We start from the raw sequence: 69,619 nt of genomic DNA, 5'->3' as shown, positions 1-69,619 counted from the left end.
GAACGACGGGAGCTCACCCCGCCGCGGGGATTCGAACTGCCAACCTTGCGATCAGCAAGTCCTAGGCGCTGAGGTTTTACCCACAGCGCCACCCACGTCCCTACAAATAGAAATAAGAACAGCTAAAACCATGGGAAACCAGCGAGTGGAACCAAGCACAACTTCCCTCTCTGCACCTGAAGTTTCCAGCACCTGGGAATCAGAAACATTGCTAGCTCCAGCTGAAGTCAGGCCACAGCTATCCTGGCTAGCAGCCATTGATAGCCCCCTCCCCTCCTCCGTGGATTTGTCTAGATCTCCTTTAAAAGCCATCTGATTGGCCACCCCTCCCTCCTGTGGCAGGGAGTTCCGCAGTTGAACTCTGCACTGCTGGAAGAAGCGCTTTCTTTCTTCTTTTTTATACATTTTTATTAATTTTTTCACAAATCATTTTCAGCAATCATTTAACATACATTATTATCTTATATAATATTTTAGACTTCCGTCAACTACCTCTGAAGATTTTCCATTCTTTATCACTTAATCTCCATTTCTTAATTTCTCTATTACTTTTAATTGTCCTTAACTAATCATTCTCTTCATAGTCTTCCTTGCAATATTTCGCATAATCCTCCTTACAAAACTTCTTGCAGTCCTACTATCGTAATCTATTTGTTACAATTGCTTTTCAAATAGTTCAAATATTTACTCCAGTCCTCTAAGAATCTCTGGTCCCGGAGGTTTCGAATCCTTCCTGTCAGTTTGTCTAATTCTGCATAGTCCATTAATTTCATTTGCCACTCTTCTTTCGTCGGTAATTCTTCTGGTTTCCATTTTTGTGCCAATAATATTCTTGATGCCGTTGTTGCATATAAAAACAATTTACAATCCTGCCTATTAATATCCTCCCCTACAACGCCAAGTAAAAATGCTTCTGGTTTTTTAATAAATGTATATTTCAACCTCTTTTTCATCTCATTATATATCATTTCCCAGAAGTGCATGACTCTTGAGGGGGCAGCATGTGTGTGGGGGGGGGACCTGTCGTCGCACCCCATCTGTGTGCTCTGCTGCTTACCTTGCCACTAACCCTGGAGGAACAGAAAAAGGTGCTCAAGTAAGAATTAGGATCAGAGTTGTCCACACACAGCCCTTCTCTCTCTCTGGCTGAAGTGCTGTTCCGTGGGCGCCATTCTTCCTTGCAAATCATCCATGACAAGTAATGCGCTGGCCGTTGAGAGGTGGTGTTGACAGCTGCTTTCCTGCTGCGTGCAAGGATTCCACCCTGGCTCACTCCGCTGTTGTCGACGTTGCCACTTCTGGCAGAGCCACTGGCGCTGCCCAACTCCACTTCCGACAGGCCGTATGAGAGATGGAGTGGGTGGCGGCAGCAGGAATATCAGGCTTCTTGCTCAGAGCAAAGTCTCTCCCTCCCTCCCCTAATTAGCAGAAACCTTTATCATGACTTTCCAAACAAGGACACCTGAAAAACTGCTATTTATGCCTAGTTTACGCAGACAGCAGGTGCGCCTCTCCCTTGGGGCGGTTTCCTTGAAAACGGGGTGGAAGCATTCCTTCGAAACAGGTGTCATGGTGGGGGCCTCTTTCACCAAGGCAAGGCGACTGATGTTGGGTGTGTTCCTGCAAGGTGGCAGAGGAAGGAGGCCAGGGAAAGATATCGCCAGAGTACCATGAAGCAAGCCAGGGTTTCATTTGCTCTCAATTAGCCGGCTGCCTGGGACGCGGGTGGCGCTGTGGGTTAAACCACTGAGCCTAGGGCTTTCCGATCAGAAGGTCGGTGGTTTGAATCCCCGTGACGGGGTGAGCTCCCGTTGCTCAGTCCCTGCTCCTGCCAACCTAGCAGTTCGAAAGCGCATCAAAGTGCAAGTAGATAAATAGGTACCGCTCCGGCGGGAAGGTAAACGGCGTTTCCGTGCGCTGCTCTGGTTCGCCAGAAGCGGCTTAGTCATGCTGGCCACATGACCCGGAAGCTGTATGCCGGCTCCCTCGGCCAATAATGCAAGATGAGCGCTGCAACCCCAGAGTCGGCCACGACTGGACCTAATGGTTAGGGGTACCTTTACCTTTAGCCGGCTACCTGGTTCCCTGTCCATGACATCATCATGGAAGGTTACAAGGAAGGAGATTCCGACTCAACATCAGGAAGAACTTTATGCTGGTAAGAAGAGGTGTTAGACAGTGGGACTGTCTCCCTTGGGAGACGATGGACTCTCCTTCCTGGGAGGTTTTTAAGCAGAGGTTAGATGGCCACCTGCCAGGGGTTCTCTACCTGAGATTCCTGCATGGGAAACCTGCTGCTGCTGCTGATAATATTTAGAAGACTGTGCATGCACTTCCAAACTTCAGCGTGCTGTAAATTATAGCATAGACACTGAGTTAGGGGTCTTCCCTCCTGCGCTCCCCTCTCCCAGTTGACATCCATCACCAGGGCCTGCCCCCAGGTCTCAGGTTTGGGCCCTGAAATGCCAGGATCTGGGATGCTCCTGAACTGGCAACACTGGGGAGCAGGTGGCAGGCTGGCAGGGAGTGGCTTGCTTTGAGGCTGCCTAGTGAGTTCTCCGCAGAGGTGAAATTCCTAGTCATGGTGCGTGTTGGAGTTGGGAGTCAGTCTCTTGACTGCTTTTCACCCCCCTCATTCTAGGAGATGAACTTCCAGCAGCCTGCTTCTCTCAGAGGTAGTCCCTCTTGTTTCTGCAGAGCTCTCAGCGCTTGGGTTTGCGACAAGAGGGAGGGATGATGTCTTGGGATCTGCCTTCTGGAAAAGCATCCTGTGTAAAAACTAAAGGTAAAGGTAAAGGTACCCCTGCCCATGTAAAAACTACCTGTCATTATTGCCTTGACAGGGAGATATCACCTAATGCTTGTTCCCAAATGAGTGAATGTTGCTGCTGCTGTTTTGTGTGGTGCAGGGGGACCAGCCTCTGCCCGGAGGAGGCTACAATCTAATATTCTGCCCAGGGAAAGCAACAAGAAGGGAGGGACAGAGATACAGGTGAAAGTAAACAGCTGGCGGATTTACAGGTATTTTGGCTCAGGACTGAGCATACCTTGGTACTGATTTGTTTAAATGCAAATTGCATCAGCTGATGGGTGGGGCGGGCTTGGTAAACATGGAGATGGGGGTGTAACCTTTCCCCTACGTGAGAAAGATCCTTCCTCTGAACCTGCTGTTTGCACTGGGAGGAAATCCCCCGCTGGTGCCTGATCCTGTTAATTATCAGAGCGGAGCTGATGCAATTTGCATTTAAACAAATGTGCAGGTTTGATGCAAAGATGCCTTGGAAAGTCAGGCCAAGTCTAATTTGGCCCCAAACTTCCCTAGGGGACGAGGATTAACAGGTTGTGCCAAAGACTTCCTGAAAACCGCCTGATCTGTCAGCATGCTTTTACTTCTAGCACCCCGGTATTACAGGAAGTACCAAACTGCCCTGTTGAGAAAAGGACAACAGAAATCAGCAATGAGATTTAGCGACTCCCCAGTGAAGGAAGGCTGCAGCATTTGGGATATCCCCCCTCCCTGTGTCATAATACTGGAACTTCTGGGCCTCCAATGGAGTTGCATGTTGGACGGACAAAAGGAAGTATTTATTCACAGTGTAAACGATGCAATTCACTTCCAGAAGAGGTAGCGATGTTCAAGTTGGATGGCTTTGAAAGGGGATTGGTCCCTTACCTTTCCTGCCGCGACCTGTCCACTGTGATCCACACGACGGTCACCTCCAGGCTTGACTACTGTAATTCGCTCTATGTGGGACTGCCCTTGAAGCTGTCCCAGGAACTCCAGCGGGTGCAAAATGCTGCAGCGAGGCTCCTCACGGGGTCTCTGCCATGGGAGCATATTCACCCAGTGCTTTTCCAGCTGCACTGGCACCCGGTGGAGTACTGGGTCAGGTTCAAGGTGCTGGTTTTGACCTTTAAAGCCCTATACTGCCTACGACCCTCGTACCTACGGGACCGCCTCTCCTGGTATGCCTCACGGAGGACCTTAAGGTCCATAAATAGCAACACCCTCGAGGTCCCAGGCCCTAAGGAAGTCAGATTAGCCTCAACCAGAGCCAGGGCCTTGTCAACACTGGCCCCGGCCTGGTGGAACGCTCTGTCTCATGAGACCAGGGCCCTGCGGGATCTGATTTCTTTCCGCAGGGCCTGTAAGACAGAGTTGTTCCGCCTGGCCTTTGGCTTGGAATCAACTTGATCCCCTTCCCCTCTTCCCTTCCTCCTTCTGTGATGGAACTCCTATTTGGGGACTTCCCTGGCTTTTTTCTGGCCCACGCAGGACCAGTCTGGATAGTTGGCCTTGATGAAGATTTGATGTTTTCATCCCCAAAAAGTTTTTTGATTTGTGTTTCTACTGAAATGAGGCTGCATTTTAATGTTTTATTTTAATTTTGTTTTTAAGTTGTATTTTAATCCATTGTTGTTATACTTGGTTTTAGCCCCCGTCTTGGCTGGGGTATAAATAAAATTTATTATTTGTTATTATTATTCTTCCTCCAACATCTGAGACAGAAGACAAGGGGCTGGAAGTCGCAGGAGGCAGGCAGGATCCCGCTTGCAGGTTTCCCACAGGTGTCTGCAAACCCCCGACCATGAGCCTCAAATCCTATGACCAGCTTAGTTTGGCACATCTAAGCAACTCTGAATGGGAGAAGGAAAAACATACTGGAAAATATTCTCAGAATTCACTCATTTTAGGCTTTGTAGGGTATGTCCCCTAGCTGAGGGCATGCAGTCTCGCTTTGGAATCTAGGAAAAGCCCTGCGTAGGTGAACCCAAAGGACCATCTATCTCGAACCTAGTTTCTCGAGTAGGGATGGGGTAGATTCAGTTCCTGTTTATAGCCAAATGCATCAAATCCACACCTTCCCAAACAAGAACCAAGATACAGTCGCCCTTTGAGATTTTGCAATGCAAAATTGTGTATGTCGGGGGGGAATGCGCATGAAATATATCGGCGAAAGTAATATACCAAACCGCATTGTATTACGGAAACCTGCTTGCAGAAATGTGGGCCTTTGTCAAAACTGCATGCAGAAATGTGTTTATTAGGTGCACAAGGTGCTGACGAATCTTCACGAGGATGTTAAAAAAATAATACCCACATGCTGCTTCAAAAATGTTGAGAACTGAATTTTAAGATTGGAAAATCCGGAAACTGGGAGAAGTGAAACTGGCCCCCTACTCACCAGCAGCCTTTGGCCGCATGCCAGAGGTGGGCGGGACCAGCGTCAGAAGCAGGTGGAGCAAGGGGTGGAAGAAACTTCCCTTTCTTTAGCCGGCCCCTGCAAAAATGCCAGAGGGTCATGCCAAGCACAGAGCCCTTCATGCAGGCAAGAGGGATCATAATATTATCAGAGTTCACATCCTGGGCAGGCCAGGGCGAAGGAGGGTTGTAACCACCTAAGAGAGGAGCCTGCTGGATCAGGCGAGTGGCTGGATCCTGTCCACATCCTGTTCTCACAGGGGCTGAAGGAGCCCACATGCAGGACTGGCGTCTTCTCCCCTCCTGCGCTTCCCAGACCCTGGCATTCAGAAGCCGGGCACAGCAAGGCCATCATCGTAGCTGGTAGCCACCAACAGCATTGCCCTCCCAGCCTCTTTCATCCCTACATCTTGTGGCAGCCAGTTCCATAGGTTAACTTTGTGCTGTGTGGAGATTTGGGCAGGGGATCCAGGTGCCCCCGTACAGTCCAAAGGAGCATCTTTAAGGTGACCCCCGCCTACAACCTAGCCGGTGTGCGTGGTTTCCATTAAATTTAGCAGAAGTTGTTTCTGCCCCAGCATGCATAGGATACAGTATTTCTTGCACCGTCCTTAAATGTGGGTGTGGGGGGGACACACTCACCCTGCTGTGGCTCCAGTGAGGCTCATGGCCTTCCTTGCAAAGTTTTGACCCGTTGGCCTGATCTCTGAGTGGGCACCTGAGAGGTTTGCGGGTCAGTTTGACGGATTTTTACTGGGAAGTCAATCCTATTCTGTGTGTATGTGAATATGCGAGAGGCAGGGTGGTGTTGCTGTAAACAAAATCTGGTCTTGTTCAACAGTGTAGAGGTCAGGGTGCCAAACTAGGGACCGAGAGAGACCCGAGTTCAAATCCCCCACTGGGTCCTGAAGCTGGTAGCAATGACAGGCATCACTTCTCAACCTAGCCTACTCGGCCCGGTTGTTGTGGAGATTAAATGAAGCCTAGGACCTGGGAGAGACCAGAGTTCAAATGCCGCTCAGCCATCAAGCTCCCGACCTAGCCTACCTCACAGGGCTGTTGTGGGGATGGATTAGCAGGGGGAGATGAACCACGCCTGCCACCTCGAGCCCCTTGGGAGAGAAAAACGTGGGATAGATTAAGGCAACAAATACAAAGACTCAGCCGGGCATCCCTCCACGCCACGCAGGCTTTGCTCCCAAAGGAGGCGCACAGGGTCCCCGGTTCAGGTTCTGCAACCTCCCAGTGCCAAGCTGGGGTCCCCAATATCCCGCGCGTCCCTTTGGGGGTCCGCTTCTCCGGAGGCGGGAGCTGGGGAGGCCGGCGGACCCGGCAAAGGGTGTGCACGCGCGTCGCTTGTCCTTTCCGAAGCCAGAGGCCTCCCCGCGCCGCCATCCCGTTGCAGCGAAGCCTTTGCAAGACCCGATGCACCAAACGGCGCGCTTGCAAAGGGAGGCTCGGCGGTGCAACGCTGCGGGGGAGCCCCTTCGCGAGGGAAGCGGGCGTGCAAGCGGCCCGTGCAGAAGCCGCGCATCTCTGCCCCCTCCCCGGCTTGCATCCCCCCCCCTCTCTCCTTTTCGCTTTGCAAGAGAGAGAGAATTGCTGCAATGTGCACCGAGGAGCCTCGTGAGTGAGTGAGGGCGGCGCAGCCAATCGGAGGCGCCCGCTCCGAAAGTTGCCTTTTATGGCGAGAGCGCCGCCGCGCTGCCCGTATAAAACCCGGCGACGCGGCGCCGGCCGGGCAGCCGTTAAGCTCTCTCTCTGCCGTGCGGGTCTCTGTTGCGCGCTGGGTGCTCTGCCGCCAGGCTTCCTTTTTTTGCCGCCCCCGCCGCTCCTTTTGAAAAAGCCATCTGCCCCCCTGTTCTCCAGCAAGCAGCCTTGCCACTAACAAAAAGGTAAGCGCCTCTGGTTTATTTTATTTTATTTTTTGCATTTACAAAAAATGAAATCCGGAGAAGCAAGGGGTTGGGGTGGAGTGGGATCTTGGCATTTGCAAAGAGTAAATGAACGTGCATGGGTTAAAACGCTTCGTGGTGGGCTTCGGGGGGCTTTGGCACCCGGTTGCGTAAAGTTGCGCGCTGTTTGTGGCTCTTGGGGGCTCGCCTAAGAAAGGCGCGCGCCGGGTTTCGGTTGCTTTTCTTGGGAAAGAAGCCCCTTTTTTGGGGGGGTCTGGATTCTCGGAGATGGAGGCTCGCTCTGTAAAAGGGGAGCCGGGTTGCATCTCGAGGAGGCGGGGGGAGGATGTTGCAAAGGGCTTGGATTAATCGCATGTGCGTCAGCCTTCCGCGGAGAAGCCGCGAGGCTCTTTGCACGGAGTTCGGGATGGGTGGGTGTGTTGGGGGGGTTGGAGGTTTCCTGGTAGGATCGCGCGCCCCCTTTCCCCAGCCCTTTGCGCCGGTGCCTTTGGACTCGGTGTTCCGGGCTGCGCAATGGGCTGCGCGCCTAAGCCGCGGCGCGCCCGGGATTTACAACTCCGGAGAAAAGCGCTGGGGGGGGGGGAGTGCGCCGAGAAACGGGAGGTCTTTTGCCCAGCTTTTGTTAACGAAGGAGAGAGAAGGATCTCCTCTCCCCGGAGCTAAAAAGAAGGCAGCTGGCTTTGCGCGGGGGTTTTTCCTGTTCGTGGGAACGCGTTGACGCGGGTCTCGCCTTGCGCGAGCGAACGGCCTGGCCCGAGTCGGAGGAGACCCGGTGAGAGCTTGGCGACTCTTCCTAGGCATTCCCGGGCCTGGTAGGCTCCGTTTCCGGGCTGGTGGTCGGTTTTTCGTGGGGCCTTTTTCTCCCCCGCCCCCCCCCCAAAGGGGGATTTATTGCAAAGTGCAAAGATGGTGGGCTTGACTTGCATGGGTAAGATTGGCCATGCTGGCAGGCAGTTTGCTTTAAGGGAGGGGGGTTGTTGGAGTGCTGCTCCCCCACCCTTTCTCCTGAGGCCCCCCCAAGAGGGAGGTGGGGGCAGCACCCAAACGTGCCAGGGTGTGCCTCGAGGAGGAGGGGGGTTGTTTCCGGTGGAGGGAGCCGGCATGTCTATTGTATTGGAGCACATGGGGGGGGAGGGAGGTGCCTTTTGGGGAGGGGAAGCCGATCAATCATTTACGGAGGGGCTGCCCCACCCATGTGGGTGATGGGCGCTCTTTTGTCTCCTTGGAGCAGCTCTAGATCCTTCGGTGGGGGAAGGAGGAGCAGGAAGCCTTGTCTGTGTGTTATTTCTTTAGGTAGGGGGGGCACACTGGCTGCCCTAGAGGGCTCCCCCCCCAATAAAGAACATTTACTTCTTTGCTCAAGTACCAAAAAGTCCTCCCTCCCTTCTTTCAGCTCTTTGGCCGTTCTTTTTTAAGCTTCCTGGCGCCGGGTGGCATGGCGCTAGTCCACATTGAGAACCTTCCATTGTGTTTTATCTTTATAATAAAAGACTTCAGCAGCCGGCAGCTCTGGAGAGGGGTGGGGTCCTGCTGTGGCCAAGTGGGGAAGTAGTACAGGGCATGCAGCTCCTGGATGGAAATTCCCCATTTTTTAAAGCACTGCTGAATTATTTGCGGCTTACTCGTCCTTCCCTCCGAGCCCAGCAGCAGAAATAGCATCTTAATCTTCGGCTGGGGACAAAGGGCCCTTGTCACGCCAGCCTCCCCTTGCAGGAAAGCGAGGCAGACGGTGCCCCCCTTCTCTTAAAAATCATTGGGAGGAATATTCTTGCTCCTTCCTCGCTTTTAAGCCGCATCTTGGCTTGCGAGACTAGCAGGACAAACAGGTTGGCGAGCCTCTGTTCTGAGCTGGGTGCGGACGCGAGAGCCCTTGCACTGTTTGAAAAATAACCTATAGGGTGTAACTTGCCCTAGTTTCAGGGCAAGACCGTTAAGGTCTTATCTTGCCTGAAAGGGGTGTTGAGATGAGCTGCCTGCGCCACTCCTGGGAGTGGCCCTCAGACATATGCTCCTCTCTGGAGAGGGTGGGGGGAGGCGTGGCCTCCCTCCCCATCCAGCCCTCCGAAATCTGGCTGCACAGCTCGCCTTTCTCCCAACCATTGCCTTTTATGGTAATAATGCGAGACGGGGAGCAGAGGACTTCCTTTGTCCCAAATCTGCACAGAGGAGGCAGGGGCGGGTGCCCCCTGGCGGCGGCGGGCGGCAAGTGCCGCGCGATGACAAAACAGGAAGCTGGGGAGGAAGTTGGGGCGGGCGGCTGCCTGCCTGCGCCATTAAATCCCCAGAAGGAGAAGTGGGTGGGGTGGTTGCGCTTAGCGGCAGGTGGCGCCGAGTGCGAAACTAGCACCCTGCGGAAGAGACGGTCCTCGGATCCAGCTGCCTCATTGCCAACTCTTTTTTGTTTCCTCCTTTTAAAGATCGCCATGGATGATGATATCGCTGCCCTCGTGGTTGACAACGGCTCCGGAATGTGCAAAGCTGGTTTTGCCGGGGACGACGCCCCTCGCGCTGTGTTCCCCTCCATCGTTGGTCGCCCCAGACACCAGGTATGTTGCTTGCCACGGCCTCCTAGGCTCAAAAGTGAGTTTAAACGCATTGCAGGTCTCTAACAAAGCATAGTTGGTAGGTCTTTAAATCGGATGCTGCTGCTGCCAACTTGTGCCTGACACTGATAGTTTTAAGTACCCTTTCACTACCAACACCAGGTCCACTTTGATCCAAGTCATCTGCTAATTTCTCACCCCCCCCCCCCAGCCTTGCAGCTGGAGGTACAAGGAGGGGTTGAACCCAGGGGCCAAGTGTGTACAAAAGCAAACCAGGGCCCTTCCTCACAATGATCTCTACCCCCTTTTGAAAAAGCTTGGAATAAATTAGTAGCCTTGGAATAAATTTCAGCAGTGGACGGCTCTCTCTAGATAGCACTTTTAGCTGGGAGTTTTTCTCCTCTGTGCCAGCAAGTGAAATTTAAATGTCCCTTCCTCGCCTGGGGCTTTCCAAAGCCTTTATACAGAAAAGAGGCAACGATGAAGGGGCTGCCCCAGGTGTGGAAATGGCACCCCCATCCTGGGCTCCTTCACAATCGAGTCTCCTTGAGCACTAGGAACTTGAAAGACAAGCCAGGCCTGGCTGCTTTTTGTGCCCGGTGCTGGGCTTCTGCTACAGGCTGGCCCTGGTGCCTGCTTGTGTTCTGATCCCCCTTGTCTCTCCTCCCAGGGTGTGATGGTTGGCATGGGCCAGAAGGACAGCTATGTTGGTGACGAGGCACAGAGTAAAAGAGGCATCTTGACCCTGAAGTACCCCATTGAACACGGCATTGTCACCAACTGGGATGACATGGAGAAGATCTGGCACCACACCTTCTACAACGAGCTGAGAGTCGCCCCAGAAGAGCATCCTGTGTTGCTGACAGAAGCTCCCCTGAACCCCAAAGCCAACAGAGAAAAGATGACGCAGGTACGTGCCGGCAGAGCCCTGCTTCTGCACACCTTTCTTCCCCCTCCCCTGCCAACGTGCAAGAAGGCTACCTCTCAACATTCCCATTTTCTTTTTGCTCATCTTTCTCCTCTTTTGCCCATCTCTGCAGGGGCTTCCTTTCCTGGTCTGAATTTCTCTTGCTGGATCTTGAAAGGTTTTTATCTCTCCTGAATTGGCTTTTCTTTTCTCCTCCCGACTTGCTCGCACCACTTAAAAGCCGCTGCTCTTTTCCACTAACCCTTTTGACTTTGTTTTTGAGTGACTTCTGTAACATTTCCTGTGTTGTGAAACCGGGGCGGCGCGGGCAAGAGTTTGCCACTGTGCAAGCTGGTTGCATCAATTGTGTGGGGGCCCACGGCTGCCTAAGCATGGGCTGACCATCTGGGTGGTACAGGCTGTGACCTGTTGTGCATGAGTTTGGGGTGCCCCTGGGGCTTCCAGGTTCTTGACGGTCTCCCCTGTGCTCTTCCAGATCATGTTCGAGACTTTCAACACCCCAGCCATGTACGTAGCCATCCAGGCCGTGCTGTCCCTGTACGCCTCCGGCCGCACGACAGGCATCGTGATGGACTCTGGCGACGGCGTCACCCACACTGTGCCCATCTACGAAGGCTACGCCCTGCCCCACGCCATCCTCCGTCTGGACCTGGCAGGCCGCGACTTGACCGACTACCTCATGAAGATCTTGACCGAGAGAGGCTACAGCTTCACCACCACGGCCGAGAGGGAAATCGTGCGCGACATCAAAGAGAAGCTCTGCTACGTTGCGCTCGACTTTGAGCAAGAGATGGCGACCGCGGCGTCCAGTTCCTCCCTGGAGAAGAGCTATGAGCTTCCTGACGGCCAAGTGATCACCATCGGCAACGAGAGGTTCAGATGCCCAGAAGCCCTCTTCCAGCCCTCTTTCCTGGGTAATATTTTTTTTGCAAAGCTGTTCCCTCAAAACATAGCCTTGGCAGAAATTGGGGTGTAGAACTCCAAGAGTGGCACCTGTAGTCTAGCATAATGTGGAGGGTGTGGGTAAAATCAAGGTTTTGGTTGTGTGGTGGGGGAACTTTGTCCTGGGTCCGAGGCATTAAAAGTTTTTTTTTTTAACCTTCCGGCAGGTATGGAATCCTGCGGCATCCACGAAACCACCTTCAACTCCATCATGAAGTGCGACGTGGACATCCGTAAAGACCTGTATGCCAACACCGTCCTGTCTGGCGGCACCACCATGTACCCAGGCATCGCTGACAGAATGCAGAAGGAGATCACAGCCCTGGCACCCAGCACAATGAAAATCAAGGTGAGCTTTCTCTTTTCAGCTGACACTCTCTTCAGCCAGTGGAGCAACAGGAGACTTGGCGTTGCTTTTTAAGCAGGTCCTTCTGTAGCTAACTCTGCTGCCTGGAGGACTCTGGTTTAAAAACGTCCTTCGCAGCCACTGAAAGATTGTGTTTGGCCCATCTCCTTGTCGTGAAGCTGTGTGCATAAATCACATCCTTGGGATTTGGGGCCTGCGAAGGATCCTACTACCAACTCTACAAAGAGCTGCCATGATCTCTGGCAGGGGTTGGGAAGAATGGCCAGTGGTTTGGGAGTTTTAGTTCAGCAACTGCTTGTTTTATACCAGGGTATAGTCATTGTTAGATTTCGTGAATGGGCAACACCTGAGCACTCGGGTGAGCTTCTGTAGCCTTTTTCATGGCTGAAACCTTTTCACTCCCTGCCTGTGGAGTCTTAACAAGTTCTGCAACGCTTTCTCCCAACAGATCATTGCTCCACCAGAGCGCAAATACTCTGTCTGGATTGGCGGCTCCATCCTTGCCTCCCTGTCAACCTTCCAGCAGATGTGGATCAGCAAGCAAGAGTACGACGAATCTGGGCCCTCCATCGTCCACCGCAAATGCTTCTAAAACAGGACTTAGTTACCATGATAACAATTACCCCCCTTTTTTGACAAAAAAACCCCATTACTGCGCGTTTAAAAAAAGTGAGAGTTGAGATTGGCATGGCTTTCTTTGTTTTGGCGCTTGACTCAGGATATAAAACTGGAACGATGAAAAGTTGACGGCAACAGTCTTTTAGAAAAATAATAATTGTGTTGGAGCGAACATCCCCCCCCCCAAAGTTCTGCAATGCATCTGAGGACTTTGATTGTACATTTGTGTTCTTCCTCTTCCTTCCTTTTTTTAAAATAGTCATTCCATGCATTGAGAGGAAGTTAAACCGGCCTCTGCGGAGGCAGCAGCAGCCCAGCTTTTGAAGGAGCAGGAGTACTTTCTGGTGTTGCAGGAAAGTATTGCTTGTACTTAGAAGCCTCCCCCCTCCCAAATGTAATCCAACAAGTGTCTTTTCTGTATCTTGCGCCTTAAAACGAAAAAAACACTTGGTCCTCTTCCAATTTTTGTTTACTTTTGGCCATGCAAAAAACCAATAATGAAATAGAAACGGGCTGTGTAGGTTTATCTTCTTCCCAATCTCTAGATGTGAAGGTTTACAGTGTACCCCCCTTCCCCCTCCCAGAACTGGGGGAGCCCTTACCCAAATTTGGTGCCAGTATGTATACGGGGATAACGGTGGGGGTGAAAACTGTACACTGACTTTAAAATAAACAGTTCCAATAAAGATGCACATGATAGACTTTTGCCTCTTCGTGTCAAGTCTCTGGTCCGCGCAGCCTGGGTTTGGTTGGGGCAAAGAAGAGGGCCATAGAAACAGAACGGCAGAGGTGGAAGGAATCCCAAGAGAATGTGGGGAGGGTGGGGGGGCTTTTATCCCCAGGGCCGGTTCTGATACCGGCAAGATCAATTGCCAATCTGGGAAGTGTTGCCAAACCAAGCTGCTAGTCTAGTTGGAGTAATGCATGGTGCAAGTCAGCCACAGGCTTCCATACATGAACTTCCTTCCCTTACGAGAGACTTCCCTTGCCAAGGTAGAAAGTGGTCTGACTACAACTTGGAACAAGCATGGAACTAGTCCAAGAATGGGAAACCTGGGGCCATCCCAATTCCTATCGGCCGTAGCCTGTAGGGTCTGTGGTTGGGGATGAGCAGCCTGGCACCATTTGGAAAGACCTGGCCTTGTGGCTCAAAAGCACTCCTAGGGTGCAAGTTCTGCCTGCTTACAGGCCTGGGCTTTGAACCACTGCTGCAGAAACAACTCGTGAAGCCTAAGGGCTGAGCAGAGTTGGAGGCAGCCTGCTTACCCTAAGCGTCAAGCAAAAGCCTCTTGACGGTAGTTTCATTCCTGCAGGCAGACTATGGTGCCGAATACTAATAACGTGCAGGGGCAGGATTAACTGGACAATGCCTGCCCTTTTTCCTTTTGACTTCATTTCCTGTATGGGCTTGAGGGCAGATATATAAAGTATATGAACATGGTTCCAGTTCAGGGTGAGTTCTGCCTTTTGATCTACTCAGATCTTCTGTTTCTAGGTGCATTCAAGGACAATTGGGCTGGCAATTCAAAGCAGCCAGAAGCCCTGGGAGGATGACCCAGGCGCTTTGCTCTGGTCTGTGCTGAAATGGTCCTCTTGGTACTGGAGGTTCTACTGAGCTGAGGGGCTGGGATGATGCACAGGATGGTAGAAACCAAAGAAAAGTAGCTTCTTCAGTTTGGCACCTTGAGTATAGTATTTAGAAGCATTTCTAATTATAAAAAGCCATTCAGCTCTCAGATAGCAGCCTGCAACCCCTGATACTGTGCTGAGTTAGAAGTAGTGAAAATAAGTCTAGAACTGACCCAAGCTCTTAACATTACTGTCTCCTTATGCAGAACCTTTTTAGTTGCAAACACAAGCAAATATTTATTAATCCCCTAGCACAGAGATTTCTCTTCTGAGACTCCTGGATTCCATCTGCTTGCCCAAGTTGGCCTTGCAACAGGAACAGGGGTCTGCAACCCTATCCAGTGTGGTCAAAAGGAGCATTTGCTGGTTCCTTCAGATGTTGGTCGTATGTTTGACCACTTAAAGGTAAAGGGACCCCTGACCGTTGGGTCCAGTCATGGACGACTCTGGGGTTGCGGTGCTCATCTCGCTTTATTGGCCGAGGGAGCCAGCGTACAGCTTCCGGGTCATGTGGCCAGCATGACTAAGCTGCTTCTGGCAAACCAGAGCAGCACATGGAAACACTCTTTAGCTTCCCGCCGGGCGTGCTTTCGAACTGCTAGGTTGGCAGGAGCAGGGACTGAGCCCCGTCAAACCACTGACCACATGGTCGGGCAAGCCCTAGGCTCTGGTTTAACCCACAGCGCCACCTGCGTCCCTTAGTCCTTCCCTTAAAGATAGACCCTCCTTGAGTGACGTCAACTGCCAATGGTCATTTTGAGATGCAGCTGAGCAACCTTAGGGAAGCTTGGCAAACAGTGCCAGCCTGGCAATATGGGCCTCTCAGCGATGCCTGGAATCCAGGGTGCACTGCTAACGGGAGGTGAAGGAATGAGTTAATGGACAGCCATTGAGAGCTGATGCCTTTCTGACTGTCTTGAAGCAGGCTTGCCCACCTTCCATCTACCTTTTGCCAGAATCCTGTCCCTCCTTCCTTAGACACTGGCTGTTTTCAGTCCAGGTGTTTTGAATAGCAGGTGCCTGTTGCTATTTAAAAGGGATCCAGTGGATTCATGGAGGAGAGGAGGCCTGTTGATGGTTACTAGTGAGGATGGCGCTCTAGAGATCTCCAGGATCAGAAGCAGGGTCCCTGATAGTGGGTTTTGCAGACAGGCTCCTGAGAGCGATGGGGTGCTGGAAGAGGAGACGGACCTTTGTTCTAGCAGGGCTGATCTTGCGCTCCTGAAAACTTCCAGTAGCGTTTACCTGAATGAGTTGAACCGAGGAAATGGGGTGTGTGTCTTTCTCACTAGCAGTTCTGCGAAAAGGATTTACAGTACAGATGTTCTTTAAAGCGAGCAGAGTGTTTCTCCCTTAATAATAATAATGTAACGCTAGAACTGATGGGCACCCAAAGAAGATGAATATTAGAAGGTTCAGGGCAGAGAAAAGAAAGTCATTTTTTACCTAGAGCAGAGTTAAAACTTTGGAACTCCCTCCCTCAGGAGACAGGGATGGCCATCAGCTTAGAATCAGAGAAACGTAGTGCTGGAAGCGACTCCCAGGGTCGTCTAGTCCAAACCCCTGCAATGCAGGAATTTCAACTAAAGCATCCATGACAGATGACCGTCCAGCATCCGCTTAAAAACCTCCAAAGAAGGAGAGGCCACCATTTCCCAGGGGAGTCTTCCTGATGTTTAGTCAGAATCTCCTTTCTTGTAACTTGAAGCCATGGGTTCAGGTCCTACCCTCCAGAGCAGGAGAAGCCAAGCTTGCTCCCTCTTCCATGTGGCTTCCATGTGAAGATGGCTATTGTAGCTCCCCCAAGTCTGCTTTTCTCCAGACAAAAGACGCCCAACTCAACCGTTCCTCCTAAGGCTTGGCTTCCAGACTCTTGATCAACCTGGATGGCTTTAAGAGAGGTTTAGACAAAATCATGGAGGAGAGGGCTATGATGCCTATGTCCTGTGTCCACCATCAAAAGCTGATATGCCTCTGAATACAGACAGCTCAGTTGATTAGCGCATGGTGCCGATAGCTCCAAAGTTGCGGGTTCGATTCCTATATGGGAGAGCTGCGTATTCCTGCATTGCAGGGGTTTGGACTAAATGATCCTGAGGGTCCCTTCAAACTCTAAGAACCTATGACCATATACGCCTAGGGGAGGGATGCATTTGGCCACCACACTACAGTTCCCATCCCTCTGGGAGAGGCATTAAGCGCAGCCCTAGCCATGTCTGCTCAGAAGTCAACCCTGCTGAATTCTGAGCGGAGTTGGGATTTCAGCCTCCGCTGTCCTTAATAATCCATATTTGCTGCAAGGAATTTAAGAGCCCTGCTGGAACAGGTGAAAGGTGTGCAGTGCAGCGCCCAACCAGAATCCACAAGCACAACTGCACTCTTGCTGCTGCCCCACAGCAGCTGGTGTTTGGAGGCCCACGGTCTCTCATCTGGAGGTAGCAAACAGAGCCATCCTGACTTGCAGCCTTTCCAAAGAGTCTGCCAAGTCCTCCTTTTAAAGCCATTGAGGTCCGGGCACAGGCTCTCTCTTTCCTTGGAGGTTTTTAAGCAGAGGACAGGTGGCCATCTGCCAGAGGATTCCTAGATTAGTAGAGGTGGAAGGGCTCCTCTCGAGGGTCATCTAGTCCAGCCCCCTGTAGTGCAGCAATCTCAGCTAAAGTATCCAGGACAGATGGACCTTCAAGCTCTGCTTAAAAACCTCCCAGGAAGGAGAGGGAATCCATTCCGCTGTCAATCAGCTGCAATTCTCGCATTGCAGAGGGCTGGGCTAGATGACCCCGCGGGGTCCGTGCCAACTCTACAGTTAGGAAGCTGCTTTATACCAAGTCAGGCCTACCTCGCAGGGTTGTTGTGAGGACAAACAGGGGGAGAGGGAGAGCTATGGACGCCGCCTCGGGAGGAAGGTGGGACAAGCATGCCCTCAGTCACTATGCAAATAAAAGCAGGCATGTTTTGGATAGCAGCCTGAAAGCAAGAAATCTGAGCGCCGGCTCTTTTTTTTGGCTGGCCAATGCCACTCCCAAGATGGCGTCCGGGACACGATGGTACATACACGGAAAGAGAGGGAGGCAGAGAGAGAGAGAAATAGACGGAGACATAACGAGGAACACAGAGGCAGAAACTCTATTCCCGCGCCAGCGCCGGACGGAGGCGGAGAAGCTGGAGAAGAGACGGCTCGGGGGGGGGGGGGACCTTCTCAAGATGGCGCCTCCGCTTTCTTCCGCCTCTCCCCAAATGGCGCCTCTGAGGCGGCCGGGGAGCGGAAGTGAGGTCAGGAGCGCGCCGGAAGCTGCTCCGTCCTCGTCTCCGCCGGCTGGGAGGCTGCGCGTGAGGAAGGGCCGGCGGCTGGGGCAGAGGCTGAGGCGCTTTCGGAGGCCGAGGCCCGCCGACCATGGCCTCCCCGGGAGAGGTAACCCCGCGGAACGAGGCGCGGCAGCATCAGCCAGGCCTTGGTGCCCATGGCAACCCCGGCTCCCCCGCCCCTCGCGTGTCCATGGCAACCGCTCCCAGCAGCTCCTCCCGGGGACAAACGTCTGAAGCGGCCCTGTCGCGTGTCAGGGGGGAAGCGGCCCTGTCAGTGCCGCCTGCTGCTTGGCAGGGAGGAAGGGGAGGGTTCGGCTCCTCGGTGCTTCCCCAGTCGGAGAGGCTGCATTTATTTATGTATTTCATCTATTTCATAAAAATCCAGAAAACATCGCAGGTTCCCAAAGGGGAAGCTTCTATATGCGGGTGGTTGACCTTTATTAGCACGTTTGCAGCTCTCCCTGGGGTCCGATTTGGTGCCAGGCTGGGCTGACCCTCCGCCCCGAGGTGCCTGCTCTTCACTGCTGGCTTTTCCCTGCCTTGCTGCCTCTCGGGTCTGATTTGTATCACCTATTAGCATTTCCACGAATTAAAGTGAGAGCAGGTAGGACAGAGGTTTCAGCCTCTCGAATCTCAAAGTGCAGGGCAGCAGCTGCTATAAGGTAAGGCTGCAGAGTTCATACTTCCCCCCAAGACAATTGCATGGGCCTTAACCTGGTGTCGAAAGTTGGGGGCAGCTGGGCCTGAGCACCTCTGTTTCGCTCTGACAGGGAGCTACTTTCCAGCATGAGTGGGTGATCTGTGGCCCTCCAGATGTTATCGGGACTCCCATCAGCTCCAGCTGCGCATGGGAGGGGTGGGAGAGTTGCAATTCAGCAACATCTTGGGGGGGGGGGTCCTCCCACAAATGTTCCCCTACCCCTGTTCCAAGGCTGAGGCTTCTGCAGCTCTGCTTCCTGAGGCAATTCTAATGGTCATTCAAAATGGGACCTCTTCTATACAGAGCAGCTGCACCACCATCTGAGCTGTGCCCCCCCCCAGTCTCTCCCAGCATTGTAACTTGAGGTCTTGGAACTAGAGGTGCAGCCTGTACACCCATCCATCACCCCCTGCTCAAATGCCAGCAGATTTCCCCCATTGTGGTAGTTGACCAATTCCCACCTCTCCTCCCCCCACCGCTTATATTTCATTCTACTTTCTCTTCATCCACAGCTGTGGTCTTGCCCCAACTTCCCCCCTCACCACTCTTCTTCACCCCTCTACTTCAATTTCTAGCCTTTCCCCCTCTTCCCCAGCTTCTGGTCTCCATCCATCTCCTTCCTATGGGGCCTTTCCTTCTATCCATGGTCACCCTCCACACAGCAGACCCTCACCGCTTTCGGTTCATAGCCCACCGTTCTCTCACAGGCCAGTTTTTAAGTGCCTTGAGTCAGGTGTGGTTTTGCACCCAGGAGGAACTGGAGGACACAATCCCCAAGGGCCCTAATTCAGGCCTGGTTCAAGCATGCCTATGTGTCGTTTGGCATCTCGAGGCCTGCTGGCTCACAGGGGGCCTGTGATCTTCACTCCCTTGGGAATTGTGTTCCATTCACATGTACAAGATGTTAACTTGACGACCTTTCATTCATATTTATCCACTCAACCATAAGTCACCAAATATTGCAGCGGAGAAAACTTAAAAGATAACGTTCACACATTGTAGTCATCAGGTGATAAACATGCATGTGTGAACAAGTTTCCAGCATTTCCAAGTTGCTTCCCGTATTGCTCTTTTCTCAATTTTGTTCTTTACTCTCCTGCTCTCTCCAAAATCCCCTCTTTGTTAACTGGCTTGCAGGTTTCTTCACTGGAAAACCCATCATTCCATATGTTCCCCTTCAGACACATTCTCTTCCCCAACAGTCCCCAAAGGAATCTCATTTCTGTGTCCTGAGCTCTTTTGCTTTCTCTCTGTCTCTCTCTCTTCAGGAAGTGACGAGCGATGAGAGTGGAGAGGAGAGCAACGCTATGAACTTAATGGAGTTCTCGGATGAGATCCTTTTGCACATCCTGAGGTACACCCCAGTTTCAGACCTTGTCCTGAATGTCCGAAGAGTCTGCCGGAAGCTTTCTGTTCTTAGCCTCGACAAAAGCCTTACCCACGCTGTGACCCTGCATAAGGACTATCAGGTGAGGAAGAGCCTTGAGGGAATCACGGGATGTGGATGGAGCTGGGAGGGATACTTGTTCTCAGGGATACTGGGTTTCAGTTAAGGGATTCAGTCCCTAGTGTACATCAGGGTGGAGAAGGAGATTAGTATTTTAAGTGAAAAGGCACCATGGAGAAGGTGCTTCCTGGGTTTAGTGTAAGAAAATGCTTTCCCTTGTCTTTATTCTGGCCTCAAACAGGGTAGGGGATTTGCTATATGGCTCTCTCTAGCAGAGAGAGTGAGAGAACAGGCTCAGTGACACTTTTCAGGGCTGTCCTTAACTTCACCATCAGTCTCTCTCCCAACCTTTCTTTCCCTCTGGCTGTTTCTTCAGTCTGAAGGTTAGCCTAGCTCTCTGAACACACTGCAGGGTGATCTGGCCTTCCATGCTGAAAACACTGGAAGCTAACCCTTACCCTCAGCTGCTTTCAAAGAGAGCAGTAAGGGAAGAGGTCTTTGGAGTGTCTCTCCCTTCATATCAAAAGTGGTGCTGGCTCCTTTTACGGATCGCTAACGTGTGTTTTTCTTTCTGCCTGTTGCGCACAGGTGGACAAGGACCAGGTGAAGCAGCTCATGCGGGAGATTGGCAAGGAGATTCAGGAGCTGAACATGAGCGGCTGCTATTGGCTGCCCGGCTCCACCATCGACCAGGTGACCCGCTGCAGGAACCTGGTGAAGCTGAACCTGTCCGGCTGCAACCTCACCTCCCTCCGCCTCTCCAAGATGCTGTCTGCCTTGCAGCACCTGCGCTCCCTGGCCATCGACGTGAACCCGGGCTTTGACGCCTCCCACTTGAGCAGCGAGTGCAAAGCCACGCTGAGTCGCGTGCTGGAGCTCAAGCAGACCCTGTACACGCCCTCCTACGGGGTGGTTCCTTGCTGCACCAGCCTCGAGAAGCTGCTCCTGTACTTTGAGATCCTGGACCGGTCGCGGGAGGGCTTGATTATCTCTGGGCAGCTCATGGTGGGCGAGAGCAATGTGCCTCACTACCAGAACCTTCGGGTCTTCTACGCTAGGCTGGCGCCCGGGCCGGTCAACCAGGAGGTGGTGAGGCTGTACTTGGCGGTGCTGAGCGACCGCACACCCGAGAAACTCCACGCCTTCCTCATTTCTGCCCCCGGCGGCTTCCCCCAGAGCTGCGCTGTGAAAAACCTCTTGGACTCCATGGCCCGGAACGTGACGCTGGATGCCTTGCAGCTGCCCGGGTCTTGGATGAATGGCTCCAGCCTCCTCCAGCACTTGAAGTTCAGCAACCCTGTCTACTTCAGCTTCAGCCGCTGCAGCTTGTCCGGCAGCCAGCTGGTCCAGAGGGTCCTCAACGGCGGCAAAGACCTCCGCAGCTTAGTCAGCCTGAACCTGAGCGGCTGCGTCCACTGCCTGTCTCCCGACTCCACGCTGCGGAAAGCGGAAGACGAAATTGACAGCAGCATCGCCGAGACCCTCGTCGCCTCCTGCTGCCACCTGAGGCACCTGAACTTGTCGTGCGCCCACCACCACAGCTCCGAAGACTTGGGCAGGCACCTGTGCCAGCTCCTTGCTCACCTGAAGTGCCTCCTCTCGCTGGCCTTGCCCGTCTGCTCCATTGCCGACGTGAGCCCGGGGCCCGCCGACAAGCCGTCCGTGCAGCCGGCGACCAACGCCACCTCCCCGAGTTTTGGGAAGAAAGTCCGGATCGGGGTGCAGACGTATCCGCGGAACTGCTTGGAGCAGGAGAATTCCAGACCCCAGCCCTCCGTGTTTTGGACCTTGCTAGAAAGCCTTCCCTTTCTGCAGCAGCTGGAGCTGATTGGGTCCAGCTTTTCCTCCGCCATGCCGCGGAACGAGCCGGCCATTCGGAACTCGCTGCCTCCCTGCGGCCGGGCTCAGCATGTGGGGGATGCCGAAGTGGCCGCCATTGGCCAGCTGGCCTTCCTGCAGAGCCTCACGCTGGCCCAGCTGCCCAATATCCTCACAGGCTCTGGGCTCGTTCACATTGGGGCCCAGTGCCAGCACCTGCGGACTCTTTCCCTGGCCAACCTGGGCATGATGGGCAAAGTGATGTACATGCCAGCCCTCGTGGACACGTTGAAGCACTGCAGGTGTTTGCGAGATCTCAGGTGAGGGCCTCAGGTGAAGCAGAGGTGGGCCAGCTCCTGAATTAGCCCAGCACTGTTGCTTTCCCATCCCGTTGCAGCAGGGAGAGCTCTCTGGCACCTAGGGTTTCTTTTCTTCCTGGCAAATGAGGTTGTGTGCTGGGTCATTTTGGTTTTTAGCTAGCCGGAACTCCTAAAGAGGAGAGGGCCTACAACTCAGGCAGCGTTAGAAACAGTCATGAGAAAAAGAAAGCCTTTGAATTCTGTGGTTTTACATATCAGGCATCATAACAATCCTCTGTTCCATAGCAGGTCTTACAACCTCAGAGGAACAACAACATATGACATATTACACTGTGTCATGATTTATTTAACAGCAATAAAGCCAAATGTATGTATTTACCTACTTAATTTATACAGCAGAAGTATTCTAGGAAGCCAGCGTGGTGTAGAGTGTTGGACTAGGACCTGGGAGATCAGGGTTCAAATCCCAACTCAGGAAGGTTACTGGGTGACCTTGGAGTCAGTCACAGCCTTTTAGCCTACCTCACAGGGTCGTCGTAAGGATTAACTGATGAGTGGAGCGAACTATGTACTACTTGGAGATAAAGGTGGGCTGCAAAGGCAGTGAATAAGCCCTTCTGCTTACCTGCTTAAGAAAGCTGGAGATCTCCATGTGTTTGTAAATGTACCTCCGCCAGTTGCAAAACGTGCCTGGCACCTGGGGAATTTCTAGCACTGGACTCGGGTAGAAGCTGCACGTTCCATCCCTGGTACATTGACTCTAAAGGCTCTTGGTCATTAGTCCTGGGGATTACCTTTGCCTGACGCCCTAGGAAACCATGGCCAGGCAGAGTCGTTCGTTTGGGCTAGATTGGTATGCGCTAGATCAGGCATATATCCAACTCTAGAGACTATGATCTACTCCCAGTGTAATAAAACTGGCAGTGATCTACCCATTGTCATTGCCCATAGTTGGTGAGCTTTTTTTGGGAAGGGTTGCATTAATTCGCTCACCAGTCTGTAGCCCTCCCTCCTTCCCCCACTCGGACGCCAGCAGCAGCGATTTGACATAGCGCTGGGGCAGGGCGCGTAGTGATCGCTCATGAACAGGGGCCAGCAACCTTTTTCAGCCATGGGCCGGTCCACTGTCCCTCAAACAATGTGGTTGGGCTGGATTATATTTTGAAAAAAATTAATGAATGGATTCCTATTCCCCACAAATAACCCAGAGATGCATTTTAAATAAAAGGACACATTCTACTCATGTAAAAACACGCTGATTCCTGGACCGTCCCCCGGCCAGATTGAGAAGGTGTTTGGGCCGCATCCAACCCCCGGGCCTTAGGTTGCCTACCCCTGCTCATGAAGAACTGGGCGAGCTCTTTTTTAACTCGCACAATCGTCATGGAGAACCAGTTGGACATTGCTGCGCTAGATCATGGGTGAAGGATGCAGTGGCCCTCCAGATGTTGTTGTCCAACTCAACACTGCTAGTTGCTGGAGATTGCGATGGGAGATGCAGGCTGTGAATATCTGGAGGAGTGAAGAGACCAACAGGCTCACTTGGTATAAGTAGAAAGCAGCTTTGTGTGTTTGCAGTATCAAGGGGTAAGGCTAGACAAGGAAGCAATGGATGTACACTATTCAATTTACAGTTAACATAAAAGGCTGTCAGCTCATTGATGAATTTGTAGTTGTTTCACCAATTGATTAAAATGCTGGTGAGTTTGCTTGTTACCAAAATTGCAAGGTGGGTGCCTTCTGGAGACATGGAAAGCAGTTTAATGATCAAAGCATCCCTTCATTGTTTGTAGCAAAGGCCATTCCTTGTTTTATTCCCCCCCGCTGCTTTCCCCCCAACCTAATGAAACACTAAAACTGAAATAGCCTCAAAGAAAACCGAATGAACATGCCTTTAACTCCCAGGCCCATTGATAATAGTTGGCCTTCGCTGATTAATACACCACAGAGCCAATGGACTCAGCGTTCTAAACAGAAAAAAAATAATATTTTGTTACAAAAGAGGATAGTTTTAAAGCAACTCCCTGGGGGTGGTGTCTGCCTGTGATTCACCTTGATTCTCAACCCTTTTCTAACTCTGAACATTTAAACAGTGATATTGTCAGGGCTTGAAAACAAAAAAGTATATTCTGATGATAATAATATGGCAACAGTGTCACCTGGTGGACGGGATGCTGTAGTGCAAAAATATTTTCTGACCACTTACTGTTGTGAGTAGCTTAATGGCATAGAATGTAGAGTTGGAAGGGACCCTGAGGATCTTCTGGTCCCCTGAGGTGCAGGAATATGCAGCTGTCCCATATAGGGATTGAATCTGTCACCTTGCTGTTATCAGCACCATGTTCTAACCAGCTGAGCTTTCCTTTGCTTGCTCACATGTTGCTTTGATCATGGAGCAACAGCAAAAACTCTTTATTCACCCCTCCCCTACTTTTCCATGGTACTTATCACACAAGGAGTCCTTCCTTTGCTTCCCTTTTATTTATTTTATAAAACTTGTTTGCCGCTTGTTTGTAGAAAACCTCAAAGCGGGTTTCCTTTCTTTGGATTTCAGTGGAGAAAACGGAAGATCAGCGTTTGACACCTGAGACACCATGCTGAGTATCAAATAAGTGAATTCTTATCCCTGTGGCAGAGAGATGTCTGAGGGGAGGGTGGAAGAAGAGAGAAAGACACACACACACACACACACACACACACACACACACACACCCTGCCAGCAGATCATTTTCAATAGTGTTTTCCGCCTCTGGATTCCTGGAGCTGATCCCACTCACTCCAGGCAACTGGGAAAACAGCAATTTACAAGCTATGGCAATGATGAGACCATCTCAGGTTGCCTTGTAAATAGATAAAAGCTCAGAAGTCAGGGCGTTGCCACAGGTTTCACCTGTCCAAGAGTCACAAAAGGGAGAGGAGTGAGGCAGGAGCAGATGCAGCCTAGTTTACAAAACGTCTAACCTCTTAACTGGAGCTTTTCATTGGGGTCTTTCTCCTTTAAAACCCACCAATGAGTTAACTCTCCAGCTAGTTCCTTCATAGAGGTTACACCAGAGGTTTCAACTAAAATCAAATGGATTCTGCCTTCCCAAAAGCTCTGCGCTGAGCTCCACTCTGCTAAAAGCAGGGGTGTTCTTTCCTCTTCCCCTCTGGCTTTGCAAATCCTTCCCCTCCTGGTAGAGTAATAATAATAATAATAATAATAATAAATATCATATTTTTTGCTCTATAAGACTCACTTTTTCCCTCCTAAAAAGTAAGGGGAAATGTGTGTGCATCTTATGGAGCGAATGCAGGCTGCACAGCTATCCCAGAAGCCAGAACAGCAAGAGGGATCGCTGCTTTTTCTGCGCAGCAATCCCTCTTGTTCTGGCTTCTGAGATTCAGAATATTTTTTTTCTTGTTTTCCTCCTCCAAAAACTAGGTGTGTCTTGTGGTCTGGTGCGTCTTGTAGAGCGAAAAATACGGTAATTTGCTATTTATACCTCGTCCATCTGGCTGGGCCTCCCCAGCCACTCTGGGCGGCTTCCAACAAAATATTAAAATACAGTAATGCATCAAACATTAAAAACTTCCCCTAAACAGGGCTGGTTTCAGATGTAGAGCCCTCCCCTTTGCAAGTGTTGTCTCTCCGAGGCGTGTCATTTGGTTGACCCTTGTTTTGCCTCCGCAGGCTTGAGCAGCCCTACTTCAACGCCAACGCCCAGTTCTTCCAGGCCCTGAGCCACTGCTCGTCCCTCCAGCGCCTCTGCATCATCTCCCGGAGCGGATCTCTGCAGCCGGACGCCGTGATGGCCTTCATGACCGCTTGCCTCGAGGTCATCATGTGCCACATGTTCACCGGGGAGTCTCTCACAGTTTGCAAAACCTTGCAGCAGTCCTTGATAAAGAGGTGAGTTCAGGCAGGTGACACGTTCAGACCATACCGTTACTCTGGGCAGTCCTATGTTTTTGAGGCTAAAACAGGGAACTCCAGGCTCTCCCTCCTTGGCTCCTTGGCATCGTGGCTCAGGATGCAAAGTAAAGACATGTGAGGCTGGAAGTGCACTGAGTGACGGCATAAGTGCATCCTCGCTGCCTTTGCCTCAGCTGCTCTCAAAAGGGGCCAAGAGTTACGTGCTGCGACACGTCTGCCATCAAGGGCTCCCCTGTCTTCCAAGCTTGGCAGGGCAACTGAGAACCTCCCGCAAGTTTGCAGGAGGGTGAGCAGAACAGTGTGTTTTGCTTTATTTTTAAACTTTATTCCAAAACCGAAAAAGAATTACAAACATCAAATTCAAAATCCATATTTGTTTTGTAACATAAGCCTATTACATAGTTGACTAGATTAAAATATACCTAATTGCTATAGACTTCCCTTTGCTATATATAAATGCAATGCAATTAGAAATACTACAGCGGTTCCTCAGGTTACATACGCTTCAGGTTACAGACTCCGCTGACCCAGAAATAGTACCTCGGGTTAAGAAATTTGCTTCAGGATGAGAACAGAAATCGTGCTCTGGCAGCGGGAGGCCCCATTAGCTAAAGTGGTGCTTCAGGTTAAGAACAGTTTCAGGTTAAGAACGGACCTCCGGAACGAATTAAGTACTTAACCCGAGGTAGCACTGTATATTAGAAATTTTTATAAATTCTCCTATACCCCCCCACTCCCCTTCACCCATGTGTGATCTCAATATTTTTTTAACTTCTTCCATCTTGTTGTGTTGTTGTAGTTTAATAATTATTCAATTCATTCTTTTATTATTTCCTTGCTTACCCCTGCACATTATCTATTAATATTCCAGTTCTGGAACCATATTTTCTCATGTATTCCTTCTCTCCATCCCACTCTTTAATTATTCTCTGATTTGAATGGCCTCTAATGATTGCCGTCAATTTTGCCATTTCCAGAAACTCACAGGGCTTGCTTTGCCATTCTAATAATGATGGTCTTTTCTCCCCCTTCCAATTCTTTGCGATCAATATTCTGGCTGTTGCATAAAAGAATAAATTTTTCTTATCTCTGGGGATGTCATTAGATATTGGGCCTAACAGAAGAGCCTCTGGCTTTTTGATAAACGAAATCTTAAATAGTTTTTTCAGCGGGTGAGCAGAACAGTGTTCTGGACCTGCTTCCGCCCTCGGGCTGCTGGTTGACCATCTCTTGCAGCCTCTCCCAAGCTGCCTCCCCCCAGGTCGGCCCCATCCTGACCAGGGCTCCTGGGAGTTGTGGAATGGGCTCTGATTTGGGGCCGGCTGATGTCTTGGCTAAGTGGTTAGGAGATTTCACTCAAGCATTTTTCTGTGTTATTTTCCAGTATAGCTATGCATGCGCATCATTATAGCTGGAAATGTCTGAATTTTACTTGATTTTTCTTTGAAGCGACAACCTTCCAGCCCTGAGGACAAAGAGGGAAATTTGAAAATGTGCCTGGGTGTATAGCATCAGCTTAAGGCTCAGGTACCAGCACAGGAGATAATAACAGTGCTGGGCTTCCTACGTCAGGGAGAGTTGACATCTTGTAGCTCTGCCCAGTTTCCTGATCTATAGTCTTGATCTTTCAATAGCTGAGTTCTGAATGCATTTACATGTGTGTTAGTCAACCTTGCGTGCTTTTTGCTCGCTTCCCCCTCCCCTCTTTAAAGTTTTATAAGGAAACCACCATATTGCCCCAGTACATATCGCAACACTTTGCATTTAATCCTTGCTCATCCCAGTGGCAGAATAGAAACGGCAGCGTCTATGAAAAGAAGGTGAAGTTTGCAGCCTTGACAGAGGAAATAGGGCTATGGCTTGATTTAAAAGATATCTTAGTTGAGTGAGTTTCTTCATTTAATTGATTGATTAAAAGCATTCTCAAAGTTTTGCTTATAAAATCCACAGTATTTTTATAGGGGAAAATAGACCATGAAGGCCACACGGTCGAATACTGTGGGACCTGCTTCTCAGTAGGCATGCAGAAGATTGTGCTGTTGCCTCTTAGATCAGAACTGGCTTGGATTCTCTTCCAAGATTGCGCTCACCTTCTGTTTTTGCAAGTGCTCAGTTTTACTTAAAACCTTTCCCGCGTAACTGAAGGTGGCATTTTAATCTATTCACAGATTCACTGTTGAAAAGTTGCCGCCCTAGCAAGCTGTCATTGTAGGCTGCAATTCTTGGGGCCGCAATAACTCTTGTAGCATAGCTAGTAGACTGACCACCCCATACCCAACTGCTTTGAAGTACTGTAAGCCCTACTGAGTTCAGTGGGACTTACTCCCAGGTAAGTGTGTCAAAGGCGGCAGCCAGAGCTGGGGACCAGGAAGGCTTTTCCTCTGCCGTGAATTCTGTTGGTGGCTAGAGGGTCAGAGGCTCACAGTGGCGGCAATATTGGGGTGGTGAGATCGTTCATGTAGTTGGTGTCTTGTCTTTTGCTTCCCAAACCCACAATGCATCTTGTAACACGAAAAGCAGACGAAGCAATAGCTGCTCAGCAATTGTCTCCCGTGGCCGGTCTTGGCCAGTTTTTCAGCCTTACCTTGCCAAATTAACATGCAGAGATGTTGTAGGTCGAGGTGCGGCTCCAGATGTTGACATACTCCAGCTCCCCCCAGCATTGCCAGTCATCCCTGGTGATGCGCCAGCAACACCTGAAATCTCCTAACTGCATATGTAGCCTTGGTAACACCTGGAGGGCCACAGATTCCCCATCCCTGCCAATGAAGAATAGCTTCAGCCTTGAATTCACAGTGCTTTGAACCGTCAGGAAAAGTGCTGCACAACTTTGGAACTTTTCTATTACACCCAGAAAGAACTGTGGGGTGTCTTAAATCAGCTTCAGAGGAGACTTTTCTCTGTAGAGCTGCTGCCTTCACAACCATGCTGCTTTTGGCATTGCGGCTTTTGGGAAGCCAGCCAAGACATGGGCTGTTAAACTCCCCGTGGTGTCAGGGGTTTCTTTTCAACAGAACCCTCTCCTGTGTCTTAATTGAATTCATCTATGGGGATTTTTTTCTCTCTCCCTGTAAGAACCAGAAATTCTTTCTCCAGTCTTATCGTTCTTTGCCTGTCCTATAGCTCATAGCAGAGCTGATCTAAACTTTAATATCCTTTTTCCTGTGCTGGTTTATAATGCCCAGCAACCAGATTGCAGATGTTTTCTTCCATTTCATACAGACTTCTTTTCTTTAAAAAAAATTATTTACAGCACCAATACAAACAACACAACAATTTCCCTGTCGGCCTGACTTTATTCCCCTTCACTTTTTGCCGTTCTGTTCTCAAAGAGGGAGAGAGGGCCCTGCTAGATCAAACCGATCCATTTGCCCTGTATTCTGTCTCCCAAATGCAGCCACCCAGATCTCTCTGAGCTTTCAAAACTTTCAATGTTGGTGACACACTTTTTAGACACGCATCATTTCGCAACACAGTAATCCAATTTTACTAGCAAACCGAAGGTTAAATGAACACCTTTCCAGCCTGGAGAGCATGGGGAGCATTCATGCGACACACCTACACACTGCAGCTGACACACTAACGTGTCGTGACACACAGTTTGGAAAGCCCTCCTCTAGGGAGCTCACGGACAGGGTGTGATGGTGATGCTAGCTGCCCTTGTGTGTGTTTGGTCTTCTGTTCTCCCTTGCTTGTGTTTCCAAAATGGCACCACCTATTCACAAGAGGCAGGTATCCGCAGCCTTCGGGGAACCCTCAGGCTTGCCAAAGCGTCAGAAATATTCAGGGGGCAAAGCCCTAAAGAGAGGGAAACGGCCCCTTCCAAAGGTTCCTTCTTCTGTACTCTGATCAGCACCTGAAGCCTTGCAGGAGACACAACTGGCAGCTCCCAGGAGCGGGGCCTTTTCTGCGGTGGCCTCCCCCTTGGGCAACGGCCTTCCTCGTGAGATCTGCCAGGCTTCGGCACTGTGCTGTTAGGCAGCTGGACAGAACAAGGAAGGTGTTTGGCTGAGCCTTTGTTATGTCAGTGCTGCTCTAGGTAGTTGTTTTAGGAATTAATTTCATTTGTTGGTTTTTGTGTGGGTCAGTTTTCTGTAGTGCATGATGTGGGAATCAGGATACTGAACGAGGAAGGCCTTATGGTCTGAGCTGGTAGGACTCCTGGAGTGGTCCTGCCTCGCGCTGACTTGGTGCCCTGACTGAGTCCTGGGAAGAGAGACCCCACAGGTCCTCAAGGACCTTGAGATGCAGGTGGTGGTCTTCCAGAACCTGGGCTGAGGGTTCTCTTTGAGGGTCCTCTGGCATGAGACCTTCTGAAGACCCTTGGGGCTGTCAGAGGAGAAGGTGGAGCCTCAATAACTCTGCTGCTTTCCAGCGTTCGAGCCTCTTGCCGCCGCCACGATGTTGATGCCTAAAAAAAACCCGCATTGCCATCTACAAACTCCTTTTTAAGGAGGGAGTGATGGTAGATAAGAAAGATGTTCATATGCCTAAACACCCAGAACTGGCAGACAAAAATGTGCCCAACCTCCACGTCATGAAAGCAATGCAGTCGCTGAAATCTCGTGGTTACGTGAAGGAGCAGTTTGCATGGAGGCATTTCTTCTGGTATTTGACCAATGAGGGCATCCAGTACTTGAGGGACTATCTCCATCTGCTGCCTGAAATTGTGCCTGCCACCCTGCGTCGCAGGCGTCCTGAAACTGGACGACCCCGGCCAAAAGGTTTGGAGGGCGAGCGTCCCGCTCGCCTTACACGGGGAGCGGCTGACAGGGACACCTACAGATGCAGTGCTGCTCCTCCTGGTGCTGACAAGAAGGCAGAGGCTGGAGCTGGGTCAGCTACTGAATTTCAGTTTAGAGGTGGCTTTGAGCGTGGACGTGGTCAACCACCTCAGTAGAAATCTGTTGCTGTTTGGTTGCAATAACCCTGATGGCTCCAAGAGGGCCCAGGCCGAAGAGCAAAGGCATGGCACATGTCCAGAGACCCAGAGTCCTTGCGCTGCTTGTGCGCAAGGGATCTACTCCCGAGTAAGCCATCCCTGGAATTCCTTTCCTACCAGCAGCTGGGCTTAGGTTGTGGCATAGAGGACTCTTGTTGGAAACAGCACCAGCCTCTGGCTCCTTCTCCTTGCAGAATTCCCTGCGGTACAGACCCTGGACAGTTTCCTGACCTTGCTTCTGCATCCCGTTGTTGTGAGCAGTGTTAGAAACTCAGATATATAAGCTAGGTGCCAAACCCCCCTTAAACCAGGGTTACAGTGGCCAAAATGGAATGCCTAGCTGCAATTTTGGGGCCAGGCGGCTCAAAAGTAGCATTTTTCAATGCAATTTCCAGTTCCTGAATTTCATTCTGATTGTGCAGATACAATAGAGTGGATAGAATTCTACAGGATGTGTTGCTAGAGTGTGAAAGCAGGCAAGACCCACAGATCCCCAGGCATCTTCACTTGATCGCAAGTGGCCGATAACCAGGTGCAGAACAGTTCACTGAGGCTCTGCTGCACCTTGAGTCCAGCTCTCCCGGATAAACGCTTTTACCTCCTTGGACAGAGGCCCTGGCTCTGCAGGGAACCTCCTGGAGCGCAACCTCACAGACCCAGCCACGAAGCGAGCCTGAGAGCGCAGCGTGGCCCTCCACACCTTCCTCCTGGATGCTTGAGGGGCTCTCCATTAATTTCCCCCTAGATGGAGCTGTGGCTTCGTGTTAAAAGCTCCGGAACGCCTCTCCAACCCCCCACCCCAACCCGCTAATTCTGCAGGGTAAGTATTTTTCTCCACCACCACCAGCATCAGCAGCCCCTGTCGCCGCCGCTCCTTCTCCACTGCAGAAGTCACGCCAAGCAAAGAATCCCAATGACTTGCGATAACAGCACTTGCTGCACGGTGCGTTGAGCACAAGTGTTTGCAGAGGCGGCCCTCTCCCCGCCCCTCCTGCCGAACCTGCTGGGAGCTGGAGGGCGGCGTTAAAAGAAACGTTTGTGTTGCAGCAAGTGTCCTTTTGGACCCCCTGCCCCCCCCGCCCGCCCCCAGGTACCTGTTTTATTCAGCATAAGCTCTGCAGAGGCTTGTCTTTTCAAGGACAGGGTGTATGTGGGAGAAAGAGAGCGTGCAAGCTAGTTACACCCATGAACAATTAGCAACCGCAGCAGGCATGCCTTTAAGAAGCAGCTGACGCAGGAGAAGCTGGGGGGGGCGGCGGCTCTGACATGCCAAATGCTGGCCGTGTGAGTGTCGACTCGTGGCAAGTCATACGTGCGCATTCTGCAGAGAAGGGAAGGCAGGAGCGCTGAGAGGGCGAGCAGATCAGCAGTCCAAATGGCGTGCCCGGTTCGATTTAACAACCTGATCTCATTATTGAGACTTGGCGCTTCATTCAGCATCAGCAGAAGGGGGGGGGGGCAGCCAGTGCGGACGATGAGGTTTTCTGTTGTAAATGGCAGGAGATCTGGGGGTGGGGGGCTGGCTGGCTGGCTGGGAATGGATGTGGACAAGCAGGGAGGTCTAGGAAGGGGGGCGTGCTGTGGGGCTTGGAGAAAGGATAGGGAATTGGGAAGAGTGGGATGCCAGAAGGATGTCATCAGAGCCTCTGTTGGAGCCGAGGAAAATAATTGTTTTTATTTCTTTTTGTTGTTATTTGTCTGGAAAAGATTTATAGGCTGCCTTTAAGAGCACGCTCTCTCAAGACGGTTTCCATCATGAAATATTAAAAGTGCAATATGACACAATCTGAATTATCATGCACAAGCGAAACCTTCAATAGCAAAACACATTCCTGCTTCTCCCGCCCGAAAAAGCCCCGCCTAAAATAAAGTCGCTATCCATGACCCCAGACCCTCATTAGAGAGGGGAGGCAACCTGTAGGCAGGGCAGGATGATCACCAATCCTGGAGAATTTGCCTGAAATCCTGGAGGACTGCTGCCAGACAGTGTAGACAAGACTGACGTAAATGGTGACTCTGTACCAGGCAGCTTCCCATTCCTAAGGGAGGGAGGGAATGCATTTATCTCCATGCATTATTCTCCTGCACCTCTGTCGGATCCCACCTCTGTCACCCTCTCTCCAAGCCCCTAAACATCTTGGCTTTGCCTCGCAGGAGAGATTATGAGTGAGGAAGAAAAACTTTCTCCATGCCTTGAATTTCCTTCGTATTCCTACCACATGGTGCAAAAGGTTTCCTTCAGTCCTGTTTTCAGGAATATTTATAACATCAGCTGGTGGATACTTAAAGGTGGAGTCACACAAGCGCACTCACAAACACCTCTGCCTTTTCCCCCTTTATGACTTTCGTTTTAAGAGAAGGCAGAAGCTGAGACAGAAGGAATTAAATGTGGGCCTTAGAAACCTGGAGTATGCCTAAGTACCCCAAAAGCAGCAGGCGCCGCCTTGGCTTTTCAAGCTTCTCCCTGAAACCAAGAGAGCGAAGAACTTGGCCGTTTTCAGAATGAGATCTTTGCCAGGGAACTGCTGGATGTGCCATTTTAACCTCGTTGGAAATCAGATTCCACAACTTGCCCTGGGATTTTAACCAGAGAGTAAACGAGTCTTCCTTGGCATGACGGAAGCAAGAGAATCTGAGCCCAGCCCCAGAGGACTGCAGCCCAGCCCCGTGATTCAAATAAACAAGGGCTGAAATCTCGCCAAGCCAGATCCAGTGTGCTTGTTCCAGGAACATATAACACTCACAGGGCATCCCCTCCAGGCTTTTGTGGCCTGCACATCATTTCCCTATTGCTGCCTGCCATCATTCCTTGCATTTGCTGGCCTGGCAACACATAGCTGGTGTGTGTAAGAGCGAGAGACTTTGGGCTGTCTTGGGGCCTGTTTTGTACAGATTTGAGGAAACGCCAGCCAGCATAAACAGATCACCAAAGGAAGTTGGTCTTGGTACGCTCCCAGGAGGTTGAAGGGCTCCTTGCTTTGCTCTGTTGTGATTGGTCCTTTGTCCTGTGGAACTCACTGCCACAGGAGGCTGTGACAGTCACCAACTTGGGTGGCCTTAAAGAGAATTAGACAACGGAGGAGAGACCTACTGATGGCTATTAGCCAGGATGGCTGTGTTCTGTCTCCATATTTGGTGGAAGTGATGCTTCTGAAGACCAGTTGCTGGAGACTGCAGAGGGAAGAGTGATACCCTTGTGCTCAAAGGCTGCTTGCAGGTTCCCCACAGGCATCCGCTCAGCTCCTGTGAGGACGGGATGCTAATCCACCTCTTTGTGGCTTACACCAGGTCAGCCTATTTCTCTGCCTAGCCCACATAGGCAGAGGCTTTCCTGGGCTTCAGGCAGAGAAGAACCTTACTCAGCACCTGCCAAACTGGAGGTGCCGGACACCAGACCTGGAAACTCCTGGCTGCAAAACCAGGCGCTCTGCCCTGGAGCCACGTTCTCCCCCCTTGTGCTTGGCCCGCCTCCTGCTCTCCCGGGGTTGGCCTGAGCCTTCCTCTCTGAGCAATTATTCTGCCTTGCCCTTTGGTTGGATGCCTGGGGCAAGCCGCAGGGCCCTTCAGACTGCACGGTCATGTGGCTTTCCTTGCTGAAGGACGGCTGAGGGAGCTGCTGGGTAAGAGCAGAGTGGAATTGCCTCCGGGTCTTTTTGCTTTCCCCTGACACGGCTGCCCTTCATGTGCCCAGTGCCACCTTTGGGGCTTCCCTGGTCCCAGCATGCTTGGCGAGCTCATCTTGCAGTTCCCCTGCATGCACACTGGAGAGAGAGAGAGAGAGATTATTTTTGCCATGGCATCTAAGAACCCAAGGTGGAAACCTTTCTGCTCTTGCCTCAGCACAAGAACCAAGATCTTCTGGTTTCCAGGCCCATCCCTGTCACTGAGGAGCTCTAGGATGGTCAAACTCCTGTTGCTTCCCGGTCTCTGTCAGGGTTGAGATACGGGAACCTGCCAAAGGAGAGCCAAGAGCCTAGACCAGGGGTAGGCAACCTAAGGCCCGGGGGCCGGATGTGGCCCAATCGCCTTCTCAATCCAGCCCTCGGACGGTCCAGGAATCAGTTTGTTTTTACATGAGTCGAATGTGTGCTTTTATTTAAAATGCATCTCTGGGTCATTTGTGGGGCATAGAAATTCATTCATTCCCCCCCAAAAATATAGTTTGGCCCACCGCATGGTCTGAGGGACGGTGGACCGGCCCATGGTTGAAAAAGGTTGCTGACCCCTGCCTTAGGCCATGGGTAGGCAACCTGAGGCCCGGGGGCTGGATGTGGCCCAATCGCCTTCTCAATCCGGCCCGCGGATGGTCCGGGAATCAGCGTCTTTTTACAAGAGTAGAATGTGTCCTTTTACAGTAGTACCTCAGGTTACATACGCTTCAGGTTACAGACTCCGCTAACCCAGAAATAGTGCTTCAGGTTAGGAACTTTGCTTCAGGATGAGAACAGAAATCAGGCTCCAGCGGCGCGGCAGCAGCAGGAGGCCCCATTAGCTAAAGTGGTGCTTCAGGTTAAGAAAAGTTTCAGGTTAAGTACGGACCTCCGGAATGAATTAAGTACTTAACCCGAGGTACCACTGTATTTAAAATGCATCTCTGGGTTATTTGTGGGGCCTGCCTGGTGTTTTTACATGAGTAGAATGTGTGCTTTTATTTAAAATGCATTTGTGGGGCATAGGAATCCGTTCATTTTATTTTTTTCCAAAATATAGTCCGGGCCACCACATGGTCTGAGGGACAGTGGACCGGCCCATGACTGAAAAAGGTTGCTGACCCCTGGCCTAGATGGTCAAACCAAGAATTGGAGGTGCTCAGAGAGCATAAGAAGGGCCCGCTGGATCAGGCCAATGACTCATCTTTAGTCTAGCAGCCTGTTCTCCCAGTGGCCAACCAGGTGCCCATGGGAAACCTGCAAGCAGGATTCAAGCACAAGAGCCGCTCTCCCCTCCTGTGGTTTCTGGTCACTGGCATTCAGAAGCATTGCTGCCTTCATTTGTGGAGACAGGACTTAGTCATCATGGCCAGTAGCCATCCATAGCCCCCTTCTCCTCCATGAATTTGTACGATCCTCTTTTATAGCCATCTAAGTTGGTGACCGGTTGTTATCGTCCATGGAGTTTTTGAGTCAGCATCTCAAAAAGCAGAAACATTACCTTGTCGACAAAGATCCATATAGTTAAAGCTCTGGTTTTCCCAGTAGGGATGTTTGGAAGTGAGAGCTGGACCATCAAGAAGGCTAATCACCGGAGAATTGATGCTTTTGAATTATGGTGCTGGAGGAGACTCTTGAGAGTCCCATGGACTGCAAGAAGATAAAACCTCTCCATTCTGAAGGAAATCAGCCCTGAGTGCTCACTGGAAGGACAGGTTGTGAAGCTGAGGCTCCAAGACTTTGGCTACCTCATGAGAAGAGAAGACTCCCTGGAAAAGACCCTGATGCTGGGAAAGATGGAGGGCACAAGGAGGATGACAGAGGATGAGATGGTTGGACAGTGTTCTAAAAGCTACAAACATGAGTTTGACCAAACTGCGGGAGGCAGTGGAAGACAGGAGTGCCTGGTGTGCTCTGGTCCATGGGGTCACGAAGAGTCGGACACGACTAAACAACAAGAAGTTGATGACCATCACTGTCTCCTGTGAGAGGGAGCTTCACAGTTTACATGCTGCATGAAGAGCCTGGAGGTGAAGCTCAAGCTAGAGGAAGGTCTATTTTTCCACCGGCCAAGTCCTGACGTGGCCATGGGAGGCTACTTTATACTGAACCAGTCCACTGGTCTACCTCACTCATTGTCCACACCAGCCTTCTAGATGCTTTGGACCACAACTCCCATCAGCCCCAGCCAGAAGGTTGACCCTGATTGGCAGGGACGCCTCCAGGGTGGGATCTTTCTCAGCCTGACTGGGAAACACCAGAGGTTGGACCTGGGATCTCATGCATATAAAGCGGGGTGTTCTACTATGGAGTAACAGACCCTCTCCAAAGGAAGGGGGAACTCTTTGCAGCCCAGGGAGATGCACTGCCCAGTAGCTGAGTGCAGCACTGAGTTTGCCCACTCCAGAAATGGCAGTCTCTTTCGAGAGAGCTCTAGAAGCAGGATGGACTTTGGGTCCGGACTCTGTCCCAAAGAGTAGCTGGAAAGTGCCTCTGGGGCAGGTGCAGAGTGCAGTTCCTCCATTGCTGGGTCAATCATGAGAACCACCCACTTAGCATGGATGATGACGAGTAGTTTTCAAATCTGGTGAAGGATATTTCCATCATGGAAATACCAGTTTCTGGAAGCCACAGGAAGGTAGAAGGCTCTTGCGCATGGATCCTGCTTGGGGCACCTGGTTGGTCACAGTGAGAACAGGATGCTGGGTTAGATGGGCCTGATCCAGAAGGCTCTGCTTATGTGCTTACGTTTTCTAGACGTGCAGGCTCTGCCCGTTAGCCTTTGCAATGTGGGCGCACTGGCCTGCAGAATGAAGGGGGGGGGCCTCCCTCCTGCCTCCCCAGGTTCTCTCCTAGCTCCATCTCCTTCGCTTGCCCTCGGCAGCTCTTCCCTCCCCTCCTGCTCCGGTGATCGCACCCTTAAAATATTTATCTTCTCTCTTCTGTCCCCCCACTCCCTTTAATTGTCGTTTAGTCAAGCTGTAAATATTTAATTCTCATCTCTCCCCCCCCCACCCCCAGACGGCCCTGCAGCTCATTAAGCATCGCCATCCTCTCCTCCTCCTCCTCTTCTCTGAAATGCCCCTTCTTGTCCTGCAGGGAAGCATGCGTGCAAGTTGGGCTTTTGCGCGGCATTCGGCCTTGGACGCCAAAGCACAGGTGTGAAAGTCTCTGGATTTGCTGCGGTTTCCAATCTGAGCAGGCAGAGGGGGACTTCTGCCTCTTCTCTGCAGATCCTGGGGAAAACCGGATAGTGGGTTTGCTCTCACGCAAAACATGTCCCGGGAGTTGTTCATTCCTCACTGCTTGCTCCTGAGTAGGGCCAAGTGCGGCTGCAGCTGAAGTCAATGGGCATCTGGGTCGCTGGAAGCATTGGCTGGAGTTGGCGGGTGGTTGGGTGGGGGGGAAGCAAGGGGTCTGTGCTCACTTCCTGGGAGTCTTGTTAGTTCTGTGGTTTTTGCTGACCGTTCTCGGGGCACCAGAGGATTTGCCAGAAGTCATGCCAGCAGCCAGAGAAGGATCCAGGGCTGGCCAAGGTCAGAGTCTAAGCAGGCTGGGTGAGGAGAGAGGCAAGTCAGAGCAGTCCAGGGTCAAGGTTGGCAGAGGCAGTGCCCAGAGCCTAGGCTTCGCTCCAGCCGCTCTTTGGGGGGATTTTGAGTGAGAATTGATGGAGCCACACCCCAGGTGATCTCCCCCCCCCCCGGAGGTCTCCTTGAGAGGATGGTCTTACTCCTGAGGCATCCTTGCAGTGGCGAAAGAAGCTCGGGCTTTTGGGGCAGCATGGATCTGGGCCCATGACCCTATTTTTATGATGTGTCCGGGGAGACGGGGGCAATTGGCAGGCTCCCAGCTGGCTCCAGCCCACCGGCCGGCAGCCGGGTGAACTCCGGTTCTTGGAACAGTATCAAAACAGTGACTCAAGCCTCAGAGACCTTTAGAGACTGAGCATGCAAGCCAGCAGAGATAAGAACTCTTTGCAACAGAAGTAGCGGACAGAGGCATATGTAAGCATATTTACAAGCATTTATTCAGCATCAGGACAAAGGAAAAACATGTCTGCTTCCCTTCGTGTCCAAGCAAACGGCAGCATAGGCAAAAGCTATACACAACGGAAGTCCCCAGCAGACTGTGCTGGAAGGAAACAGACGCGTGACATACAACAACTCAACATGCCTGTTCTAAAGATGGAACGGCACTATATCCTAACAGGGTGCACCGCGGGGCTTCTGGAGTCTGCTTGCCTCCTCCCACTCTGCTGCCCTACAGCTGGGGGGTGGGGAGGCAGTTGGTGGACCATTTGGGCAGCACGGAGCCTGCGAGCGCACAATCCACCACGTCTCTCCCAGGAGAGACGCATGGCTTGGGCGCAGTGCAGGTGCCACGGTGAGTGCCACCCGGCATTTTGTCACCCTTCTCGGTGGTGGCACCCGGGGCGGACCGCACCTACCCCACCTGCCTTCCTCTGCCCCCCCGCACCCTTGCCTGGAGAGCACTTCTCTAGATGGGCTGGATTCCCAGCTGGCATTTACAGCACCAGCTTGGGCAGCCTCGATGTCAGAGGCTTTCCCTGGGTGTGGGAAGCCTCTCCTCAGCCTTTTTGCAGGATCCTGGCTCCTCAGTCCTGGACAGAGCCAGACAAGACTTGGTGTGAATCCCATGTCTGAAATCTGACACTGTGCCTGTGGTCTTAGGGATGTTGTCAGAGTCCTTCTCCCATCACCCCTTTTCCTTGTCCACTTTGACTTTTTATATATATAAATTTTTATTAGTTTTTTTTCACATAACATTTTCAGCAGTAATTAAACATATTTTTACATCTTATTCAAAAATTTTTTACTTCCATCAGTCCTTTCTGAAAATTTTCCGATCTAATCTCTTAGTATGCATTACTTATTTTCCGTGTTATATTTAAAACTCATAACCAGTATCTCTGTTCTTTATCTACTTTGTAGCACTTCATATATTCCTCCTTACAAAACGTCTTGTAGTCCTACTAGCGTAATTTGTTGGTTACAGTTGCTCTTCAAATAGCTCATATACTTCTTCCAATCTTCTGTAAATCTCTGGTCCCGCAGGTTTCGAATCCTTCCTGTCATTTTGTCCAATTCCGCGTAGTCCATTATTTTCGTCTGCCATTCTTCTTTCATCAGAATTTATTCTTGCTTCCATTTCTGGGCTACCAATACTCTTGCCGCTGTTGTTGCATATAAAAACAATTTAACATCTTGCCAGGAGGCAGGTTTCCAATCCCTTTTCTATCCAGTGGCAGACCTTGCGCCGGTTCTGTTTGGAACATGCGTGCCTTGTGTTAGGTGAAATAAGTGTTGTGTGTGTGTGTTTTTAAGGGCAGTGTTGGGGGAGATGAAAGGGGTGCCTGCCTGGCGCTTGGGGGAGGCCGGCAGTTTGGGGGTGCAGCATCAGCCTTGGCGGCCCCCCTCAGCTTCCCAGACGGAGAGGAACTGTGGCACATCCTTCAGCATCAGAGCAGGCAGCTGCTCTCTGGACTCACCTGATTCCCAGGGCCAAGAGGATTCTGGGACGCAGCGCAGCCTTCCCAGCGCAGCCGGCTGTTCTGTTTTCACCCAGGGAGCAGGGAAAGGATCCTGGTCCGCCAGGCTTGCGGCTGCATCACTGCGAGGCCTGAGAGCAGCCGTAGCTCAGCTGCAGAGCATCTGCCTTGCAAGCAGAAGGTCCCGGGTTCAAAACCCAACCAGGTAGGGCCGGGACAGACACTCTGCCTGAAGCCCCAGAAGTTGAGGCAGAGCTGCACTAGGTGGACCAAAGGTTTGTCTAAGGCAGGAGCATCTTGTGTTCTTCCAGTGTAAACAATGGTCCTTGAACAGCATTTCCTTTAAAACTTACTTCTCTGTTGTGCCCCCCTCTCCCTTGCCTGCCTCCCCCCTCCTCCCCCCCCCTTCCTGACCTTGAGAAGGCTCCCGCCCTCCTCCTCCTCCTCCTCGGTCGCTGCTTGCTTGCCGTGGGCCAGCGGCTGATGCGGCTGCCAAACCCCTCTTTGCTAGCCTAAGCATGTCTGCTGGCTGGGTCCCCGCCTCCAATTGCGGAAGGCTTAATGTATCGCTGGCGTAGTGAATCATTTAAGATCTCGTTCCAGCTTTCATTGTCTGTTTGGCTTCCTGCTCTCTTGGAACCCTCGAGTAAGGCTGTCACTTTGAATTAATAATAAAGGCTGGCGGGGGGGGGGGGAGAGAGGGCTCCTCCTTGGCTTGCGTTACTCGAGAGCGCAGACGGGCACTTGTTGAACTGCGGCTGTTGGGGGTGCGGTGGGGGCCAGTACTTGCTAACTTCCACTTTCAGTAGTGGGGAGGGCAACACACTCACACACACACTCACACACAGCGCAGGTTGTTAGGTAATCAAAGGGAGAGGAGTCACCTGCCCTATTTAATTTGCTTGGCTCATTTATTTATTTGATTTTTACCCTGCCGCTCATCTCCAAAGAGCTCCAGGGTGGTGCAAGGGGTTCACCGCTCCAGAATATAGCCGCAATGGGGGGGCGGAAACTGCGCATAATTTGAGATTTCGACAAGGGCTGGAGCCTCCAGACACCTTTTATATCATTTTGGCATTCCTTTATTACATACACAACGGAACAGTCATGTTCATGACATGCCTTGCCACAAGCCTGGCAGATCTGGAACAATGCCTGATAACCGGATAGCGCTGATATCCTTCACCAGGACTTTTGTTATTTTAACCCACGTGCGACGGCGCTCGTTCTGTGTGCCTATTTTAGGGATGTTGTCATTATTATTATCTTATTATGTATTGAATTTGTATGCTGCCCTTCACCCGTAGGTCTCAGGGCAGTTCACAACATAAAAATACAGGATAAAAAAAAATAATGAATTCCTTCCATTGGCACCTTAGAGACCAACTAAGTTTGTTCTTGGTATGAGCTTTCGTGTGCATGCACACTTCTTCAGATACACTGGAACAGAAGTCACCGGACCCTTATATATAGTGAGAGGGTGGGGAGGGGTATTACTCAGAAGGGTGGTGGGAGATGGGTGATTGGCAGATAGGTGTGGTAAACCTGTTGACGACTGTTAACTGCTAACGACTGCAATTGGTCTTACAGGAAAAAGCAAGGGGGGATGGCTAAAAATGTCTCTATTCAGACCAGGTCTCTCCATGGTTTTAAGTTTGGTAATAAGTTGCAATTCAGCAACTTCTCTTTCCAGTCTATTTCTGAAATTCTTTTGTAATAAGACAGCTACTTTGAGATCTTGTATAGAATGTCCTGGGAGATTGAAGTGTTCTCCTACTGGTTTCTCTGTCTTGTGATTCCTGATGTCAGATTTATGTCCATTTATCCTTTGGCTTAGGGTTGGGCCTGTTTGTCCAATATAGAGGGCTGAAGGGCACTGTTGGCATGTAACTAGGATAAAAAAAGAAACAAGTGCATAATAAAAACAGGAGCAGACCCAATTTCATATTTTTGTTTTCATTTGTTGTTATAACTGTTCTCTCTGTTTTATATAAATTGAAATTGAAACATTTTACAAGAAAAAACCACGAGAGGCAGTGACTGGCCCAAGGTCACCCTCAGTGCATTTCATGGCCAAGTGGGGATTTGAACACTGGTCTCTCCCAGGTCCTAGGCTGGCACTCAAACCACTTCACCACCGAGGGCTCATCTATTCAGGTGTGTTTCTAAAGCAGGCATAGGCAAACTCAGCTCTCCAGATGTTTTGGGACTACAACTCCTATCATCCCTAGCTAACAGGACCAGCGGTCAGGGATGATGGGAGTTGTGGTCCCAAAACAGCTGGATGGCCGAGTTTGCCTGTCTCTGGTCTAAAACTTCTGTATTCCTCACGCTCTCGTGTGTGGCCCTTGCCTTCATCTCCGGAGGGGCGCAAGGTGCCTGCCTCTAGCAGGGCAAAGCATTTGCTGGAACAGGCGAGTGTGACTGGTCAAAGAGCCACCCCTGGCTCCATCCCTCATCCACAGCTCCAGTTTTAAGGACTGCGGAAGAGAGTGGCGGCTGCAGCTCCCTTGAATAGAAGGCGTCTCCCAAAGGTCTAGCACCCCCTTGCTCTGTGCCTATGCCTGCGCGGTGTCATGGCAGAGAGTTGCCATGATCTGCGTTCCAATCCCAGTTTGGCCATGAAGCGCAGCAGCTCATTGGGGGCCAGTCTTGTCTACACTACCCAGTGGGGCGGCTTTGAGGATAAACTGCAAAGTTGCAGGGGGAAAGCCGTGTGCATCTCTTGCAAGAAGGGGAGGCAGGTAGCTTTTTTTAAGGAAAACCCTCAAATTTCACACTGGTGTACAGAAACTCAGATTCTGCAATCGGTGCGTTGAAGCTGCATTTCGGGTTTTTGCAAATACTTCTGATCGAGACTGTGGCGGACAGCAGGAAGTGTTTTAGAGGGGAACCTCTGCCGTTTGTACCGGATCGGTTTCGGTTGTTGTAATCAGAGGGTGCAGACAAGCTGCGTGAAGAAGCGCAGTGTTTGTTTTTAATGCGTGTCATCCACCTCGAAGGAGGTGGCGCTGCACCCCCTCCTTAAGAGGACCTCCCTGGACCCAGAAGCATCAAACAGCTTCCACCCAGTGGCAGATATCCCCCTCTTGGGGCAAGGGGCTTGAGACGATGGGGCAGTCCGGCTTCAGGCATGCTTTGAAGAGACTGAATGTCTGGATCCATTGCCATCTGACTTCAGGCAATAAAACTGCCTTAGTTGCCCTGGTTCATGGCATTTGTCGGAAGTGAGATAGAGAGCGGCCCTGCCCATTCTTCTTGGCCTTTCAGCAGCTTTTGATACCATTGACTATGGCGTCCTCTTGGAGCAGCTCAAGAAGTTTGGCGTTTGTGCTTCTGTGGTCTTTCCCCCACCTCCAGGGCTGTTCCCTTGCAGTAGGTGTGGGAAGCCACTACTTGACGCCATGGGAGCTTCTCCATGGTGTGCCACAGAATTCCTTCTTGCTCCCCATGCCATTTAACATCTACAAGAAGCCTCCGGGAGCTGTCACCAAGAGATTTGGAGTTAGGTGTCACCCATATGCAGATGACACCCAGCTCTGTGTGATGGCCTTGGACTTGGACTCAGAACCAGAGGAGACTCAGTCTGCACCGGATCCTTTGCCTCGGGCATCATCTGAACCATGTCTGGGGCCTGATCCTGAAGAGTCTCAGTCTGCACAGGTTCCCCTGCAGCAAACACCAGCTGGGCCGAGTCAGGGGCCTGAGCCTGCCCTGGCTCCAGATGTGGGGATTACCTGGTTGCCTCCAGCTGGGCCATCACTTACAGCTGCTCCACTACCAGTTGGGTCAGGGGAGGCTGAGGTGGCCTCTGGGTCTAGTAACTCACTGACGTCTCACGAGCTGCAGAGTCTGAGGTCTGAGAGAAGGAGAGACCTGAGTACTTGCAGGAGGAGTGCTCGCCTTCGGGCGAAACAGGGAGGTGAGTCACTGGGGGTCAGGACCGGCTGCTACCCCGACAAAGATAAAAGGCTGTCGGACCCTGCCCCAGGTTGCGGGAGCAACATTGCTGTTTGCTAGATCCTGTACCTGTCCTTGCCTGGTTTCCTGCCTCGTGTCCTGCCTTGGCCCTGTCGGACTGACTCCCAGAGGAACCTTCAGATTCTGGACTGGTCCTGGACTGCGTTTCATGGCTTACCCCCGGGCCCAGCACACCATGTATCTCTGAATCCTGAGAGGCGGCTGAGGTGCTGGACAGATGCTTGGAGGCAGTGATGGGCTGGACATGGGCCAGCAGATGGAAACTGAATCCTGAAAAGACAGAGGTGTTATGTGCTCCAAGTTCTCGAGTCCAGGTGGGAAGGTAGCAGTTCTGGCTGGGGTTTCACTCCATTTGTAGCTTGCCAGGGGCTGGGGATACTCCTGGATCCATACTCCTGGATTCCAAGCTTGTTCTGTAGCTATGGCCGCTTTGGAGCAGAGATGACTTGGCTATGGTTCGCCCCACACTGCTGACTTCCAGACTGGATTATTGCAACATGCTCTGTGTGGGGCTGCCCTTGAAGACAATTGCCTCCTTCCCTGCAGACCTTCTTGGATGTTAAGATCGGCAGAGGGGAGGCCGTCTTGGTAATTCAGAAGTTTGGAGGGGGGGAATCTGGGATGCTTAGTTAAGTGTGTAGCCTTGCCAGGCCTCTCAATCTGCTCCCTGGTGTTTCTGAGCCCTTTTCACATGACATCCACCTGTTAGCAAGCTTTTTTCCACAACCGTTGCATTGAGCGTGTTGCGAAAGTGATGCAGATGCCTTTGACAACCCCCAACAGGAACGAGAGATCAAAACTTGATGCAGTTCTCAAAGCACTGCATTTGTGCTGTCCTCAGAAACATGCCAAGGGCACTTCCAAAACCCCACCTTCCTCCCCTTAGCTTCTCTGTGGCCAGCCCAAAGCTCCCACCCCCTGCCATATGCTCTGGGGGTGATATTTTGGGTGGTGCCAGGGCACAGCGGGCATTTGCTAGTTCCCCTCCTCTCCCCCTCTCTTTCTGAAGTCTGGGTCAGGGTAGCCCCTTCCTCTGCGCCCGGGAGCTTTGCCACGGCACCCTGTTTTTGTTAATGTTCCCCACTATGTATGCAGGAGGGGGAAGGCAGAACAAGAGGCATCAACCGTCGCCGTAATGTGTTTCCCAAGTAGAAATTAAGCTTAATTGGCCAATTATTGAAATAACTTCTTAATTTGCGGAAGATGTTGGAAAACAACTTCCCAGTCTGTTTGAGCTTGTTGTGGCAGCGCCCGGCCTTGAGATTTGATAAGGTTGCTCTGGCTGCTTCCCTTTGATCCTTGCCACCCCCAGCTGCCCGCTCCCATTTTCCTTTTTTAGGAAGTGGCTTCTTGGGTATCATTCTTGGCGCACGTCCAACGCCATCTATTCTGAGACCACAAAGCTTTCTGAATGTAAGAATTCACCTCGACAGCATAGCTCACTGTCAGAGGGGAGTTGTGGGAGGAGAGAGAGAGAGAGAGAGAGAGAGAGAGAGAAAGAAAGAAAGAAAGAAAGAAAGAGAACAATGCACTTCTGCATCCACAGAGGCCGCCCTGCAGCTGTGGGCTTTCAGGTGTGCCCAGGTGGCAGCTCCCCATGCTTGGAGGCTTGGCACCTGTGCGCCCAACAGGTGCCGTATCTAGTCATCTCTGCACCCAGGGCTGGCTCCCATTTCTCTGCCCCCTGATGCCCAGAAGCAGCACTGGGATGAGTTGAGTATGGTTGTTGTGCTCCGAAGATCCTGCTGCTGCCACTTCAATTTCTTGACCAGCTGGGCTGATCTTGTTGGTTTGGGCAATGTGCACGTTTACGTTTGTCCTCGTATCTTTTAGGGGTGTCTGTTCTTCTTTCTGCTGTTCGTCGATAAATCACTTGATAGAGGGAATCCTTGGAAAGGATTTTAACCGGTGCTGTCACCTGGCTAGGGAAATCAGTCAGTTTGATTGCATGAGCTTTTAAGTTGACTTGGGGGCCCAGAAAGGAAAATTACAATAATGTGCTGGAGTAATAAGGTTCGGGAGAATCTGAACCCACTTTTGTCGCTTGGAACTCTTGTGATATTAATTTATTGCATTTGATTTGGGTATGGAAATCAGTTCCTATATGTTTAGTTCTAGATATATATTTATAAGGAGGATTAGACAAATTTGTGGTGGATAAGGCTACTTGCTATGATGGCTCTGCTTTGCCTCCACGACCGGAGGCAGCAATGCTTCTGAGTACCAGTTGCTGGAAACCACAGGAGGGGAGAGTTGCTCTTATGCCCGGGACCTGTTTGATCCCTGGCATCTCCAGGTAGGTTTGGAAAATCTTCTCTCTCTTTGGTGATCCCTCGTAGCTGAGTAAGATTGTCTTCCATGAGCACAGTCTTAACAGTGCGTCTGTAAGTGACTGTGGAGGCCAATTCTGGACCCACAAGTCTTTCCACAGTGGGGACATTGGTTCCCGGATGCAAGTTGATCATGGTGTGGATTTGCCAAGCGTTCCTTCCTCTTAGCACGTTTCTCCCTTGCGTCTTGAGTTTGAGTGTCTTCAAAGCCCATGACACCTTTGGTAAAGGCTGCTCTCCAACTGGAGCGCTCGCAGGCCAGTGTTTCCCAGTTGTCGGTGTTTATACTACATTTTTTTAGATTTGCCTTGAGAGAGTCTTTAAAACTCTTTTGTTGACCACCAGCATTGCACTTTCCATTTTTAAGTTCGGAATAGAGTAGTTGCTTTGGAAGACCATCATCAGGCATCTGCACAACATGACCAGTCCAAAGAAGTTGATGTTGAAGAGTCATTGCTTCAACTCCGGTGATCTTTGCTTCTTCTAGTACACTGGCATTAGTTCACTTGTCTTCCCAAATGATATGTAAAACTTTTTGGAGACACCGTTGATAGAATCTTTTGTGGAGTTGGAGGTGGCTTTTATAAGTGGTCCACATTTCACAAGCAGAAAGTAAGGTTTGGAAAATACTCCGTACCTGGCAAGATGGTGCTTGTCCACGTGGGAAGGTAGCCCAACTAGGAGAAAGAAAACTCTGATCCTAAAACCTCTGCTGCCTTGCAGGACATCTTTGGGAGAAGAAAAGGCAAAGGAGTGAGCCCTACACAAATCTGGAGTCCCTAAGGCGGTTGGATGGCACCTTGTATGCCTCCCTCTGGCAACTCCAAGCTGGTGCTAAACAAATGGCTGTGCTTTTCTTTGGAGGCCGGGAGGGGGGACTCTTGTCAGCTGGGCAGCCCAGGACCTCCAGACACACGGCCCAGGCTTGCGCCCCAAGGAGGCCACTTTGTGGGTGCTGCAAACACAGCTGTTTGACTTCACCTCTGGAGGTGCACTCCATTGTCTCTTGAGACAGACAGGTGCCAACAAAAGCTGGGTACTTTTGTGGACATATTTGCAGGTCTGGATTACGACATACCTTCAGTTTTAGGGCTTGTACTTGCTGGAGGTGATATGATTGCGTTCTCCTCCTTACCCAGTAAAGAAAAATAGACCCTGTGTATAGAAAACTACTGTATTAAGGGAGAAGGCCGGGCTAGAAGTTTTGTCCCTGACATGCTACATATCTGTATGCAGCAGACATTTTGGTACAAAGAACCTTCCCCCTGATACTCATAAGCATGTTTGTTGAATATGTTTGATGAATCTGGCATATTTATCATTGTATGTGGCCATCTGTCAAGGATTCTTTTGTTGTGATTCCTGCATTGCGGGGGGCTGGACTAGAGGATCTCTGGGGTCCCTTCCAACTCTACAACTGTGATTCTATGCCTCTGTTTTTGTTCTGTGTATTGGTTTTTGTCCTTTACTCTTCCTGTGAGCTGCTTTGAGAGCGATTATGCATATAAGTAAAAGGACAATGGTGAAAATGAAACGGAAGCCACCCCTTAAAAGCATGCTCTGAAAGAAGGATCAGGCCTTGGGTGCTGGCACTTCCTGGCTCCTGTCAGCTCTGTATTTCCCAGCAAGTTTATGGTGTCTTTTGGCCATTGTTATTCTGTGTGCATTAATCCCGAGTAACGGCACAGCTGGGTTCTGTCCTTGCAGTCACCGGGTCGGATTTGAGAGAGTCCTCATTCCACACCCTGCCAGGCGCCGCGACAGAGTAGAAATAAACCACCTCCTTGCCTTGTGTTAAGGTGGGCATGGAATTTAAAGAGTGGCGAGCCTACCTTTTCTGGAGACCGTTCAGCAGAACTGCCTGCGACTATCCCATTGGGGGGGGGCAAGGACAGCTCCCCACATAAAAGGGCGAGGACCAGTACGGGCGGCAGTATTTCCAGTTAAGGTGTGGACATCCTGCACTTGCGGCCCTGTGGTCAAATATCCACCTCCAAACCTCTGGGGGCTCACCTTTTTTTTGAGCCAAGGAGCCGCCGTACCTCCCTGTTGCCCACAAACTGGGGGTGGAAAAGTCGTCTCCCCCACAACCCGACCTTTTGATGGCTCCTGTTGCAGCGGAGTGAGCTGCTCTCAGAGGAGGAGGCTGCCCGCCGTGTCCCTGCATGAGCAGCTCCTCTGAACGTGCCTCTTTTCTGAGCAGGCAGTTTCCCCTTTCTGCTGCGTTCCCCGAGAGCCCCCCTTTTGTAGTGCTGCCCACATTCCCAGGATTGATTTTGGGGGGAGAAGGAACGTGCAGCCAGCTCTCCCGGGGTTTGAAAAGTGCGCAGTTCAAGGATCAAACCCTGGGCAAGGGCAAAAGGGTCCTGGGCCCCCTCAATTGATTCTGTGGCCTCGGCTTAAGGCTCCGGTTGTCCCCGCATCCTTCCCTTCCTGCGCAGAGACAGCCATGACCCGCGCTTCTACCCTCCGGCAATCAATGCCAAATATTTTAACTTGCTCTGTGCGTGCGTGGGCTCCCTCCTTCCTCCCTCCCCGGTTTCCCAGCATGCCTTATCTTTCCCCTCCTGCTGTGTGTCCTATTGCCTCCCTATGTGGCTATCATCATATAGGGCTTTCTGCCTAAGCCAGCTTTAAATGATTCCTCCCTCCACCCCTTTTGGTAAACATTGTGTGCGGGGCTTAGCTGCAGCAGCCCTTTTCTCTGCAATTACAGCCCTGCTGGCGCAGTCCTTTCTCTCCGTGCATTAATTCCACTTCCAGAGTCCAGGGGAGGGGAGATTTATGGTGGTCTACTTTCCCCCCCTTTTTCCAATGCAGCAAAATTAGCGGCGTGGCAGAAAATCAAGGACAGGCGGTATTAGAGTTGTGGAAGTGAGCCAGAGTTGAGGGGCAGTGAATGAAGTGTCAGGAGGGGGGGGGGCGGGAGCCACAAGCTGAGGCCAGGATCCAAGCAAAGAGGCAAAGGCTGAGAGGTTGAGCATCTGTCTTGCATGCAGAAGGACTCTGGTTCGACCCCTGACTTTCTGTGCTTTAGGAGTGGAAGCATTCTCTGTGTATGCCGCACTTGGAACCGCGGCTCTTGCAATAAAGCCACAGGGAGGACTCCTCTGAGAGAGGCCATTTCTTATTTCACAGGTTCTAGGAGGAGGTTGGGGAACCTGTGGCCTTCCAGACGTTGCTGGACTCCAGCTGCTACCATCCCCGACCTCTGAGCTGGGTGGGAATTGGGAGCTGGTAGGCTACAGGTTCCTTGCCCCTGTTACAAAAGCTGAGAAGTCTGCCTAGCATCTTGGAAGGCCAGGAAGCGCTTCTTACATGTATGAGTCCGTAAGTGAGTGTGGAGGCCAATTCTGGACCCACACGTCCTTCCACAGTGGGGACATTGGTTTCTGGGCAGGAGTTGACCACGGTGTGGATTTGCAAGGGAAAGGGATTCCTTTCTGGCTAAGGAAGGGAGATGGGTGGCTGCTTTCGGGAGCATTGGGGGCCCCACGTCACGTAAGGCGGCTGCTCTCCCGTGCTGTGGACTCTGACACCCACCCCAGCTCCCCTTCCTTCTTCCGCCCTGACCCCCTAACCTCTTCTGTGTCTGGTTTAGCTTTCAGGCCAGCCGACCCGCCTTGAACGTTGTCATTTTCCCTCTCCTGCACGAGGACTTGACGGAGGTCATCCGGGACGTTCCCATGATGCACTTGGACGAAATCACCTTGTTCAAAAGCCGGGTGGCCGAGGAGCCGCCCAACCTGTGGGGGTGATGGCGGCGCCGGCGCAGCGGAGTGGGAGGCTCGGCATGAGCGCAAAACAGCTGCTGCTTCTCCTTGGCCAGGCGGTCCGGCCCTTGAGCCTCGCGGGGCCACCCTATTCCAGTGTTCTGCAACTCAGATGCCGCTTCGAGGGCAAGCTTGCCAGGGTGCCAGGCAGGCCTTGCGTATCCCGTTTGGGCAAAATTTGCCCCCGAAGAAAAATCTTAATATTTATTGGTTTTAATTAACAGCCCGCCCCGCCCCAGAGGGACTCAGGGTGGGCCACAATGAGCTGGTGATTCCTTGCTATTTAATACATGAATTCTCATGCAGCTTTAAATGTAGTTAAAGGGGAGAGGAATTTAACTTGAAAGAATGTGCTCCCTTTTCTTCCTCCTCCCGTTACTTATTCTCGGAGACGGTTGGCTCTTGTGTTTTTTTTTTTTTTTGGGGGGGGGGTCTTCTTCACTCGAATGTCTTAAGGGACTTTGTAGGTTGACGCAGAGAGTGGACGTGCCTGAGCTTTTATTTATTGGGGGGGGGTGATTTTGGTGTGCATATGTCCTACAGCTGATCCTGCCCTCTTATCTTGGGGGGGGGGGTAGTTTGTGCCGCTAGGACCTGCTGTGCTGGATACAATTCCAGTTTCCAGCTTTTTAGCCAGAGACACCTGGGATGTTTCTACGCTTGCCTGCTGGGGTGCGGCCAGTTGCCAGGCCAGAGCGTCCTCCAAGTTTCGTATGCATCTAAATAAAAATATCCCAGGAAGCTGTTGAGTCACGCAAAATTTACAGGATTTCCGTGTCTTCTGGTGGAAGCTCCCTGCTTCCCCCCTCTAGCTCACTGTTCTGTCTCAAGCATGGCTGCCACGTGGCAGGAAGTTCTCCTGCACAAGCCCCAATGAAATGAATGGGTGCTGTGCAGGAACACTCCCGGGTCACTGCACAGGTCACCCTCATTGAGCTGGGAGCTGCTCTGAAATGCCCACAGTACAAAGTCTTGTGTTGTTCAGCTTTTACAACCTTGTAGCCATTTACGGCACTAAAGAAAGCAAGCACACCTTGTAAGCAGTGGCTGGCATCGAGCTCCAATCCCAAATTGCCGTTGTGACCATAAACACACACACACACACCCTCTCTTTACAGCTCCCCAAATAACCAACCCTTCCTAACAGCTTTTTTGAAAGCAGGCTTTGCCTTTATCAGGCTAGTTCTGCTGGAGGTGCTAGCTTGGACTGACACCATTTTATCAAAACCGTGCCAAAATGCTCCTTTGCCAAGGCCCTCTTCTGGGGGGGGGGGCATGCAACTGTTTTGCCATGGGGGGGTAACCTGGCCCTGGTCCTTCCCTCCATCGTACCGCAGGGCCCTTCCCACTCCCATTTTTGCATTCTCCTAAAACACGAGTGGGGAGCCCGGTGCCCCCTCCAGACGTCGCTGGGACCCCCAGCTCCCCGAGAGCCAGCTTGGTCGCATTGGTCAGGGGGGCGATGGGAGCTGCAAGGCCAGAAACATCTTGGGGGGGGGGCGCAGAGGGTTCCCCACTCCTTTATTAAAAGGCCCTTCGCTTTCCACGTAGGGGGACGACAGCAGCAACGCTGCAGCTTCTCATGGGTGCAGATTTAGGTGTTCTGGAAGCAACGCTGCATTGTTTGCAATGGGGGGGGGGCATGGAAGGAGGGGGTAGAAGAAGCCCCCGTCTCCCTCAGTTGCTGTTTCTCAGCTTCTGCTGCTCTTCGCTTGAAGTCGTGGGCCAGCTTGAGTATCCGTAGCAATGTGTCTGTTCCAATGTGATGCTGGTATCTGTGTTAATTGGATCAACAGTGGATTTACCTGTCAAATATGGCATATAAACACTTCTGTACTCACCTTTGCTATCTTAGTATGCTCTTTTTGTGTGTGCAGGGGGGGATGATGACAAAAAAACTGCCTTCTATCAGATCAGACTCTCTCTCTCTTTTGTCCAGCTTCAAAGGTTTTTGACTGCAACTTCCATCAGCCTCAACCAGCCTAAACCAATCTCCTCTCCTCTGGCCCTGGGTCTCCACGGTATGTTTAGCCTGGAGGAAGAGGGGACCAAGAGGTGTTGTGAGAGCCATCTTCAAATATCTAAAAAGTTGTCATGCGGAAGAGGGAGCAAGCTTGTTTTCTCCTGCTCTGGAGGGCGGGACCCGAACCCAGGGCTTCCCATTAGTAGGAAGGAGATTCCGACTCGACATCAGGAAGAAATTTCTGACCGTTAAGAGCTGTTCGCCAGTGGAACAGACCCCTTCAGAAGGTGGTGGGCTCTTCTTTTTTATATTTAGAATTTTATTGAGATTATTAAGAGTAAGTTTAAGAGAATTGGAAGGAAGAAAAAAATTAGAAAAAGAGGGTGAGGAGAGTACATTAAAAATCAGTTTAAAAAGCAGAGGGAAACAGTAATAACAAAATAACCATAAAATATAATTAAGGCTACAAAACTATATAGTATGTAAGTAGATGGATAAACTTCTTGTCTCCCTCAAGCGTATGCTAATCCATGTATCACTATGGTTTAGACAAATATATTCCAAATATCATTAAATTCATTGGAGGCTGTTAAAGAAAGGTGGTGGTGGGGCATCTTTCAGGGATGCTTCTGCTGTGATTCCTGCATTGCAGGGGGTTGGAATAGAGGACCTCTGGGGTTCCCTCCCAAATCTACGATTCTCTAGGACCTACCCCTCTTTATCTGGAGCTGCTTCCAGGGATTGAACCAGGAACCCTCTGCAGGCAAAGCAGAGACTCCGCACCCCGGAACGATGGAAAGGTGGGGAGAGAAGCCTAGATTCTCGTTTGCATCCTTCTCTGAGGACTGGGGCAGATCTTTGCTGTCCCCTGGTGCTGAGGCCACATCCGCCCCATACAGCCAGAGCCCTGTGATACCGCCTTGAAGAGCCAAGCCTTCCCGCAGAGAAGCTGTTGCTTGTTAAGGGCGCTGCCGGTGGTTACGAACCGTCGCCGCCTCTCCCTCTCCCAGAGCTACAATTCCCAGAGCGGTTTAATCACCCGTCCCTCTTCACGGGGGGAACTCCGCAACTGCAGCTCTCTGCAGGGAAGAAAGGTTTCTCTGCGGCTAAGTGGGGATTCGAACCCTGGTCTCCTCCCAGGCCCAAGTCCAAAGCTCTGGCCATTACGCCACACTGCCCTCTCGCTCCGCAACCCAAGTCCTGGCCACAAATCCTAATGCAAAGCCGGATTTGAGTTGTTGTTGCTGCCGCTGCTCCAGGCAGGATGCAGCAGATGTTAATAATGTGCTTATTTTCTCTCTAAGTGCCATTTTGGCATCGGTGTTAATTACAATTTATATTCGGCAGCGTTTATGTTGGGGAAAAGAAACCCACCTTAATGGTCCCCAACTGACGGGGGGGGGGGGGCAAAGGGCTGTTAAGCAGAGCTCCATATGTTTGATGGGGTGCCAGGCAGGGAGGCAGGGAGGTGCGTCCCTGGACCCTCTCTCTCCTTTCGTTCCAAGTTTCATTTCAGCCCAGAGCAACTCTGGAGGTTTCTATGCAGAGGTTGGGTGGCCATCTGACGCATTCGTTGCAATTCCTGCATTGCAGGGGGCGGGACTAGATGACCGCTGGGGGTCCCGCTCAACTTTACAATTCTGTGACCTCCTCCCCTTCATCCTCCGATGCTCAGCACCTGCACATGCTCCCTGCGGATGGCTTGAATGAGTTCATATTTAATACATGGAGCTGCTTTTAGCATCACCTTTTGGAAGAGAAAGGAATGGCTCAGGGGTGGGGACCTAAGAGGCTCCCCCCCAAAAAACCCCAGTCTAATGAGCGTTGAGTGCATTCCTATTGAATTCTCCCTCCACCTCTCCCACAATCCCTTTGAACATCCACCCCCAGAGCTTGGGGCAGCCCCAGGCTACCTTTTGCCTGTTTGGTTTGTTTGAAAGGGTTTCTGGACCACTCAGTGTCTGAAATCTAAGTGGCGTTCTTGGGTGCAGAGTGCCCAGCCCTTGCAAGAGAGGCCTGGCCCCCTGTGAGGTCAGGCCCACAATCGCCTTGCTCCACCCAGGGCCTGATCCCTTCTGCACGCAAAGCCAGGGAGCTCTTCATTCCTTCCCAGCAGTTTTAAGGGCCTGAACCCCTCACCCCAGCCCAGCCCACCAGGAGCAAACCCAGGGAGCTGTTTCCATGAGGTCCCTGAGGATGTTCCAGGTCATTTGGGTGAGAGGCCATAGCCTTCCAGAGGTGGAATGGGGGACCAGTGACCCTCTCGCCCCAGATAATAATAATACGTTCCAGAAGTCCGTTCGACTTCCAAAATGTTCGGAAACCAAAGTGTGACTTCTGATTGGCTGCAGGAAGCTCCTGCAGCCAATCGGAAGGTGCGCCGGATGTTCGGCTTCCAGAAACCGGAACAGCCACTTCCAGGTTTTGGGAGCCGATTTGTTTGGGAGCCAAAGCGTTTGAGATCCAAGGTACGACACTAACCCAAACTTCTTCCTGATGTTTAATCCGAATCTCCTCACTGGATCCCTCTGGATCGAGCCAGCAGCCCAGGATCCTGTTCTCATAGATGTCCAACCAGATGCCCATTACGGGAAACTCGCAAGCAGGATTCAAGCGCGAGAGCCCTTTCCCCCTTGTGTGGTTCCCAGTGCCTGCTATTCAGAAGCGCTGCAGCCAAGACTGGGACAGTGACCGGTAGCCTTGCCTCTGCTCCAGAGCCACTGGCCCCCCTTCTGCCTCTGGCCAGTTTCCAGGGCTCTTCTCGGCCCTGAGGAGGTCTTGTCATAAAAGTCGTGCGCTCACTGGTGCTGAGCTCTGGAGGGAGGGCAGGGGTTCGCCTTGCCAACCCTCACCGATCCATATTCATCGCGCACCATCCGCAGCTTGGGGCGGCTGCCTGCCGACACCTTTCCACCCCTCCCTGAAGCCTGTCAAAGGAGCAATATTCTCTGCGCCTCCTGGGGAAGCTGCCCTCCACCGCAAGGTCCACGAGATGCTCAATTGGACGCCGCAGGCGCACCCCACCGGCTCTCCGGCAAAAGCCTCATCTCCATAGAAACCGGACAGGATGCGGGAGAAGGGGCTGTGATTAATAGCCCAGGGAGGCTGCCTTGGGCCCTCTTCAATTTTTTAGGGGGCAGAGAGGGCCAGAGGCAGACATGGGGGTGGGAGAGGCAGGTGCCCATAAAGCTAATGAAAACCATTTTGCCTGCGAATTCCGCAGGCAGCCTATTCCCTAGCACGTTTTTCCATCCTGCTTCACCCTCCTCTTTTTAGCAAAGTAACTAGCTCTCTTCCGAAGGTTTCATTGCCCTCCCTCCCAGCAGCGACCCCCATGGCTCAAATTAATAAGGGTTTCTAAAAGGACAAGCAAAGCCCTCGCCGCTGTCGCTGGTTAGTAGTGGGGGGTGGGGGTAGGATAGGCTGGTCGTCTAGCAATAAGGGGAGACCCCGACATTTGCCGTTTGAGCTAAAAGAGGGTTAAAAAGGTAAAGGGACCCCTGACCATTAGGTCTAGTCGTGGCCGTCTCTGGGGTTGCAGTGCTCATCTCGCTTTATTGGCCGAGGGAGCCAGCGTACAGCCTCCGGGTCATGTGGCCACATGACTAAGCCGCTTCTGGCGAACCAGAGCAGTGCACGGAAACACCGTTGTACCTTCCTGCCGGAGTGGTACCTATTTATCTACTTGCACTTTGACGTGCTTTCGAACTGCTAGGTTGGCAGGAGCAGGGACCAAGCAACGGGAGCTCACCCCGTCACGGGGATTTGAACCGCTGACCTTCTGATCAGCAAGCCCTAGGCTCTGTGGTTTAACCCACAGCGCCACCCACGTCCCCAAAAAGAGGGTTAGGGATGGGTATTTTTCCCCAGCAGCCTTGACCCAGGGGTAGAAACTCAAATCTCTCAGCTAACCACCAAAAGGCACCTTAAACCAAGGTTATGGTTGCCGAAACAAAATGTCTAGATGCCCGTTTGTTTTCCATGAATTTATTACTATCCTTGTCATTTTCAATATCGCTTTATATTTTAAAGGAAAGAATCTCCAGTATTCAGCTGGCCGAGCCAGCTTCCTCCCCCTGCCTAACGGCAGAGCCGGCCTTGCAGAGCTGGAGCAGAGGTGTCCTTGCTTGCTTCTGATGTTCCCTAACCAAAGAGAGAGAGAAAGATTTGCAGTGCGTCTCCTTCCAAAGTCACATTTAAGCCCCATGAAAATATTCCGTATGGTTAGATCTGAAGGCAGGCAGAGGGATTTCAGTTTAATTGCTGTGCGTCCTCCCTCCTCCCGCTTTTCTCTTTTAGCTTTCAAAATGCTCACGAGTGTAGCGTTTTTATGCTAATTCTGCGGAAGCCGGCATGCCTTTGTCTTAAATTATTTATTTTAGTTAATCCCCTTTTTTTGCCTTAAAAAGGGAGGGGAAGGGGGGGCTCCTGAACTCCCATCTCTACACACTGAGAATGTTAAATTGGGCATTGCTAATTAGCCATTTGACAATTAAGGAACATAGAGCAAAAAAAAAAACCACCATTAGGACATAGGGGTTTGGGGTTTTTTTGCTTTCTTTATGTATTTGTGAAGTTCTCCTCCACCCCATGTGCTCCCTTTGAAGTAAAAGCTGCGCTCAGTTCTTGCCCATGGCTGTGGGATAAATGTGTCCTTAAAAAAAAAAAAAAAATCCTTGTGAAAACTTTAAAAACTGCTGTGAGAGATTTAAAAACTGTTTGTGTGTGAGTGTGTAGGAAGCAATCTTATTAAATTTGTAGGCCATAATGCTCATAAATGGGAGTATTTGATAAAAACAGTGGATTTTTACAAAAGTAGTGAAAGGGATAGCTGGTCTGCGCAGGGAGGGCTTCCTTCCCCCCACCATTCACTTTTTAGTAGCTAAAATTCGTTATATATGTATGGAACATTGTGCAGGCAGCTTGCAAACTTCAGCCCTGGCAGCAAATTATAGCATACACAACCAGCAGAGGGTCTGCTCTCCTCTGCTCCCTTCTTCCTACGCCAGAGTGGCGCATGCTTTAGTTATCTCTTGCTTGGACTACTGCAATGTGTTCTAAGAGGGGCTACCTTTGAAGGTGACCCGGAAACTACAACTAATCCAGAATGCGGCAGCTAGACTGGGGACTGGGAGTGGCCACCGAGACCACATAACACCAGTCCTGAAAGACCTACATTGGCTCCCTGGATGTTTCCAGGCACAATTCAAAGTGTTGGTGCTGACCTTGAAAGCCCTAAACGGCCTCGGCCCAGTATACCTGAAGGAGCGTCTCCACCCCCATCGTTCTGCCCGGACGCTGAGGTCCAGCTCTCAGGGCCTTCTGGTGGTTCCCTTCCTGCAAGAAGTGAGGTTACAAGGAGCCAGGCAGAGGGCCTTTTTGGTAGTGGCACCCACCCTGTGGAACACCCTCCCACCAGATGTCAAGGAAATCAACAACTACCAGACTTTTAGGAGACATCTGAAGGCAGCCCTGTTTAGGGAAGCTTTTAATATCTGAAGGACTATTGTATTTTAATATTTTGCAGGAAGCCACCCAATGTGGCTGGGGAAACTCAGCCAGATGGGCAGGGTATAAATAAATTCTCCTCCTCCTCCTCCTCCTCCTCCTCCTCCCAATTAACCTCCATCTCCAAGGCCTACTCCTGTGTAGGGTTGCCTTGTGTCTGGAATTTCCTTGACAAAGCCAGTATTCGACCCTCGTGAACAGCGTCTCGGCGGAAATCCGAACATATGGCAGCCCATGTCGGAAATGTAGGATATGACAAAAATCATTAGCTCAAAAACTCATTTCAAACTCACCGAAGCATTCCAGCAATTGCTGTGTGACGCAGAACGTGCCCCCCGTTCAAGTCTCACTGGTGTAGATAAATGAAGATGGTTCAGACCTGTTTGAGATCTAGATCTTACCACTCTCGGACTTAATATCCATGGTCAAAGTGACAACATGGGTCTGAGAGTCAAACAAAATAAGAAACCCCTCCTTTTCAACTAACCTGGCATAGTTCAATTTGTTACCCAGCGGAACATGGTTCTAGGCCTGCGTGGCAACTTTGGAATAATATCTTTGTTTAAAAACCAAAATGACTTAAAAGTTAAATGTCATCGAATTGACATTTACTGCTTGTGTGAGCAAAGGAGAGGGAGCTGGTAGATGGTTTAATAATGAAATATTTGGGAGAAAACGGAGGAGGTTGGACCAGGAGATGCATGGGCAAAGAGCATGGGCACTTTGTATCCTGTTATTGCTCGCTCATCACTCACCTTTGAGCAAATCTATGCAAGCTTCAAAGTATCTCCGTCATCGCCATCGTCCCTTAACATTGCCTTCACACCTTTATAAAACCATAGCGTAGTGTGTGCACGCTCAGAGGATGACCTCCAAACCATCCTAAATATATTTGCAGAAGCTTACAAAAAGCTTGGCCTGTCACTCAACATCCAAAAAACCAAAGTGCTGCACCAACAAGTACAAAATAACCCCTCTGCAGTGCCACAAATCCAACTCAATGGTGTAACGTTGGAAAATGTTGATCACTTCTCCTACCTGGGCAGTTATCTTTCCACGAGGGCCAACACTGATGCTGAAATCCAGCACCGTCTGAGCTCTACAAGTGCGGCTTTCTCCCAATTGAAGTGCAGAGTGTTTGAGGACCGGGACATTCGCAGGGAAACCAAAATGCTTGTTTACAAAGCTATTGTAATACAGTGGTGCCTCGCAAGACGAAATTAATTCGTTCCGCAAGTCTCTTCGTCTTGCGGTTTTTTCGTCTTGCGATGCACGGTTTCCCATAGGAATGCATTGAAAATTAATGCGTTCCTAGGGAAACCGCCTTCAGACCAGGTCCGGGGACAGACTGTCCCCGGACCTCTTCTGAAGGCTGGGGGGGGGGGGAACAAGGGCTTTTCTTCCCACCCCCAGCATTTTAAAAAACCCCGGGACAGCGGAGGACTTCTCCGCTGTCCGGGGCGATTTAAAAGCCCCTGGGAAGGCAGGCAGGGGGGACAAAGACTTTCGCCCCCCGCCCGCCTTCAGAAGGTGTTCCCGCCCCCCCCGCCCGGCTTCGCAGCAGCGCTACGAAGCCCGGCGGCTGGGGCAGGTGTTCCCGCCCCCCCCACCCCGCTTCGGAGCAGCGTTCCGAAGCGGGGTGGCTGGGGCAGGTGTTCCCGCCCCCCCCACCCCGCTTCGGAGCAGCGTTCCGAAGCGGGGTGGCTGGGGCAGGTGTTCCCGCCCCCCGCCCGGCTTCGCAGCAGCGCTACGAAGCCCGGTGGCTGGGGCAGGTGTTCCCGCCCCCCCCACCCCGCTTCGGAGCACCGGGAGAAGCGATCTCCCCGCAGCCCCTTGCTTCAAAAGAGGTCCGGGGGCAGACCTCTTTTGAAGCAAGGGGCGGTGGGGAGAAGCGATCTCCCCGCCGCCCCTTGCTTCAAAAGAGAAGACCCGCTGTCCCCGGGGCAAGCTTCGTTTTGCGAAGCAAGCCCATAGGGAAATTCGTCTTGCGAGGCAACTCGAAAATGAAAAAACCTTTCGTTTTGCGAGTTTTTCGTCTCGCGAGGCGTTCGTCTTGCGGGGTACCACTGTACCAACCTTACTGTCTGATGGTGAAACATGGACCACTTAAAAACACCATCTCCAACTTCTCGAAAGATTCCATCAACGGTGTCTCCAAAAAATCTTACACATCACTTGGGAAGACAGGCAAACAAATGCCAGTGTACTGGAAGAAGCAAAGATCACCCGTGTCGAAGCAATGATTCTTCAACATCAGCTTTGTTGGACTGGCCATGTGCTGATGCCGGATTATCATCTTCCAAAGCAACTACTTTATTCCCAACTTGAAAATGGAAAGCGTAATGCTGTTGGAAAACAAAAGAGGTTTAAAGACTGTCTCAGGGCAAATTTTTAAAAATGTAGTATAAACAACGACAACTGGGAAACACTGGCCTGGAAGCGCTCCAGTTGGAGAACAGCCTTGACCAAAGGTATCATGGACTTTGAAGACACTCGAACTCAGGACGCAAGGGAGAAACGTGCTAAGAGGAAGGCACACTTGGCACATCCACACCGTGATCAACCCCCGCCCAGAAACCACTTTCCCCACTGTGGAAGGACGTGTGGATCCAGAAATGGCCTCCACAGTCATGGACTCACTGTTAAAACCCTGTTCATGGAAGACAATCTTACTCAGCTACAAGGGATCACCAAAGAAGAAGAAGAAGAAGAAGTTGTTACCCCCTGGGGTCATCTATTCCAACCCCCTCTGCAATGCAGGAATCTCCGCTAAAGCATCCATGACAGATGGCCACCCAACCTCTGCTTAAAACGAAGGAGAGTCCACCACCATTCCCACTGTTGAATGGCTTTTTACTGTCAGATAAAATAAATAAAGAAAAGCTATGCTTAAAAAACCCCCATTAAAAACAGAACAAAAAATAAAATAAAATACCACCTGCAGAACAAATGCTTTGAAAAGAGGACATGCAGGGCATTTATGAAAAAGGACCTGGGTGCTTGTTATTACTGTGGGGCGGGGCGGGGGGGACGGGACACACACATTATTTCACATTGCAGATAAAAGGAAGTACTGAAAGTACTGCATTTATAGGCATGGAGACCGGGTTTCTTGCTAAGCCGCTATTATCAAATTAATGTCAAAACGCATCAAACAGGCCTGAGTGTTCTGGAGGCTTCTGCAAAAGTGCTTTGCAAATTGGCGACAAAAACAGCTTTTTGTTTACAGGGTACCAAGCAAGAAACCGACTAATTAGCCATTGTAATAAAAGGGGGTGGGGGAAGGAAATGGGCAATTATACAAACAAGCTGTTTTGAAGTATAAATACATGCTATTCTATGGGCCCTGCTTTAAATGTACACAGGCATATATACTGGTATGTGTGTGTATAAAATCTATTGCGGCAGCTCCTCGGATGCCAACTTCCCAGGAAATGTGAAATGTGCAGAAAGGCGGAGGGCTTTGAATGGGAAAAGCAGGGTTTTGTTCTGAAGGGACGTTGAAACAAAATGAAGCAGGCCAGCTGAGAATCTGATGATGAGTTTTTAATGAGGATTGAAGCCTCGTTCCAGTGCTGCAGGCAGCTTGCCGGAACTCGCATTTGTGGAACCGCGGGCGCACTTTTTGTATGCGGGAGCCTTCTTGGCTCATTCTGGACAGGTGCGGCCACGGGGTGCCCCCAAATCCTGAGCATTTTTTGGTTTCAAAAGCAGTGCGATTGCGAACTCCCTCCTGCTGCCTTTGCTTCTACTGGGTGGCTGCATTGGCAAAAGGATTGACCAGACCCTCCAAGCGCCCCCGTTTTCCTTTTTTCATATATGTATATACACACATTTTTATTGGTTTTTAAAACATATCATTTCCAACAATCATATAACATAACTTCTTATCTTCTACAATGTTTTAGACTTCTGTCGACACCTCTGTTGATTTTTCGTTCTTTATCACTTAATCTGCATTTCTTAATTTCTCTATTACTCTTAATTACCATTAACTAATAATTCTCCTCGTAGTCTTCCTTGCAATATTTCAGATAGTAATAATATAATAATAATTTATTATTTGTACCCCGCCCATCTGGCTGGGTTTCCCCAGCCACTCTGGGCGACTTCCATAGAAACCAAAAATACACTAAAATATCACACATTAAAAACTTCCCTGAACAGGGTTGCCTTAAGATGTCTTCTGAATGTCAGGTAGTTGTTTATCACTTTGACATCTGATGGGAGGGCGTTCCACAGGGCAGGCGCCACTACCGAGAAGGCCCTTCTTACAAAACTTATTGCAGTCCTACTGGCGTAATCTGTTCATCACAATTGCTTTTCAAATAGTTCGTATATTTACTCCAGTCTTCTAAGAATCTCTGATCCCCCAGGTTTCGAATCCTTCCCGTTAATTTATCCAGTTCTGCATAGTCCATCAATTTCATCCGCCATTCTTCTTTGTCGGTAATTCTTCTTGCTTCCATTTTTGTGCCAGTAATATTCTTGCTGCCGTCATTGCATATAAAAACGTTTTCCATGGACCATCCTGGATTTGCAGAAGCAGTACCGGTTTCTGATTTGATCCTGGAGTGTCCCTCTCTTCCTTAGGATGTCCCTATTTTCATCGGACAAATGTTGGCAGGTATGTGTGTCCTGCTTTAGGGAGGACAGTCCTCTATCTAGTGGTATAGCATGGGGGCAGCGGCACAGGGAATGTTATGTATTCAGTGGTCTGTGTTTTCCTGAGCTTGAGTCTGGACTAAGCATTCTGAGCTCCTGTGTTCTGTTTTGATACACGATGTCGAATCACAGAATCAGGATTTGGGCCTCTGCCATTGGCTCTTGAACTCTGAGTCGTGATTCGCGGCTTGGAAGTTTAGACAGCCAATCACATTGGTAGTAGGAGTGGCCCAGGCTTTCAGGAATGTATACAAGCAGTTGCTTTGTCCCTGTTTCCCAGCTTCAATGAAGGTTCTTGCTGTTATCACTACGTCTTGCCTTGTGGTAACCCATCTAACACTTCAGGGATGGTGCCCTGGGTGCAAAAATTCAACACCCAGTGTTGCTTCAGTACAGCTGTGCGCTTCTGTGCCTGGGCTCCGTTGAAAAAACGTCTTCTCCAGTGAACCAGGAAGTGACCTCTCCAGACAATGGAATGATTGCGATCTCCTGGGTGATGCAGATGCCATTAGGCAGCTTAATGAGCATGCATACTTCATCCGTTTGCCTCCCTCCCAACTCCCCATCCACGTAGCCCCAGGCAATAGCAACCCGCAATAGCAACCCACGCTATGCCACTGCCTCTATCCAAAGACACCCTCTGTTTAGGGAGGCGCCTTGAAGGCGCCCATCAGCAATAGGCAGGAGACTGAGCAGGTCACCTGGTCACAGCTTTCCTTGCCATGGCGAGACATACTGCAGTTCTGCCTAAATTTTAGAGGCAGTTATTGGCAGATTTTACTTTCTTGGGCTCCATGATCACTGCAGATGGTGACAGCAGTCACGAAATTAAAAGACGCCTGCTTCTTGGGAGAAAAGCAATGACAAACCTAGACAGCATCTTAAAAAGTAGAGACATCACGTTGCCAACAAAGGTCCGTCTAGTAAAAGCTATGGTTTTTCCAGTAGTGATGTATGGAAGTGAGAGCTGGACCATAAAGAAGGCTGATCGCCAAAGAATTGATGCTTTTGAATTCTGGTGCTGGAGGAGACTCTTGAGAGTCCCATGGACCGCAAGAAGATCAAACCTCTCCATTCTTAAGGAAATCAGCCCTGAGTGCTCACTGGAAGGACAGATCGTGAAGCTGAGGCTCCAAGACTTTGGCCACCTCATGAGAAGAGAAGACTCCCTGGAAAAGACCCTGATGCTGGGAAAGATGGAGGGCACAAGGAGAAGGGGAGGCCATAGGACGAGATGGTTGGACAGTGTTCTCAAAGCTACCAGCATGAGTTTGACCAAACTGCAGGAGGCAGTGGAAGACAGGAGTGCCTGGCGTGCTCTGGTCCAGGGGGCCACAAAGAGGCGGACACGACTAAAGAACAACAAATTAGCAAATTTGCACCCATGCATATACCTAAATCAGCAAATGCAAAATTGGCAAGAGGCTGGTGGACAAGCAGGTTTGAAGTGTAAAAGGGAGTCCTTGGAGCACCCCACGATTGCCTTCCTTGGGTCACAAAGGGTCATTTGGTCCGGCCCCCTACAAGACTGGTGTCATCACCAAGGAACCCCTGGCTGTTGTTGCTAGTCCTGGGACTGAAGAATGATGGATCTGCACTAGTGACATTTCCAGCAAAACATTTTCCAGAAGGCAAAAGAAGAGGAAACGATATCCAAAGGAAAAGGGCCCTTGGAGAGGCAGGCAATGAAATGGAGCAGACTTTGAAACTCCAGAGAGGAGGAAGAGAGGAACAGAGGAAGCGACTGGGTTGCCTGCCTCTTTCACAAACGAAAGCCTGGGGAATTGTGAGAAGGAATTTTGATAGCTCTGTGGTACGGTTTTCCATTTGCAAAACACAAACAAAAACATGGATTAAATTGTCCTTTGGGCTGTGGTGCCCTTCCTGACACTGCCGAGCAGACTGGGAGACCCCAGGACCAGGCCAGAGGGAGTCTCTATCCCCTCGAAGGGCTGGGAACACTTCGGTTTAATCGTTCACCACCACAACAGCAAAAGATCCTGTCCTTGTTTGTGCAGCCTGGAGGGGTGGGAGAAGATACAGCTTGCATTTGAGTGTTTCTTGGAGAATTGGTGGGGCTCACAAAGTGCGGAATGTCCCTGGTATCAAAATGTCCCTGTTAAATTTTGAATTGGCCTTCCCATGCAAAAACCTAGCAATTAAAAAAAACAACACCCTGTTGCCAGTGACCTGTTTGCAATGGGCTCCCTTGGAAGGTGGTGGACCTCCTTGGAGGGTTTTAAGCTAGGGTTACCAGACGTCCCCGGTTTCCGGGGACAGTCCCCAGATTTGCAAATCTGTCCCCGGGAAATGTGGCAGCGGCAGCCTCAGCAGCCCGGAGCCAGCCTGGTAGCGCATTTGGCTCTGGCTGGTTTCAGGAGCTGCTCGCTGCTGCGGCGCCTGCCATTTTTCCCCTCTGGAAGTCGCCATCTGATGTGTCTTCTGTGCTCTGTCTGACCTGTTTGTGAAAATGAAGCCCTTGTCTGTGATATGAGGCCCTGCCTAAGCCTCTGAACAAGCCACACACCTGTTTGCACATTTGGATGACAGAAGAATTTCTGGTTAGCTGAGAAGCAGAAATAGATGCTTCCGGTCTCTTCCTCACAGCCAGGCTGGGGGAGAGGGGAAGGGAGAGCACCCTAAACTGAGGCTTGCCGCTACTCATGCATGCAACAGTCAACTGTGGTTTGACATTGCATGCAAAAATCACCTGACTTTTCATTTGCTGGTCTTAAAAACAGGCTCAATTATTTCATTCAAGAAAAAAATGGACATACAGTGGTACCTTGGTTCTCAGACTTAATCCATTCCAGAAGTCTGTTCCAAAACCAAAGTGTTCCAAAACCAAGGCCCGCTTTCCCATAGAAAGTAATGCAAAATAGATTAATCCGTGCCAGACTTTTAAAAACAAGCCCTGAAACAGCAATTGAACATGAATTTTACTATCCAACGAGACCATTGATCCATAAAATGAAAGCAACAAACAATGTACTGCAGTCACACAATCAATCAGTAGCTGAACTAGGTTCCACACAGTCACAAAAACAAAACAAAAAAGCCGCAAAACAAAAACGCAAAATAAATAGCAAAAACAGACAGACCTCAGCATAACGCTCAAATCGGAAGTGTGGCACTCAAAGCAGAGCACGTTTGGCGTCCGAAAAAGGTTTGCAAACCGGAACACTTACTTCTAGGTTTGCAGTGTTCAGATTCCAAGTTGTTTGAGTACCAAGGTACCACTGTACAGTAATTCGAAAACTGTTGCTGTACAAAAGTACATTTGATACTTCCATTCCGCCTTGATCTAAGCTGAGCTCTTTCCTGCACTGCTAATAGAGGTAGCCTAGTGAAGCAAGGACTTGGGAAACCCTGGTTCAAACTCACTGATGAACCTTGGGCTAGTCTCTCTCTCTCTCTCTCCCTCTCTCCCTCCCTCCCTCCCTCTCCTACCTCACAGGGTCGTTGGGAAGATAAAGAGCGCCAGTGTGGGGTAGTGCTCAGAGTCAGACTAGGACCTGGAAGACTCCCACTCAGCCACGAAGCTGACGGGGTGACTGGGGGGGGGGGGCAGTCACTGCCTCTCAGCCTGACCTACCTCACAGGGCTGTTGTGAGTACAAAATGGGAAGGAGGAGGACTAGGCAAGCCGCTTTTGAGTTCCTTGGAGGAGAGCTGCGAGACAGATTTAAATAATGACAATAATTTAGAATACTTAAAAATAAATAAACAGCAATAACCCTTCTGTCACGGATGCTTTAGTTGCAGGGGTCAGCAAACCTTTTCAGCAGGGGGCCGGTCCACTTTCCCTCAGACCTTGTGGGGGGCTGGACTATAGTTTGGAAAAAAAATATGAACGAATTCCTGTGCCCCACAAAGAACCCAGAGGTGCATTTTAAATAAAAGGAAACATTCTGCTCATGTAAAAACACGCTGATTCCCGGACCATCTGCGGGCCAGATTGAGAAGGCGATTGGGTCGGATCCATCCCCTGGGCCTTTGTTTGCCTACCCATGCTTTAGTTGTGATCCCTGCACTACAGGACAGAGGCTTAATTAATTAATTAACAAGGCCTCCGGTTTTCATTGAGCATTCTAGAAGCCTCCTGCGGAAGCTGAGCAGAGTTGCATCCCATTACAAGCTCGATTAAGACATCAATTACCAAAAGTGTTATCCGAATGTCACAAGGTGGTGCGGAGCCGAGCAGAGCGGAGAGCCACACCGGGTGCCGATCTGATAAGGATGTTTCCTGGCACTCACGTTACCAGGAAGGAGGGGATCGCCTTGCCCCCCTGCAGGAGAGCACAGTCCGCAAGAGACAGTCCCTCTCTCGGCCTCCTGGGTGGGCTGCTGCTGGCTCTGCAAGGAGAGGAGAACCCTGCTGGATCAGGCCAGTAGCCCACCTCGTCTGGCACCCTCTTCTCACAGTGGTCAACCAGGTACCTGTGGGAAACCAGTAGCAACTGGGATTCAGAAGCACTGCTTCCTCGAACTGGGAGGGCAGAGCAGATTCATCCTGGCTAGTGGTCATCCATAGCCCTCTCCTCCTCCATGAATTCGTCTAATCCTCTTTTAAGGCTATCCTAGTTGGTGGCCATCCCTCCTGTGGCAGAGAGTTCCACAGTTTAACGGTGTTGTGTGAAGAAGGACTTTTTTTCTAGGCCCTGATTCTTCCAACAGTCGGCTTCCTCCGGTTCAAGTGTTATTGAAATTGAAATACTTTATTGTCACTTGTACAATTTGTATGCAGTGAGATTATCCGAGCAGCCCCCACTCAGCAATCTTAGTCTTAATTCCCCTTGTTTACTGGCGCACACCCACCAAACCCAAAAGTCAGTTGCCCTGTTCTCTTTTCATTCAGCAGCCTAGCCGCCCACAGATAGAAGTTGTTCTTTACCCTGTTGGTGTGACTAATTATGCTTCTATATTTTCTGCCTGAAGGCAGAGGATCAAGAAAGTGCTGGCCAGGGTGTGAATCATCCCTGAGGATTTTTTCTCACTCTCCTGAGGCAACATTCTTCTATTTCATCCAGCAGATTCACCGGACAGCCCATAATATTTTGTGCTGTATTCACCACCCTCTGTAGGCACTTCCTATCAGTTGATGTCAAACCAGTGTACCACACCGTGATGCAGTATGAAAGGACACTTTCTATTGCGGACCGGTAGAAGAAGATCATCAAATGTTGATTGCCATCATTCTTCCGCAATACTCTGAGGAGATGGCGTCTCTGTTGGGCTTTCTTAACCACCTGGGTTAAGAAAGCATCTTAAAAAGCAGAGACATCACCTTGTCAACAAAGGCCCGTATAGTTAAAGCTATGGTTTCCCCAGCAGTGATGTATGGAAGTGCGAGCTGGACCACAAAGAAGGGTGATGGCCAAAGAATTGATGCTTTTGAATTATGGTGCTGGAGGAGACTCCCATGGACTGCAAGAAGATCAAACCTATCCATTCTGAAGGAAATCAGCCCTGAGTGCTCACTGGAAGGACAGATCGTGAAGTTGAGGCTCCAATACTTTGGCCACCTCATGAGAAGAGAAGACTCCCTGCAAAAGACCCTGATGTTGGGAAAGATGGAGGGCACAAGAAGAAGGGGACAACAGAGGACGAGATGGTTGGACAGTGTTCTTGAAGCTATGAACATGAGTTTGACCAAACTGCAGGAGGCAGTGGAAGACAGGAGTGCCTGGCGTGCTCTGGTCCAGGGGGTCATGAAGAGTCGGACACGACTAAACGACTAAACAACAAACCACCTGGGTTGTATTTATGAGAGAGGGAGGAAAACTTCTCTAGCTGCTTTCTCCACGCTGTGCATAATTGTATAAAATTCTACCGTATCTCCTGTTCCTCGCCTTTCCGCTAAACTAAAAAGTCCCAGGCTCTGCCACCTTTTCTCATAGGGGAGTCTCTCCATCCCCTCAAAATCATGTCGGTTGCACTTCTCTGAACTTCTCCCAACTCTGCAATATCCTTTTTGAGGAGGGCTGTACGCAGCACTCCAAATGTGGTTGCACCCTAGATTTGTATCATGGCATGATCATAGAACCATAGAATTGTAGGGCTGGAAGGGACCACAAGGGTCGTCTAGTCTGCTGGCAATTTTATTTCAAGCCCAGAGAGAAAGTAACTGCCCAGCTTTGGCCAGGTTCGGTGAACCACATCCCACCACACACCAGGTCTGATATTGCAACGGAGCAGACGATGAACTCTTTGCAGCGCCCGTTTTCCAGACCAATAAAACTGGCTCCGCTCAGCATCTCGCTTAGCATGGGGCTAGTTATGCCCCTAATTGTGACGGCTGAGCAAGACGGTGGTACAGTTTAGAATCTTAATTTCCCATCCAGATTCCTCATCTCCGTCAGGGTGGCATCCATATTCATCAACCCCATTACACCAGCAGGCAGCTTGTGATTATCTTGCTACCTTTGCTCTTCTTTCCCTGTGCGTTTTAAACACACACACACACACACACACACACACACACACGAAGGCACCCCAAGCATGCAAATGATGCCTTCCCCCCCATTTTTGATCTCTCTCCAGGGTCCCCTTTTAACACAACCATAGATCGGTTATTCAGCCAAGATCTGCCATGCCAAGCAAACTTTGCTGCCTGTAAGAAGGAATCGCGGAGGGTCTTTACTCGGCCTCCGAGAGTCGTTAACTCGGCGCATTTGCATTTTGCAAGGCGTAGGACTCAGACATGCAAAAAAATAAATAAATCTGCAAAACCGGCAACAGCGTTCGCATGCAGGGATAAAGAAGAATCGGAGACCTTAGATCTCGGAGCAGCACAAACCCCCAAGTGCTATGCCATGAAAGGAAGCCCAGAAAACCTCTGTTGCTGAGAATCTGCCCTTGGAAATAGCAAGGGAGCCCCAGGAAGAGGCAGCAGCCCAAGTCTTGCGGCCTTGAAGGCACCACTTCAAAAGCACTGGAAGAGCAGGAGGCTCTTAATTTCAGGGTTGTGGTTTTGAGACCCACATTGGGCAAAAGATTCCTGCATTGCAGGGAATTGGACTAGGGGAGTCTTGTGGTCCCTTCAAACTCTACAATTCTATGAAAAAGGGAAGGAGAAGCAGGAGGCTCCAATATCTGTGCCCACCAACTCCTATTTCTTTCCCATGCACTCTTAATGGTGCCAGTTATTATAAACTAAAAGGTAAAGGTAAAGGACCCCTGGATAGTTAAGTCTAGCGAAACATGACTCTGGGGCTGTGGTGCTCATTTCGCTTTCAGGCTGAGGGAGCCGGCGTTTGTCCACTGACAGCTTTCCAGGTCATGTGGCCAGCAGGACTAAGCTGCTTCTTGTGTAACAGAACACTGTGATGGAAGCCAGAGTGCACAGAAACGCTGTTTACCTTCTCACCACAGCGGTACCTATTTATCTACTTGCACTGGTGTGCTTTCAAAGTGCTAGGTGGGCAGGAGCTGGGACAGAGCAACTGGACCTCACCCTGTTGTGCAGGTTTTGAACCTCCAACCTTCTGATCAGCAAGCCCAAGAGGCTCAGTGGTTTAGACCACAGCGCCACCTGCATCCCAGCGCCGTGTATGCCTCCTTCCGGCCACTCCTGCAGCCAAGCTGGTGCCAAACATCTTGCTCTGCTTTCCTTTGGACCACATCAGCGAGGCTTGGGTTGTGTGTGT

The 69,619-nt window shown here is 50.8% G+C and overlaps 2 protein-coding genes and 1 pseudogene across 3 annotated transcripts; all 3 read left to right on the top strand.

Annotated features, from left to right (window-relative positions):
* The first annotated feature begins 6,936 nt into the window (after positions 1 to 6,936).
* On the top strand, positions 6,937 to 13,218 carry ACTB (actin beta). The gene is made up of 6 exons (XM_028705530.2): positions 6,937 to 7,098; positions 9,537 to 9,665; positions 10,333 to 10,572; positions 11,066 to 11,504; positions 11,700 to 11,881; positions 12,348 to 13,218. The coding sequence occupies exons 2-6, from the start codon at positions 9,543 to 9,545 to the stop codon at positions 12,489 to 12,491; spliced, it is 1,128 nt and encodes a 375-aa protein (XP_028561363.1). The 5' UTR covers positions 6,937 to 7,098; positions 9,537 to 9,542; the 3' UTR covers positions 12,492 to 13,218.
* A 4,134-nt stretch (positions 13,219 to 17,352) lies between these two features.
* Positions 17,353 to 49,856, top strand: FBXL18 (F-box and leucine rich repeat protein 18). 2 transcript variants are annotated; one of them, XM_028705806.2, is made up of 5 exons: positions 17,368 to 17,555; positions 19,418 to 19,618; positions 20,185 to 21,734; positions 25,408 to 25,626; positions 49,664 to 49,856. In XM_028705806.2, exons 1-5 carry the CDS (start codon positions 17,538 to 17,540, stop codon positions 49,818 to 49,820), a joined length of 2,145 nt encoding a protein of 714 aa, XP_028561639.2. In that variant the 5' UTR covers positions 17,368 to 17,537; the 3' UTR covers positions 49,821 to 49,856. The 2 variants fall into 2 exon arrangements, with proteins under 2 accessions (XP_028561640.2, XP_028561639.2); XM_028705807.2 differs by lacking the exons at positions 25,408 to 25,626; positions 49,664 to 49,856 and adding an exon at positions 24,289 to 24,946 and having other exon boundaries at positions 17,353 to 17,555.
* On the top strand, positions 30,037 to 30,597 carry LOC114584199 (small ribosomal subunit protein eS10 pseudogene; annotated as a pseudogene).
* Positions 49,857 to 69,619: the final 19,763 nt, after the last annotated feature.

Source organism: Podarcis muralis, chromosome 14 (genome assembly GCF_964188315.1).
Source record: "Podarcis muralis chromosome 14, rPodMur119.hap1.1, whole genome shotgun sequence".
Taxonomy (NCBI): Eukaryota; Metazoa; Chordata; class Lepidosauria; order Squamata; family Lacertidae; genus Podarcis; species Podarcis muralis.
Note: the sequence above shows the minus strand (reverse complement) of the source record. Positions and strands in the feature narration are given on the sequence as shown.

What these genes read in the sequence shown, in the direction of transcription:
- FBXL18 (XM_028705806.2), top strand. An exon ending in CCCTGCATAAGGACTATCAG is followed by an intron (nt 19,619 to 20,184) that starts GTGAGGAAGAGC and finishes TGTTGCGCACAG; the next exon opens with GTGGACAAGGACCAGGTGAA. An exon ending in AGGTGTTTGCGAGATCTCAG is followed by an intron (nt 21,735 to 25,407) that starts GTGAGGGCCTCA and finishes TTGCCTCCGCAG; the next exon opens with GCTTGAGCAGCCCTACTTCA.
- ACTB (XM_028705530.2), top strand. Translation starts at nt 9,543, where the DNA reads ATGGATGATGATATCGCTGCCCTCGTGGTTGACAACGGCTCCGGAATG. An exon ending in ACAGAGAAAAGATGACGCAG is followed by an intron (nt 10,573 to 11,065) that starts GTACGTGCCGGC and finishes GTGCTCTTCCAG; the next exon opens with ATCATGTTCGAGACTTTCAA. An exon ending in CTTCCAGCCCTCTTTCCTGG is followed by an intron (nt 11,505 to 11,699) that starts GTAATATTTTTT and finishes ACCTTCCGGCAG; the next exon opens with GTATGGAATCCTGCGGCATC.